At 45.5% G+C, this 72089-nt stretch overlaps 1 protein-coding gene across 6 annotated transcripts; it reads left to right on the plus strand.

Moving 5' to 3' along the window:
- The first annotated feature begins 47477 nt into the window (after nucleotides 1-47477).
- On the plus strand, nucleotides 47478-55606 carry LOC123111356 (uncharacterized). 6 transcript variants are annotated; one of them, XM_044532170.1, is made up of 12 exons: nucleotides 47478-48176; nucleotides 48299-48375; nucleotides 48465-48621; nucleotides 48930-49024; nucleotides 52101-52153; nucleotides 52219-52334; nucleotides 52965-53512; nucleotides 53609-53740; nucleotides 53826-53900; nucleotides 54308-54332; nucleotides 54441-54501; nucleotides 55279-55606. In XM_044532170.1, exons 7-12 carry the CDS (start codon nucleotides 53210-53212, stop codon nucleotides 55307-55309), a joined length of 627 nt encoding a protein of 208 aa, XP_044388105.1. In that variant the 5' UTR covers nucleotides 47478-48176; nucleotides 48299-48375; nucleotides 48465-48621; nucleotides 48930-49024; nucleotides 52101-52153; nucleotides 52219-52334; nucleotides 52965-53209; the 3' UTR covers nucleotides 55310-55606. The 6 variants fall into 6 exon arrangements, with proteins under 6 accessions (XP_044388105.1, XP_044388071.1, XP_044388090.1 ...); XM_044532136.1 differs by lacking the exon at nucleotides 54308-54332 and having other exon boundaries at nucleotides 47480-48176; nucleotides 48465-48506; nucleotides 48571-48621; XM_044532155.1 differs by lacking the exon at nucleotides 54308-54332 and having other exon boundaries at nucleotides 47480-48176; nucleotides 48930-49376; nucleotides 52270-52334.
- Nucleotides 55607-72089: the final 16483 nt, after the last annotated feature.

The raw sequence follows: 72089 nt of genomic DNA on the forward strand, positions 1-72089 counted from the left end.
GCAACCGGATTGCCAGGGTTGGTGTGACCAGTACCGGTGATAATAACATCATCATCGCCACCTTTTGACGGGCTTGGCGGATTAGCAATATCCCTGGATGGGCTCGGTGGATCAGCAGCTAGGCTTGGAGGATTAGCATGCATGCTTGATGGATCAACATGAGAAGTAGCCGGGTCAGCTTCCGGCAGATCAGCTTCAGTGTTTTGACCTTGTGGGGCAGAATCATCCATGACAATATCAGTGTCTCTACCAGTGCCTTTTGGGGTCCTCTCCGGTTCAACTTCATCAGTGGGGGTACTGGTTTTGGCTTTCTTCCTCAGTCAGGCTTTGGCACTACAATATCAAACAAAGGTTAGTATGGTAAACCGACACACAAAGGAAAAAGCTGAAGGGTAGTATACTTACCCAGGGACGGTTTTGAGGGGAGGCATTTGGGTGGTTGATGAGCCGCCAGATGAAGAATTGGAAGTCACCTGATAATTCGAATCAGACGGATTAAGTGTGTACGGAAGCAACCCGCCAAGGGATAAGGTTTATTAAAAGAGCAAGAGACCTCTGGATGATGTTTCCGATTTGGAGTGTCTGGTAAACCGGAGGAAGTGACTTGCTGGCCACTGTGTCGGGTTGTGCGACGGCCCTCAGGTTGCAGTGTCTTCAAAGAAAATTGTGGATCCAAATGGGCAAGAGGGTGAAAATATTTTACTTTCCGAACTGCACGGCGAAGTTTTTGAACCGACACATGGTCTGAATTGGAGGAAAGGGAGATTTCCTCTACATGGTCAGCACGACTGGCTTCTGTATCATCCTGGTAATAGTCATTGTTAATAAGGTGTACGAAAAATGAGCCAAGGGAGTCAAGTTCTACCTCTTGTTCCGATTCATCGACATCTTCGGGCGGATCAGAGGACTCGGCGGTTTTCTTCTTGGCTGGCTTCTTTGTGACTTTGCTTTTAGCACGAGGAGCCCTCGTCGGTTTGTCTTGAGCTTTCCTCTTCCAGAAAGGATCCTTGCCTGTAAAATTAAAAACAAAGGCTATCAGTAACATGTTAAAGCGAAGACGGATTAAAAAGGAGAAGGATAAAAATTCTTACCGCTGGCGGTTTGTTGGAGGCATAAAAAGGATGCAGTCCAGTTTTGCTACATTCAGCGATCGGTTCATCCAGCATCTTCTTGACAGATTCAGTGACTTCATCATCAGTCATTTCTATTTCATGATACCGTTGAGGGTCCTTGATGTTCCCGGTATACTCATGCATCAAACTGGTGCGGCGGCTTAATGGTAGGATACGCCATGAAACCCAGCAGCGGACAAGGTCAATGTCGGTTAAACTATTTGCTAGGAAGGCTCGGAGCTTAACAAGTTGAGGTGCATAAGTTTGTCGTTCTTTAGCAGTGAGCCGTTGAGGCAGTGGATGGCCATTACTGAGCCGGTGAGCACGGTAACCCGGCAGAGGGTTTTCATCAGTAGGGGTGGTATTTTGACAATAGAACCATGTTTGATTCTAGTCTTTAGGATGGCTGTGATGTTTGGCATGAGCAAAATCGACTTCTTTCCTCTTCTGAATCGATACACCACCAAGTTCAGTATTGGGGCCGTCAGAGAATTCAGTTCGGCGGTTTAAGTGGAAGAAATCCCGGAAGAGCTCAACAGTTGGTTCTTCTTGAAGGTAAACTTCACAGAACACTTGGAAATTGCATATGTTGTACACAGAGTTTGGTCCAATGTCTTGAGGATGGAGTTGGAATCTAGCAAGTACATCTCAGAAAAACTTTGATCCGGGAGGACTAAACCCCCGGTCTAGATGCTGCATGAACACAATCACTTTTCCGTCTTGAGGTTCAGGAGGGCATTCAGGGCCTGGGACTCGCCAATGAAGGACACTTTTTCTTGGCCAAAGCGCCAGTTAGAACATATCCATTGAGTTGCATTTCTGTGATCCGGGAAGGAACCCAGTTGCAAGCGGCGAATTGCTTGGTCATTTTGGAAGAAAAACTGTAAAAGAAGTGTGAAGGTCGGTTTACGATTCAAGGTTGATATGCACTAACCGGTGTTGAACCAGGGAATTTAATCAGGGCATATATGTAAGTTAAACCGGATATTGCTGCTCAAGTCAAGATGGCGGTTTAAGTGAGGGCTAATGGTATTTGGCGAATTATCAACTACTAAAGATTAAACCGCCTTTAACGGAAGAATCAGATCTGAAATCTACTAAGTGTTGCAGAAACAAGTATCACAAGATGGTGATATAATTTTGGATCTATCGTGGTTCAGTAAAGAAAATTTTCTGAGCCCTACAATGGCGTCAAGCGGAACAGAGAAGGTCCATATGGGATTTATCCAGGAACAAGAAGATGTTGTAGTACGGCAGATTAAAACTACGGATCCAGCCGCAAAAGGAAACTATCAGGCCTAGCTAGATTCAGTAAGATGCTAAAGGAAAAGCAGATAAGTGCTGATGAACACTGACGAACACTGAAGAAACTTTGAAACCCTAATGCAGATTTAATAAGTGAAGGAAGGGAATATTTACCAGGGCCACGCAGTGGCGGAGGAGTGTCGCAGATCTCTGGTATAAATAGGTTGATGCAGCGGCCTAGTCGGTGCAGGGTGAAGGGTCGACGGCGGCGGCGAGGCTTGAGTTCTTCGGGGTTGCGAGGAGGAAGACGATGCGAAGAGGCAAGGGGAAAAATGGAAGGACCCCCGGTCTTATTTATAAAGGGAAGGGGATAAGCGGCAGGCGTGAGAATCGAGCGGCCTGAAGCGGCAAAAGGGGGCGCAGCTGTCACCTCGATCTTCGGGAATTAATTAAATGAAGGGAATCTTTATTATCTTTTTATACAAGAGATGACATCATGACGATTCACTACAGCGTTCAGAAGATGACGTCATGGCGGTTTTCCAAAGTTTGCAGGGAGAAGACAACATGGCGGTTTACGAGAAACATAAGAAGATGTTCACGGAATTTTTCTAAGTATTGAAGATTGACATGAACAGGTTCAAATCAATCTGGGGCCTAATGTTGAGGATATAACTACTGAGTGTAAACCTCCCAGGAGGGGCCGGTTCATGCTCAACTATACTGAAGCCCATGAAGACAAAGAAGATGGCGCTTTACTGATAAAGCTTAGAGGCCCAGAGCCCAAAGGCGGATTAGGGCCCATAATGGTAAACCGTCATAGTTGTATAACTTGTATTGTAAGTTAGGGAAAGGGAGAGACCGAGCCAGACACTTGTATGAGCCAGCCTCGGGACTCTGTAAACCGGCCGGGTGTCAACCTATGTCTATAAAGGGACGACCCGACGGTGGTTCAGGGACAAGAAACAACAACTTGAGACTCTGGCATAGCGTATTTGCTCCCTGGTCATCGAAACCCAATCAATTCCATCACAACTAGACGTAGGCTTTTACATTCATCGTAAGGGGACGAACTAGTATAAAACTCTCGTGTCCCTTGTCCGGTTTAACCCCTTCAAGATAATCTCGTTGCGATGGCTCCACGACTAAGTCCTTCCGTTAGGACATCTGACATGATATTTCCAGGACACCACCAGTTTCAAGAAAAAGGGTAAAGGGAAGAAGGGGAACTTCAAGTAGAACGGCAAGCAAGTTGATGCTCAAGTGAAGAAGCACAAGTCTGGACCTAAGCCGGAAACTGAGTGCTTCTACTGCAAAGGGACTGGTCACTAGAAGCGGAACTGCCCCAAGTATTTGGCGGATAAGAAGGATGGCAAGGTGAACAAAGGTATATGTGATATACATGTTATTGATGTGTACCTTACTAATGCTCGCAGTAGTGCCTGGGCATTTGATACTGGTTCTGTTGCTAATATATGCAACTCAAAATAGGGACTATAGATTAACCGAAGATTGGCTAAGGACGAGGTGACGATGTGCGTGGGAAATGGTTCCAAAGTCGATGTGATCACCGTCGGCACACTACCTCTACATCTACCTTCGGGATTAGTTTTAGACCTGAATAATTGTTATTTGGTGCCAGCGTTAAGCATGAACATTATATTTGGATCTTGTTTGATGCGAGATGGTTATTCATTTAAATCCGAGAATAATGGTTGTTCTATTTATATGAATAATATATTTTATGGTCATGCACCCTTGAAGAGTGGTCTATTTTTGTTGAATCTCGATAGTAGTGACACACATATTCATAATATTGAAGCCAAAAGATGCAGAGTTGACAATGATAGTGCAACTTATTTGTGGCACTGCCGTTTGGGTCATATTGGTGTAAAGCGCATGAAGAAACTCCATTCTGATGGACTTTTGGAATCACTTGATTATGAATCACTTGGTACTTGCAAACCATGCCTCATGGGCAAGATGACTAAAACTCCATTCTCCGGAACAATGGAGCGAGCAACAGATTTGTTGGAAATCATACATACTGATGTATGTGGTCCAATGAATATTGAGGCTCGCGGTGGGTATCGTTATTTTCTCACCTTCACAGATGATTTGAGCAGATATGGGTATTTCTACTTAATGAAACATAAGTCTGAAACATTTGAAAAGTTCAAAGAATTTCAGAGTGAAGTGGAAAATCATCGTAACAAGAAAATAAAGTTTCTACAATCTGATCGTGGAGGAGAATATTTGAGTTACGAGTTTGGTCTTCATTTGAAACATGCGGAATAGTTTCGCAACTCACGCCACCCGGAACACCACAACGTAATGGTGTGTCTGAACTTCGTAACCGAATTTTATTAGATATGGTGCGATCTATGATGTTTTCTTACCGATTTACCGCTATCATTTTGGGGTTATGCATTAGAGACAGCTGCATTCAGATTAAATAGGGCACCATTTAAATCCGTTGAGACGACACCGTATGAACTATGGTTTGGCAGGAAACCTAAGCCGTTGTTACTTAAAGTTTGGGATTGCGATGTTTATGTGAAAAAGTTTCAACCTAATAAACTCAAACCCAAATCGGAAAAATGCTTCTTCATAGGATACCCAAAAGAAACTGTTGGGTACACCTTCTATCACAGATCTAAAAAAGCAATATTTTTGAATGGTCCTTTCTAGAGAAGGAGTTTCTCTCGAAAGAAGTGAGTGGGAGGAAAGTAGAACTTGATGAGGTAATTGTACCTGCTCCCAAATTGGAAAGTAGTTCATCATAGAAATCAGTTCCAGTGATTCCTACACCAATTAGTGAGGATCTAATGATGATGATCATGAAACTTCAGATCAAGTTACTACCAAACCTCGTAGGTCAACCAGAGCACGTTCCGCGCTAGAGTGGTATAGTAATATTGTTCTAGAAGTCATGTTACTAGACCATGACGAACCTACGAACTATGAGGAAGTGATGATGAGCCTAGATTCCGCACAATGGTTTAAAGCCATGAAATCTGAGATAGGATCCATGTATGAAAACAAAGTATGGACTTTGGTCGAATTTCCCGATGATTGGCAAGCCATTGAGAATAAATGGATCTTCAAGAGGAAGACAGACGCTGATGGTAGTGTTACTATCTACAAAGCTTGACTTGTTGCGAAAGGTTTTTGACAAGTTCAAGGTGTTGACTATGATGAGATTTTCTCATTCGTAGCGATGCTTAAGTCTGTCCGAATCATGTTAGCAATTGCCGCATTTTATGAAATCTGGCAAATGGATAACAAAACTGCATTTCTTAGTGCATTTATTAAAGAAGAGTTGTATATGATGCAACCAGAAGGTTTTGTCAATCCTAAAGGTGCTAACAAAATGTGCAAGCTCTAGCGATCCATCTATGGACTGGTGCAAGCATCTCGGAGTTGGAATATATGCTTTGATGAGTTGATCAAAGCATATAGTTTTATACAGACTTGAGGCGAAGCCTGTATTTACAAGAAAGTGAGTGGGGTCACTACAACCTTTCTAATAAGTATATGTAAATGACATATTGTTGATCGAAAATGATGTAGAATTTTTTGGAAAGCATAAAGGAGTGTTTGAAAGGAGTTTTTCAAAGAAAGACCTCGGTGAAGCTGCTTACATATTGAGCATCAAGATCTATAGAGATAGATCAAGACACTTGATAAGTTTTTTCAATGAGTACATTCCTTGACAAAATTTTGAAGTAGTTCAAAATGGAACAGTCAAAGAACGAGTTCCTTCCTGTGTTGCAAGGTGTGAAGTTGAGTAAGAACAAAGCCCGACCACGGTAGAAGATAGAGAGAGAATGAAAGTCATTCCCTATGCCTCAGCCATAGGTTCTATAAAGTATGCCATACTATGTACCAGACCTATTGTATACCCTGCCCTGGATTTGGCAAGGGAGTACAATAGTGATCTAGGAGTAGATCACTGGACATTGGTCAGAATTATCCTTAGAGGCCTAAGGAAATATTTCTCGGTTATATCGCAAAGAGTTACGTCGATGCAAGCTTTGACACCGATCGGGATGACTTTGAGTCTCGATCTGGGTACATATTGAAAGTGGGAGCATTTAGCTAGTGTAGCTCTGTGCAGAGCATTGAAGACATAGAAATTTGCAAAATACATATGGATCTGAATGTCGCAGACCCATTGACTAAATCTCTCTCACGAGCAAAACATGATCACACCTTAGTACTCTTTGGGTGTTAATCACATAGGCGATGTGAACTAGATTATTGACTCTAGTAAACCCTTTGGGTATTGGTCACATGGTGATGTGAACTATAGAGTGTTAATCACATGGTGATGTGAACTATTTGTGTTATATCACATGGCGATGTGAACTAGATTATTGACTCTAGTGCAAGTGGGAGACTGAAGGAAATATACCCTAGAGGCAATAATAAAGTTATTATTTATATTTCCTTATATCATGATAAATGTTTATTATTCATGCTAGAATTGTATTAACCGGAAACTTAGTACATGTGTGAATACATAGACAAACAGAGTGTCACTAGTATGCCTCTACTTGACTAGCTTGTAAATCAAAGATGGTTAAGTTTCCTAGCCATGGACATGAGTTGTCATTTGATGAACGAGATCACATCATTAGAGAATGATGTGATTGACTTGACCCATTTCGTTAGCTTAGCACTTGATCGTTTAGTATGTTGCTATTGCTTTCTTCATGACTTATACATGTTCCTATGACTATGAGATTATGCAACTCCCGAATACCGGAGGAACACTTTGTGTGCTACCAAACGTCACAACGTAACTGGGTGATTATAAAGGTGCGCTACAGGTGTCTCCGATGGTGTTTGTTGAGTTGGCATAGATCGAGATTAGGATTTGTCACTCCGATTTTTGGAGAGGTATCTCTGGGCCCTCTTGGTAATGCACATCACTATAAGCCTTGCAAGCAATGTGACTAATGAGTTAGTTACGGGATGATGCATTACAGAACAAGTAAAGAGACTTGCCGGTAACGAGATTGAACTAGGTATTGAGATACCGACAATCGAATCTCGGGCAAGTAACATACCGATGACAAAAGGAACAGTGTATGTTGTTATGTGGTTTGACTGATAAAGATCTTCGTTGAATATGTGGGAGCCAATATGAGCATCCAGGTTCCGCTATTGGTTATTAACCAGAGACGTGTCTCGGTCATGTCTACATAGTTCTCGAACCCATAGGGTCCGCACGCTTAACGTTCGGTGACGACCAGTATTATGAGTTTTTGTGTTTTGATGTACCGAAGGTAGTTTGGAGTCCCGGATATGATCACGGACTTGATGAGGAGTCTCGAAATGGTCGAGACATAAAGATCGATATATTGGATGACTATGTTTGGACATCGGAATGGTTCCGGGTGAGTTCGGGCATATACCGGAGTATCGGGAGGTTACCGAAACCCTCCGGGAAGTATATGGGCCTTATTGGGCCTTGGTGGGAGAGAGGAGAGGGAAGCCTAGGAGGGGGCACGCCCCCCAAGCCCAATACAAATTGTGAGGGGGGCCGCCCCCCTTCCTTCCCCCCTCTCCCCCTTCCTTCCTCTCCTAATCCAACTAGGGAAAGGGGGAAATCCTATTCCCGGTGGGAGTAGGATTCCCTTGGGGTGCACCATAGGAGGGTCGGACCTCCCCTCCTCCACTCCTTTATATACGGAGGAAGGGGGCACCCCATAGACAGACAATTTGATCATTGATCTCTTAGCCATGTGCGGTGCCCTGTCGGTGTCAAAACGGCGGATCTCGGGTAGGGGGCCCCGAACTGTGCGTCCAAGGCTAATGGTAACAGGAGGCGGGGGACACAATGTTTACTGAGGTTCGGGCCTTCTCTATGGAGGTAACACCCTACTTCCTGCTTGATTGATCTTGATGATTTGAGTATTACAAGAGTTGATCTACCACGAAATCATAGAGGCTAAACCTAGAAGCTAGCCTATGATTATGATTGTTGTTGTCCTACGGACTAAACCCTCCAGTTTATATAGACACCGGAGGAGGCTAGTGTTACACAGAGTCAGTTACAAGGAAGGAAATCTACATATCCGAATTGCCAAGCTTGCCTTCCACGCGAAGGAGAGTCCCGTACGGACACGGGACAAAGTCTTCAATCTTGTATCTTCATAGTCCAACATTCCGGCGTAAGCATATAGTCCAGCTGTTCGAGGACCCCCTAATCCAGGACTACATCCGTAGCCCCTGAACCAACCTTCAATGACGATGAGTCCAGCACGCTGATTGTCTTCGACATTGCAAGGCGGGTTCCTTCTCCGAATACTCCAAAATAGATCTTGAACACAAGAATCATGTCCGTCTCTACAAAACAAGTTCCACGTACCACCATAGAGAGTACAACATTCCACGAGTCTAATCTGCTGACAACTTTTACCCAGCGCGACATCACGCCGCGGCCTAGTCATTATTCGAACCATTTTCCCAACCTGCTAGTGCACATATTGCGAGGTGGTTTTATTGGCACATCTTGTCGAAGCAGAGATCGTGTCCCCTTATCATGGGATTCTCATCAATACGGGTGTGGGTAACCCAAATGCGCCATCAACACGGCGCTTGGGGAATAAGCGAGTTTCCAGGGAAAGTGGGGAGGCGCATGATCTGCTGCCTTTATAAGGAGACAAGGACTCCCCTTTTTCACCCACGCCTTCTCCTTCCTCTGTTCATCCATTCTCTCTCGCTTGAGCTCCAACGCCCAAGCTTTCACCTCTTCCGCAAAGCCATTCTGAACATGTCCGGAGCGGGAGGCAAGTGGATGGCCTCCTCCGTCACGGAGGAGGACATCACGAAGCTCCAGGAGGTCGGATACCTGTCCGCAAACATCGCGCATCGGCTTCCGGCCGAAGGGAAGATCATCCCTATCCTGAAACCCCAGGAAAGGGTAGTATTCCTCCCTCACTTCTTCCATGGACTGGGATTCCCCCTCCACCCATTCGTCTGCGGACTTATGTTTTACTACGGGCTGGACTTCCATGATCTGGCCCCCAACTTTATCCTCAACATGTCGGCGTTCATCGTCGTGTGCGAGGCCTTCCTCCGCATTATGCTCCACTTCGGCCTATGGCTTAAGACCTTCAACGTGAAGCCAAAGGTGGTGGGCGGCCAACAAGCAGAGTGCCGGGGCGCCATGGTGGGCAAGATGCCCAATGTCACCTGGCCCGAGGGCTCATTTGTGCAGACTGTGAAGGGGTGGCAATCGGGTGGTTCTACATCACCAAGCCGTGCAACACCAATTGGGCGGCGACCCCCGAATTTCGATCCGGCGTCCCCATGCGGCTCACTTCCTGGAAAGAGAAGGGCTTAGCCCGAGGCTCAGCGGTGGAGCTGACTGGACTTCAGACTTGCGTCCTGAATATGATAAGCAAGAAAATCAAGCTTGCCAACGTATTTCAGGTTATGCTCCTCCGCCGGATCCTTCCGTGCCAGAGACGGGTTTGCAATCTGTGGGAGTTCGACCCGGCCGAACACCAGACGCTGCGAGAGCTCTTTGACCTGACGCATGAAGACGTCTGGAAGGTGATGTTCAAGGCCACCGAGGTACCACCGCCCATAACCGAAGATCGCGGACTCAGCGCAAAGCGCCCAGCCAATTCGGTAAGTTTTTATATTTTGCAAGATGTGCCTTTTACCAACACATTCGCGGGAGGAGTCTAAGCCTCCATGACGATTTAATAGGACTGGATAGCGATAGTGGAGAGGATTGACTGTCCGGCTCCGCTACCTGAAGATCCGGAATCGTCTCTTCTAACAAAGATGCTATATCCAGCGCCTTACGAGATGCCGGAGAAGAAGGCCAAGAAGAAGACCGCGGGGACCAAAGTAGGTCTCCGCCGCAAGGTTACGTCGGACGTGACGTCTGACAACGTCGAGACGCCCTCCTCCTCTAAAGACGAGGAGGAGGAAGAGGAAATCCCTCCCCCCCACCGGGGGGAGGAAGAATAGGAAGGCCGACCCGCAAGGGGAGGCCGAGGTGTCCAAGAGGGGGAAAACCCTCCTCCCGGACCATTCCACCACCGCCACCTACAGCGGTGAGGAGTGGGAGCCCAGGGACAAGCCCCTGGCTAAATCGTAAGTATCCGGACACAATAGCATTTCTGGTATGTTTATTTTACTGCTTCTTACCATGCCAGACGTGTACTTGCAGCTCGGGGAAATCCGGCATCGATGTATCCTCTTCGGAGGGGTCTCTAGGCCCGTCGGTAATGAATAGCGATTCACTCTCGACAGCCTCCTCCCCCAGGCCCGTGGACGACATCGAGGTGTTGTCTCAAAAGATACTTGGCCAAGGGGAGACAGCTCCGGAGACGCCCCCAGGCGAAATCCTAGTTGCCGGGCACATGGGGGGGAAGACCCCCATGGACTCCGATAACGGGGGCCGCAGCCAGTTTGGCCCACATCTGAATACGACTCTAGAACCCTAGGTGGTTCCGAACTCGGGCAGGCAGCCTCTCACTAAGGAGAGCAAGCCGCCTGTACCGATGACCTCTGCCCATCCAGAGGCACCAGACAACTTGCTGGAAGCGCTTCACAATGCTTCCATTGATGAAGAACACCGTACCATTATGGGTACGGTGATCGCGAAGGTCCGGTTCGCTAAAAGCGGATTGATGAAGCCTGCGCCAGCCTCCTAACAGGCTTTGAGGTAAGTAATAAAATTGTGAGAGAATATCATGATATAGACCGTAGCCCCTGATGCTATGTTTGGTGTTCGGAAAGAAAAAGCCGAGCAGAGGATCAAATAATGTTTCACAGAAGTCTAACAGAAGATGTCTATGTGAATGAGAAGGCGTCGCTGCTAGTCACTGCCGCTCGTACTGCGGAGGTCTCCGGACTGAAGCGGGACCCGGAGCGGACCGAGGGAGAGCTCGGCCTTGTGAAGAGGTAGCTCGAGGAAAATCAAGGTACATAATACCCCGTCTATATAGTTATAAAGGATAAATGGTTTCTGATGAGAGAGGCGTCATTTATTTTCATAGGGGCCACGACCGAAGTGGCGACCCTTAAGAAGGTGCTAGCCTAGGCTGAAGACAAAGCGGCCAAGGAACGCACCGAGCACGAGAAGCAGGTGGCCCGGGTCAACAAGGTCCAGCAAGAGCTCCAGGATTTCGTTCCAAAATACGAGTCCTTGGAGCGTGACTCTAAGACCCAAGAGTCCGAGCTTGCGAAGGCCCTCCAGAGCGTGAAAGACACCAAGGCCGAAGCCCAGAAGGCCCTCCAGGAGATCCAAGCGGCCAAGAATATTGCGGCGGGTAAGGCATTCATTATGCAAAGCAAGCATGTGAGGGAGACATTCCTTTTACTTACCTGAATTTGGAGTTCTCCAGGAGCATTTGCGGATCTGCCGCGTAGCATATCTAACACCATAGAGTTCTACCGGACTGAAGAAGGGAGCTCGATGGAGAAGTTGTTCTGGTTTCAATATATTGGGACAGAACATCTGATGCCCTTGAGCGACCAGCTGAAGCAACTAGTTGAACTGCACAAGGCAGCCGAACTGGCCATGAAGGGCCTCATAGTCCGGCTATGGCCTGCCGAGCCTATGCCCAGCAGCTACTTCAGCCTCATGAAGCGGCTTGTGAATGCCTGCCCACGGCTCGAAGTCATAAAGCGGTCAGTTTGTATTGAAGGTGCGCGCATGGCCTTCGCCCGTGCAAAAGTGCACTGGGCGAAGATGGATGCCAAAAAGCTGATGACCGAGGGGCCACCAAAGGGCAAGGAGCACCGCCGACCCCAAAAATATTATGATAGTGTCCTGAAGGGCTCCCGCCTTGTGGCGGAGCAATGTACCAAGGACGTAATCTTTGAGTGAATGTACTCATTTTATCTGTAATATGGAACAAGTTTATTTGTGCAATATAATGCTCGTTGATTTAAAATTTTACCTACTATGCGGCCGTTTACAAAATCTGAGAGTTGGCAAGTCGTCGACTTCTGCCCCCCATGTAACTAGCATAGGGGTGTTTGGGATAAATATAAACACTCTTTATCCAAGTTTTTGGTCCTTTAAGGAGGTGTTTAGCACAGTGAACAAGGCAATCGGACTTATAAAACTTTATCACCCTCACTTAGCCATAGGAGTTCTATAATTTTAAATTTTGGCATAGCCCTTGGTATTCTGAAGGCCGAACTTGGGGCGCTATACATGCCTCAATCGGACAAAGACCGATTCCTCGCATGAAGCAGATAAAATCTTAGGGATTTGTAACCTCTCGAACAGCGACCAGCTCTCGCCGCATCATGAAAGTCAGTTTCGGCTTTCTCTACTGAGGTGCTCGTCCGGAAGAACCGGGACACAATCGCAGTAGTTCTCCCTGTGCCGCCTTAGCCGATAGAGCGGAACGTAAGGTAGAAAAACACGGGAGCCAGGCAAACCCAACTATTGACCCAAGACATGATTCAGAGCTGATGCATATAATGCTATAAGTTCGGGGTGCCGCACTGTCGAAAGTGTTCGGACTTTCTTGTCGTGTTATGGGGTACACTAAAGCCCCTGGCGAACTGACCGTACCAGAATGTACAGGTGCGATAAATAAACAGTCAGGGAAAAAAGAAATAAAGTAATAAGTTGACGCTGCAAGTTATTTTCCACTGTTATTTGAATGATACGTCAAAGCGTATGTATACAAGTAGTGCGATAAGCAAAATAGGACTATTTGACATGTCCTAACCAAGAGCGAGCTGCGTGTGGGTATGTAAAACAGGTATAGCGATTGTTATCAGAGACCACCTGGGGATTCCCTTGTACGTCAAAGCTCCTTGCCTCCTTGGTGTTTCCGTCCCGTGATGAGTCCGATAATCAGGTTATCAGAAAAGCCTCCAGAAGATAGGGACCTGAAAGAAAGAAAAGGGGTGAAGGTATACGGATCCTGGGGCGGTTGAGCCGCATTGTGGACCGCGTTCTAGCTGTGCCTCCATCTGTGCCCATGGTATTTTAAGTGCGTAATGATATACGCGCGTCACGAATTTCACTGCTTGACTAGGACTAGGACGGAGGCCAAATTTCTAGGCAGATGTGGACGGCCCGGATGATCCTGTTGCAGAGTACTTCAGACTCGCTTGATGGTGTCCGGGGGCTTTATTGCTGAATTGGAGGTCTGCCTAAGGAGGCTGGTCTGTACTTCTGCTATGAGGGTCGCAGTGTGCTCCTCCGTACGAAGGGAGCGCTTTGTGTTTCCATTGACTATTATAACCCTGCGAGGTCCGGGCATCTTGAGATTGAGGTAGGCATAGTGCGGCACCCCATTGAATCTAGCAAATGCCATTCGTCCGAGCAGTGCATGATAGCCACTTCGGAAGGGGACGCTATCGAAGATTAACTCCTCGCTTGGGAAGTTGTCCGGAGATCCGAAGACTACTTCCAGTGTGATTGAGCCTGTGCAATAGGCCTCTACACCTGGTATGACACCTTTAAAGGTGGTTTTGGTGGGTTTGATCCTTGAGGGATCGATACCCATTTTGCGCACTGTATCCTGATAGAGCAGGTTCAGGCTGCTGCCACCGTCCATGAGGACTCGTGTGAGGTGGAATCCGTCAATGATAGGGTCAAGGACCAGCGCGGCTGATCCTCCATGACGGATATTGGTCGGATGGTCCCTGCGATTGAAGGTGATCGGACAGGAACACCATGGGTTGAACTTTGGGGCGACTGGCTCCATCGCGTAGACGTCCCTTAGTGCACGCTTCTGCTCCTGCTTGGGAATGTGGGTGACGTATATCATATTCATTGTTTTTACTTGGGGAGGAAATTTCTTCTGTCCTCCTGTGTTCGGTGCCCGGGGTTCCTCATCGTCATCACTATGCGGCACCTTTTCCTTGTTTTCGGCGTTCAACTTGCCTACCTATTTAAATACCCAACATTCTCTGTTGGTGTGGTTGGCTAGTTTATCGGGGGTGCCATGGATTTGACATGAGCGATCGAGTATGCGGTCCAAACTGGACGGGCCCGGATTGTTTCTTTTGAATGGCTCCTTCCATTGACCGGACTTGGAGCCACTGAATCCGGCATTGATGGTCGTGTCTTCGGTGTTATCGCCATTATTACGACGCTTATGTCTGTTGTGCCGGGGCTTGCCGTTGCTATCTCTGGCGCCTGAAGTGCCAGGATTTCCTGATGTGCTGTTACTACGAGCCAACGAGCTGTCCTCGCCCGCACAAAAGCGGGTCATGAGTGTCGTAAGGGCTGCCATGGACTTCAGTTTCTCTTGGCTGAGGTGTCGGGCAAGCCACTCGTCGTGGATGTTATGCTTAAAGGTTGCTAGGGCTTCGGCATCCGGACAGTCGATGATTTGATTCTTTTTAGTTAAGAACCGAGTCCAGAATTTCCTGGCTGACTCTCCGGGCTGTTGGGCTATGTGACTTAAGTCATCAGCGTCCGGTGGTCGCACGTAGGTGCCCTGAAAGTTGTCAAGGAATGCGTCTTCCAGGTTCTCCCAACTGCCAATGGAGTTTGCCAGCATGCTATTCAGCCAATGCCGAGCTGGTCCCTTGAGTTTCAGTGGGAGGTACTTGATGGCGTGTACATCATCGCCGCGGGCCATGTGAATGTGGAGAAGGAAATCTTCGATCCATACCGCAGGGTCTGTTGTCCCATCATATGGTTCTATGTTTATGGGTTTAAACCCTTCTGGGAATTCATGTTCCATTACTTCGTCAATGAAGCATAGGGGGTGTGCGGCGCCTCTGTGTCGGGCTACGTCGCGACGCAGTTCAGATGAATCTGGTCTGATGTATTCGGCACGAATGGATTTGTATTTGGTATATCGGGCGTGGCGGTCATCGTCACGTGTTGGGGCGCACCCCCACGATCCGTAGATCGATCTTGACTGTCCTACTTTGTTTTGCAATTCGTCTCACAGGTCATGCGTCTAGCCCCGGGCCTTGATGTTTTCAGTTGTTCGGCGACATGGTGCGGGCTGGTGTTTGGGATGATACGCCACTTTGACTCTGCCACGGGGTGGTTGGTCAGCCGCGTCATGTGATGGTCGTATAGGCTCTAGGGCCTCATCCTCGAATTGAGGTAACAACCTGCGCCTCGGGTAACTTTGGGTTGGGCGCTCGAGTCCATATTCTTCGGCTGCCAGGACTTCTGTCCATCTGTTAGTGAGCAGATCTTGGTCAGCTTGAAGCTACTGCTTTTTTTTCTTCAGGCTCTTTGCAGTGGCTATAAGCCAGCTCTTGAAGCGCTCCTGCTCGATGGGATCCTCAGGCACGATAAATTCTTCATCGCCGAGGCTCACCTCGTCTTCAGAGAGGGGCATGTAATTGTCATCCTCCGAGTCTCCATCCATTGCTTGTTCATCAGGGCTAGCTTGCCCATCCTCCCGTCCGGCCTGCTCTAGGCTTGGCTGGTCGGGATTGTTTTCGTCTTCGACATCATCCGGAGTGCTATTGTCTCTTGTGCCGGTATTGCTATTTTGCTATGGCGGGATTTAGAGCAGCGCCACTGATGTCGGTGCTTTGGTTGCTTCTCAAGAGGATCACCCTCCCTTGCACCCTTTTGAGCCTCACCATTGTTTTCTTTGGGTGTGTCCACCATATATATATATCATATGATGAGGTGGCAGTCCAGCGCCCTGTGGGTGGTGGTTCCTGTTCTTCTCCGGCATCCTTGTCCATACTGTCGATGTCTTCGAAGTCGAAATAAAGCATGTCTGTTAAGTCATAGATAGTGGCTATTAAGTGGGTGGTGCGTGGGCAACGAATTCCTTCATCGTCCGCTTCCCAATCAAGCCGGACATAGTTCGTCCAAGAGTCTCTCGTCAGAGAGAGAGATTTTAACAAGTTTAGTACATCGCCCAAGGGCGAGTGCTGAAAGATATCCGCGGAGCTAAACTCCATGATCGGTGCCCCAGTTAGATTCGGTGGGCATGGATGCACGCGGTTCGGAGCCTATGGCCGGAGACGAGTTCGAGGGTCCGATGACACAGACCTCCTTGGAAGTGAGATCGGTGTCCGGCTCTATCAGCATTGACTGTGCAGCCTCCATGGCAGGGTCCATCCACCCGTCCTCGGATGGCACGATCTGCTCCGGATTTAAAGCCGGGGCAGCTGCAGGTGTGATCTCCTGACCACTGTGCAATGGCAGATCTAAGTCATGCTCATCGCGGCTGTAGGGCGCACCTGTCATGGGCTCGAATCCGTCGAAGATCAAGTCTCCGCGGATGTCAGCAGTGTAGTTCAGGCTTCCAAACCTGACCTGATGGCCAGGGGCATAGCTATCGATCTGCTCCAGATGGCCAAGCGAGTTGGCCCGCAGTGCGAAGCCGCCGAATACGAAGATCTATTCGGGGAGGAAAACCTCACCCTGGATCGCATCGTTGTAGGTGATTGAAGGAGCCATCAAGCCTTATGGTGATGACACAGTGGAATTGTCAATGAAAGCACCAATGTTGGTGTCAAAATCGGCAGATCTCGGGTAGGGGGTCCTGAACTGTGCGTCTAAGGCTAATGGTAACAGGAGGCGGGGGACACAATGTTTACCCAGGTTCGGGCCCTCTCTATGGAGGTAATACCCTACTTCCTGCTTGATTGATCTTGATGATATGAGTATTACAAGAGTTGATCTACCACGAGATCCTAGAGGCTAACCCTAGAAGCTAGCCTATGATTATGATTGTTATTGTCCTACGGACTAAACCCTCCGGTTTATATAGACATCGGAGGGGGCTAGGGTTACACAGAGTCGGTTACAAGGAAGGGAATCTACATATCGGAATTGCGAGGCTTGCCTTCCACGCAAAGGAGAGTCCCACCCGGACACGGGACGAAGTCTTCAATCTTGTATCTTCATAGTCCAACATTCCGGCATAAGCATATAGTCCGGCTTTCGGAGGACCCCTTAATCCAGGACTCCCTCATGGACTTTACCGAGGATGAGAATGGATCAATTATTAAATCTTGGATGGAAATTTCTTTTACCTATTTTGCTGGGCAATCTCTTATTAACAACCTCTTCTCAACTTGTTTCACTATAAATAAGATAATACATTAATAGTAAGAATATTTTCAACATAAAAGCTCTCTCAAACAAGAGAAAGAAACATATCTTTTCATAGATATTTGGAATGAATATGTTCCCTATGGTAACTGGGTTCATGAGTTATGGTCAACAAACAACACGTGCTACAAGGTACATAGGTCAAAGTTTCATAACTACCTTATCCCACACAAATCGTTTACCTATAACGATTCACTACCCTTATGAAAAATTAATTACACCAGAGCGTTTCTAGAGGGAATCCTGGATTAGGGGGTCCTCGGACAGCCGCACTATATGCTTATGCCGGTCTGTTGGACTATGAAGATACAAGGTTGAAGACTTCGTCCCGTGTCCGGGTGGGACTCTCCTTTGCATGGAAGGCAAGCTTGGCAATTCGGATATGTAGATTCCCTTCTCTGTAACCGACTCTGTGTAACCCTAACCCCCTCTGGTGTCTATATAAACCGGAGGGTTTAGCCTGTAGGACAGCAACAACCATAATCATAGAATAGCTTCTAGGGTTAGCCTCTACGATCTCATGGTAGATCAACTCTTGTAATACTCATATCATCAAGATCAATCAAGCAGGAAGTAGGGTATTACCTCCATAGAGAGGGACCGAACCTGGGTAAACATTGTGTCCCCCGCCTCCTGTTACCATTAACCTTAGATGCATAGTTCGGGACCCCCTACCCGAGATCCGCCGGTTTTTGACACAGACATTGGTGCTTTCATTGAGAGTTCCACTGTGTCGTCACCATAAGGCTTGATGGCTTCTTAAATCATCTACAACGATGCGATCCAGGGTGAGGTATTTCTCCCCGAACAGATCTTCATATTCGGCGGCTTCGCACTGCGGGCCAACTCACTTGGCCATCTAGAGCAGATCGATAGCTACACCCCTTCCCATTAGGTCAGGTTTGGAAGCCTGAACTACACTACCGACATCTTTGGAGACTTGATCTTTGACGGATTCAAGCCCATGACAGGTGCGCCCTACAGCCGCGATGAGATCTGCCATTGGACGGCGGTCAGGAGATCACATCTGCAGCTGCCTCGGCTTTAAATCGGGAGCAGATGATGCCATACAAGGACAGGTGGATGGACCCTGCCACAGAGGCCGCACACTCAGCGGTGATAGAGCCGGACACCAACCTCACTTCCAAGAAGGTCTGTGTCATCGGACCCTCGGACTCGTCTCCGGCCATAGGCTCCGAACCGCGTGCATCCATGCCCATCGAATCTAACTGGGCACCGATCATGGAGTTTAGGTCCGCGGATATCTTTTAGCACTCGCCCTTGGGCGATGTGCTAAACTCGTCAAAATCTCTCTCTCTCTGTCGGGAGATTCTTGGCCGAATTATATCCGGCTTGAGTGGGAAGCAGACGACGAAGGAATTCGTTGCCCACCCAGCACCCACTTAATAGCCACTGTCGATGACTTAACCAATATGCTAGATTTCGACTCCGAAGACATCGACGGTATGGACGACGATGCCGGAGAAGAATAGGAACCACCACCCACAGGGCGCTGGCATGCCACCTCATCATATGATACATATATGGTGGACACACCCAAAGAAGACAATGGCGAGGGTCAAAAGGGTGAAATCGAGGGGTGATCCTCTTGAGAAGCAACCAAATCGCCGACGTCAGTGACGCCGCTCTAAATCCCGCCATAGAAAAAACATCGATACCGGCACAAGAGACAATAGCACTCCGGATGATGCCGAAGACAAAAACAACCCCGACCAGCCAAGCCTCGAGCATGCCGGACGGGAGGACGGGCAAGCTAGCTCTGATGAACAGGCAATGGATGGATACTCGGAGGATGACAATTACATGCCCCTCTCCGAAGACGAGGTGAGCATCGGAGACAAAGAATTTATCGTGCCTGAGGACCCCGTCGAGCAGGAGCGCTTTAAGCGACGGCTTATAGCCACTGCAAAGAGCCTGAAGAAAAAACAGCAGCTGCTTCAAGCTGATCAAGATCTGCTCACTAACAGATGGACTAAAGTCTTGGCGGCCGAGGAATACGGACTCGAGTGCCCACCCAAAAGATACCCGAGGCGCAGGTTGTTACCTCAAGTCGAGGATGATGCACTAGAGCCTATACGGCCAACATAGGATGCGGCTGACCAACCACCCCATGGCTGAGACAGATCAGCGTACCAGCCCGAACACCAGCCCGCACCACGTGCCGAACAACTAAAAACACGAAGGCCCGGGAGGTCCTCGGACAGCCGGACTATATGCTTACGCCGGACTATATGCTTATGCCAGTGCTGAGGGAGTCCTGGATTAGGGGGTCCTCGGACAACTGGACTATATGCTTACGCCGGACTGTTGGACTATGAAGATACAAGATTGAAGACTTTGTCCTGTGTCCAGATGGGACTCTCCTTTGCGTGGAAGGCAAGCTTGGCAATTCAGATATGTAGATTCCGTTCTTTGTAACCGACTCTGTGTAACCCTAGCCTCCTCCGATGTCTATATAAACCATAGGGTTTAGTCCATAGGACAACAACAATCATAATCATAGGCTAGCTTCTAGGGTTAGCCTCTAGGATCTCGTGGTAGATCAACTCTTGTAATACTCATATCATCAAGATCAATCAAGCAGGAAGTAGGGTATTACCTCCATGGAGAGGGCCCGAACCTGGGTAAACATTGTGTCCCCCACATCTTGTTACCATTAGCCTTAGACGCACAGTTCGGGACCCCCTACACGAGATCCACCGGTTTTGACACCGACATTGGTGCTTTCATTGAGAGTTCCACTCTGTGGTTGAATAAAGGTTTGATGGCTCGTATTGTTATCAAGGACAACATCACCTCTGGAGGTGCCCTGGCTTTAGGCCAAACCCTCCAACTGGGTGGCTTCGTCATGACCGCCCGTTCGGCCACCACGCCGACGATGACTTCTCGGGTCATCAAAAATAGCCTCCACGTCAGCCCGGAATACGCCGAGCGGATTGATCCAATGGAACTTTCGTCCTTGAACGAACTCTTGGATTGTATCGCCGCCTTGGGAGTCGCTATGGACTATGATCAGATTGGGCTTAAACCCGATCAAAGGGAGATTAACTCCCCGCCGGTCACCCATGAAATAGCGGTGGTGGAGGAGCAATGCAGCGATTCTTCCTCTATTCCGAGGGCGAACTATGTCCGGATTCCCGAGCTCTCTAAGCCGGATACCTGCTCGCGGGAGGACATGACCCAAACTCCGAACTTAGAATCGGACAGCGGGCCAGAAAAATTGGGCAACATCTCGGAACCCGAACTGCCAAGTTCGGAAGTTCCTTTGCTCCTGGGTCTCAGATCGAGTCAGGGTTCAGACTTAAACCCACCCACCCACCTGATACAAGCGATCTCTCCCACATTAGTCAACAATCCCAAGAGACAGTACATCACTTTTGGGCCAGATTCCTCCTTGTAATGAGCAAGGTCAAGGATTGTCACGAGGAAGACGCAATCTCATTCTTTTCCAAAAATTGCACGGACAAGGGAATCCTCAACGCCATAAGTCGCCGTGACATATCACACTTTGCTGACTTGGCGTCCATAGTACAAAAGTACTGTGCGATGGAAAGCGCCTGGAAAACCCATGCAAAATTCTGGGACCCTCCGACACTCACTAAACCCCTCGTCCAAACTAAAAGGGTGCACTCTCGCAAGTCACCCGGTCCAGTTACAAAGAAACCAAAGCCCACTACATGGCGTGGAACCGTGTTGGAGGGATGGCTCAATGGGCCATGAAAAATTCACACCACACCGGATACCATACCAACACACAGCCTTAGAGCATGTTGGATAGTTCGGTAGGTGGCCAAGAGCGACGAGGACCTCCTCATTAAAAACGCCGCAGAACATCATCCTGCAGAAAACAACAATACAGTGTTGACAGTCTTCGAGACTTTCCCCTCGAATAACAGGCGCGAGAGAGCACTCCGCGACCTCGCCGAAATCTGCCACGTCACAACAACAAATCCCTGGAACGACACGGCTATAACCTTTAATGCCAGTGACGAACCTCAATTCCGAACAGTCCGAGCACCATCCGCTTTGGTCCTTAGTCCAATTGTGGATGGCTTTCGGCTTACTAAAGTGCTCATGGATGGCGACAACGGATTAAACCTCATTTACGAGGAAACTCAACAAAATGGAAATAGATAAAAGCCGCATTGAGCAAAGCAGCACTACTTTCCGAGGGATTATACCTAGTTGGGAGGTACGATGTGCAGGAAAAATCACCCTTGATGTGGTATTCGGCATGCCAGAAAATTACAGGTCCGAAGAGATAACATTCCAAGTGGCCCCGTTCAATAGTGGATACCACACCCTTTTAGGGCGGGATGCATTCGCGAGCTTCCAAGCTATACCCCATATGGGTACATGAAGCTCAAGATGCCCGGGCCCAATGGAATCATCACTCTAGCCAGTCATCCGGACATAGCACTCCATGCCGAAAATAAAACCGCCGCCCTGGCCCTTGAGTCACTATCCGAAGCCCTCGCGGCCGAAGAACTAACTGCATTACGCTCCACAGTGGATAGGGACGACGTGATACTCGACAAGCGATCCAAATACACCTCTTTCAAGCCAGCGGACGAAACCATCAAATTCCAAGTCCACCCAACGGAATCTACAAAAACAGCAACCATTGGGGCACAACTGGACCCCACAATCGACGTCGCACTGCGGGTGTTCTTACGCGAGAACTGGGAAATCTTTGCGTGACACCCTTCATATATGCCAGGGATCCCACGCTGGCTGGCCGAGCATAGCCTCAACATACTGAAGGGATACAAGCTAGTCAAGCAGACACTACGATGCTTCTCAGAGCCTAAATGGCAAGCTATGGGAGAGGAGCTAGCGAAACTACTTGGAGCCAGATTCATCAGAGAAATAAAACACCCGGACTGGCTAGCAAACCTGGTGATGGTACCAAAGAAGGATAAATCCTGGCGCCTATGTGTCGATTTTAAAGACCTCAATAAGGCTTGCCCCAAGGATCCCTTCCCCCTCCCCCGCATCAATCAAATCATCAACTCTACCACAGAACACAACTCATTGTGCTTCCTTGACGCATACTACGGATACCATCAAATCAAGATGGCGGAGTCCAATCAAGCCACAACGGCATTCATCACCCCATACACCCCTTCCTATTTCAACACCATGCCTTTCGGGCTCAAAAACGCCAGTGCAACCTACCAACGCATGATTCAGACATGCGTGGAAAAACAAATCGGCAAGATAGTTGAGGCATATGTGGACGATGTGGCCATCAAGACCAGCCACGTCGAATTTCTAATAGAAGACTTGAGGCTCACGTTGGACAACCTCCGAACATATGACATCAAGCTCAATCCGGAAAAATGTGTTTTCGGCGTTCCTGCCGGAAAGCTCCTGGGCTTCATCGTTTCCAAGAGAGGAATTGATGCAAACCCGGCTAAAATCCGAGCTTTGTCATAGTTGGCTACCCCAATAGACCTCAAGCAAATCTAGAAATTAACCGAATGCGTGGCTGCCTTAAGCCGCTTTATCTCCCGATTGGGAGAAAAGGCACTACCTCTTTATTGCCTTCTTCAACGCACCAAACACTTCGACTGGATGGATGCGGCCATGGCCGGACAGGAAGAAATAAAGGCCCTCTTGGCCAGCAACCCAATCCTGGCTGCACCGAACATTGGCGAACCCATGCTGTTATATATAGCAGCAACACACCAAGTTGTAAGCGCAGTGCTCGTCGTCGAATGAGAGGAGGACGAACATAAGTTCCCACTTCAAAAGCCGGTATACTACGTATCCACCATCCTCACACCATGCAAGTCACGGTACCCACATTATCAAAAGATAGCATATGCGGTCTTCATGGCATCCCGGAAATTATGACACTACTTTCAAGAGTGTTCAATCACGGTGGCCTCCGAAATACCACTCAACGATATAATAAATAACCGCGATGCCATGGGCCGGATTGCTAAGTGGGCCATCGAGCTCCTCCCGTTCGACATTATATATAAACCACGGCGAGCCATTAAATCGCAAGTACTAGCTGACTTCATTGCCGAATGGATAGAAGCCGAACTCCCTAAAGAGTACGGCGCGTACTCCAATTGGATCATGCACTTTGACGGCTCTAAGATGCTGGCTGGTCTGGGAGCGGGCGTGGTCCTAACATCCCCCACCGGAGATATAGTCCAATATGTACTCCAAATACTATACACAGACTCCAAAAATGCAGCCGAATACGAGGCTCTGTTGCACGGTCTTCGGATGGCAGTCTCCACGGGGACACGAACCTCGCAATATCTCAAATAAACGGAGACTTCGATGCCAAGGACCCAAAAATGGCGGCTTATCGTAATGCCGTCCTCAAAATGTCAGCTCGGTTCGAGGGGCTTGAATTTCATCATGTGGTCCGAGAAAACAATCAAGCGGCGGATATCCTTGCCCGCATCGGTGCTAAGCGCGACCCTGTCCCACCTAATATCTTCTTGGAAAGGCTGTTCAAGCCATCCGTGGTGTGGCAAGGGGAGACCGGCAATACTAGTCCGGATCCGATCACAACCCCAGAGCCCGAACACTCTGACATAATTGGAGGCTCCGCCACCGAAATAACAGCTTCGGCCCACGTAATCATGGTTGTCATCGCTCCCTGGACCTAACCTTTCTTAGCCTACCTAAATAGGCAAAAACTCCCCGAAGACCAAAATGAGGCACGTTGCATTGTGCGGCGCTCTAAAGCCTACAAGGTCCACGAGGGAGAGCTTTATAAGAAAAGCGCTACCGGAGTACTCCAAAGATGTATCTCCGAGGAGGAAGGGCGGCAGCTCTTGGCCGAAATTCATGCTGGACTAGGCGGCCACCATGCTGCAGCTCAGGCCCTTGTAAGCAAGGCCTTCCGTACAGGTTTCTACTGGACGACAGCCCGAGCAGACGCACAGGACCTCGTCCAACATTGCATCGGTTGCCAGCTCTTTGCCAACCAAAGCCATATGCCACACACCGCTCTCCAAAAAATCCCCATAACTTGGCCCTTTGCGGTCTGGGGGCTCGATATGGTCGGACCCCTTAAAGGAGGAAGCCATAAGAAAAAATACCTATTGGTCATGGTGGATAAATTCACCAAATGGATAGAGGCCAAACTAGTTAAAATGGCTGAGTCCGAACCAGTGATAGACTTCATATCAGGGGTCGTGCACCATTACGGTGTCCCCCACAGCATCATCACCGATAATGGCTCTAACTTCACAGCCGATGAGGTGAAAACTTGGTGCGACAACATGGGCATTAAGCTCGATTACGCCTCCATCTATTACCCTCAAACAAATGGTCAAGTTGAATGAGCAAATGGTCTTATTATGAGCGACATCAAACCCAGACTAGTGTGATCCCTGAAGGAATCAGACACGCACTGGGTCGAGGAGCTTGACTCCGTACTATGAGGGCTGCGGACCATGCCAAATCACACTACCGGATACACACCATTCTTCATGGTGTACGGTGCAGAGGCGGTATTGCCCTGCGATATCATTCATGACTCACCTCGAGTGCGCATGTACAAAGAGAGAGAAGCCGAGATGGATCGGCAGGACATTTTAGATGCCCTGGAGGAGGATCGCAACGTCGCAAAAGCCCGTTCCGCATTCTATCAGCAACAGGCTCGCAGGTATCAAAGCAGAGAAGTACGGGCCAAAACTTATAACATTGGCGAACTCGTTCTACGCTTACCGGAGAAGAAAAAGGACAAGCTCAAGCCCAAGTGGGAGGGTCCATTCATCATTGATAAAGTTCTCACCGGACGAGCATACCGCATGCGTGATGCATCAGATAATCGACTCGAGCCGAACCCATGGAACGCGGCCAGACTCCGAAGATTCTACGCCTAGCGTCGAACTCAGTGTCCATCTCCTTCCCTCTGCCTTTTTTCAAGTTACATCCGCTCTCTTTCTTTTTTACGGCCCTAAAAGCTTTAAGTGTGACTCGACTACACACTCTTGATGCACTATGCATGCTCACTATACCTGGGGGCTTCTTATACAGAAGCTTAATATAATTACCTTTAGGGCATCATGCCCACTGTATATGTATCGATTTTCCATATGTACCTTTTCTTCACCATTATATGCATCGTTATGACTTAAGTTTTGGCCAAGCTGGGTTGCCTGGCTCCTGTGTTTATGCCCTACGTTCCCGTTAGTTCGGCTAGGGCATAAGGGGAGCACCTCTGCGATTGTTACTGCCGGGTATGCCGGACGTGTACCTTAGAGTGGGTGAAGCCGAAAGCTAGCGTTCTTAAGGGAATATTCGGTTGGTGAACTAAAGATGTTTCTTACAAATTACAATACAAACCCCCAGATGTTTCATATACCGCGTCTCTGTTCGCAGTTTGGACATGCACATTAATGCATGCGTACCCAGGGAAAGGAACCCTTAACGGATCTATTCTCCCTGGAAGATGTTTCTTACTACCCATGTAATATAACATAGCTAGTTGGGTACTTGTCTGTTCAAGCACTTATGACCCCTACGCCTAGTTTCCACGCGTACCCCGGTTTACATAACTGCATTGGTATTCAGAAACACTTGGGACTGTCGGGTCCGGAGGCTGAAGTGAAAAGGTCCACCATGACAAATGATTTACAATCCGGCTAGGGACAAAATATGTCAATTGAAGTACACAGTCACTTAGACCCACATACTTCTTCTTCTATACCATCCAACAGGCTGTCTAGCCTACAATCCTGTTGGGAATACTTTGCGGCTAATCCTACCTGGTCATACACCAGACTAAGGGGAATCTCTTTCCCATCTGACCCTACAGGTCCGACCAGGGCCATGTGATTCGGATCGAGCTTGGTGTACCGTGTTTTCACCATGGCCCAAGCTTCCCTCGCACCTTGTCGACAAGCAGATATCTTCCATAAATGGAAGCGCCGCCCCGCTCCCTTGAGCAGCTCTACAAGCTCCCCCATGATTCCTGGTAGGGAGGCGGATGGCCACAAGGCCTTGGCAATACCCTGCATCACCTGCGAAACTTGTTCGTGCAGTTGTGAAAGCTCTTGCAGCAGATCGCCTGCGGATCCAGGCATCCCCTCTTCCGGACGACCTGTTAGTATACCTACAGACATAACTCTGTTAGCCTGTTTCTTCGCCGAACTATATAAAGGTTCGTTCGAGCACATACTAAAAATGCCGCGTTGAAGCCTCTTGTTCTCCTTCACGGAGTCCGCAAGCTAGTCCTGAACATCTTTCAATTCCATGCCCAGCCGGGTATTAGCATCCTAGATATCATTTTTCTCTCTCCTGACCCGTGTAAGTACACGCTCGCCAGCTTCTAGTTGTCGTTGAGCTTGTTGTTCATCCTCTTGTAGGATCTCCAGATTCACTCCGGGATTGCCTGCGGAATCTATTATTAGATCTGCAAACATGCCGAACACCAAATGGTGCACGTAATTACGTTCTTTTTCGATCGATAAAAATGTTACCAGATGAGGCCTTCTTGGACTCCTCCATTTCGGCAGTTGCAGCCCTTAGCTGGGCTTTACACTCTTCCAGCTCTTGAGATAAATGTGTATTCTTCTCTGTAAGAACCTATTTAATAAAATGATCCTTAAATCAGTTGTGCCAACTGTTTCAAGTCTCAAGGGCTACTGATATACATAATTATCAGATTTTGCTTACCCGTATATCTTTTAAATACTGGTTTGTGGCTCTAGCAAGCCCATCTTGTGCAGCTCGGATGTACGCGTCTCCTGAGTTGAAGGCATTGAACGCCTCTTCGGAGAAGTTAGGGTCGCGGAGTGCGTGAAGGAAATTTGCCCTAGAGCCAATAATAAAGTTATTATTTATTTCCTTATTTCATGATAAATGTTTATTATTCATGCTAGAATTGTATTAACCGGAAGCATAATACATGTGTGAATACATAGACAAACATAGTGTCATAGTATGCCTCTACTTAACTAGCTCGTTAATCAAAGATGGTTAAGTTTCCTAACCATAGACATGAGTTGTCATTTGATTAAAATGATCACATCATTAGGAGAATGATGTGATTGACTTGACCCATTCCGTTAGCTTAGCACTTGATCGTTTAGTATGTTGCTATTGCTTCTTCATGACTTATACATGTTCCTATAACTATGAGATTATGCAACTCCCGTTTGCTGGAGGAACACTTTGTGTGCTACCAAACGTTGCAACATAACTCGGTGATTATAAAGGTGCTCTACAGGTGTCTCCGAAGGTACTTGTTGGGTTGGCGTATTTCGAGATTCGGATTTGTCACTCCGATTGTCGGAGAGGTATCTCTGGGCCCACTCGGTAATGCACATCACTATAAGCCTTGCAAGCATTGTAATTAATGAGTTAGTTGCAGGATGATGTATTATGGAATGAGTAAAGAGACTTGCCGGTAACGAGATTGAACTAGGTATTGAGATACTGACGATCAAATCTCGGGCAAGTAACATATCGATGACAAAGGGAACAACGTATGTTGTTATGCAGTTTGACTGATAAAGATCTTCGTAGAATATGTGGGAGCCAATATGAGCATTCAGGTTCCATTATTGGTTATTGACCGGAGACGTGTCTCGGTCATGTCTACATAGTTCTCGAACCCGTAGGGTCCGCACGCTTAAAGTTCGGTAATGGTTATATTATGAGTTTATGTGGTTTGATGTACCGAAGGTAGTTCAGAGTCCCGGATGAGATCAGGAACATGACGAGGAGTCTCGAAATGGTTGAGACGTAAAGATTGATATATTGGACGACTATATTCGGACTTTGGAAAGGTTCCTAGTGATTCGGGTATTTTTCGGAGTACCAGAGAGTTACGGGAATTCGCCGGGGACTATATGGGCCTTATTGGGCCATACGGGAATAGAGGAGAGAGGCCAAAAGGAAGGAGGCGCGCGTCCCCCCTCTAGTCCGAATTGGACAAGGGGTGCAGCCCCCTTTTCCTTCTCCATCTCCCCCTCTTTCCTTCTCTCCTACTCCGGAGAGGAAAGGGGAATCCTACTAGGACTTGGGAGTCCTAGTAGAACGCCCCACACTTGGTGCGACCCCTCTAGGGCCGGCCTCTTCCTCCCTCCTTTATATACGGGGGCAGGGGGGCACCTCTAGACACAACAATTGATCCCTTGGATCTCTTAGCCATGTGCGGTGCCCCCCTCCACCATAATCCACCTTGATAGTATCGTAGCGGTGCTTAGGTGAAGCCCTGCGTCGGTAGAACATCATCATCGTCACCACGCCATCGTGCTGACGGAACTCTCCCTCAAAGCTCGGCTGGATCGGAGTTCGAGGGACGTCATCGAGTTGAACGTGTGCAAAACTCAGAGGTGCCGTGCATTCGGTACTTGATCGGTCGGATCATGAAGATGTACGACTACATCAACCGCATTGTGCTAACGCTTCCGCTTTCGGTCTACGAGGGTACGTGAACACACTCTCCTCTCTTGTTGCTATGCATCACCATGATCCTGCGTGTGCATAGGAAAGTTTTAAAATTACTATGTTCCCCAACAGTGGTATTAGAGCCAGGTTTATGCGTAGATGTTATATCCACGAGTAGAGCACAAGTGAGCTTTGGGCGATACAAGTCATACTGCTTACCAGCATGTCACACTTTGGTTCAGCGGTATTGTTGGATGAAGCGGCCCGGACCGACATTACGCGTACGCTTACGCGAGACTGGTTCTACCGATGTGCTTTGCACACAGGTGGCTGGTGCGTGTCAGTTTCTCCAACTTTAGTTGAACCAAGTGTGGCTACGCCCAGTCCTTGAGAAGGTTAAAACTACACTAACTTGACAAACTATCACTGTGGTTTTGATGCGTAGGTAAGAACGGTTCTTGCTCAGCCCGTAGCAGCCACATAAAACTTGCAACAACAAAGTAGAGGGCGTCTAACTTGTTTTTGCAGGGCATGTTGTGATGTGATATGGTCAAGGCAGGATGCTATATTTTATTGTATGAGATGATCATGTTTTGTAACCGAGTCATCGGCAACTGGCAGGAGCCATATGGTTGTCGCTTTATTGTATGCAATGCAATTGCGCTGTAATTGCTTTACTTTATCACTAAGCGGTAGCGATAGTCGTAGAAGCAATAGTTGGAGAGACGACAACGATGCTACGATGGAGATCAAGGTGTCGCGCCGGTGACGATGGTGATCATGACGGTGCTTTGGAGATGGAGATCACAAGCACAAGATGATGATGGGCATATCATATAACTTATATTGATTGCATGTGATGTTTATCTTTTATGTATCTTATGTTGCTTTGATTGACGGTAGCATTATAAGATGATCTCTCACTAAGTTTCAAGATAACTCCCCGTCGATGCTCCATTCCCCAATGTAAGAGATGTTCTTGAGGAGTTTATTGTTGAGCATAGGCAGTTGGGGTTGCGGGACATTCAGCATTGTCTATTCGGAGAGGCTTATGTTCGACTCACGAGGGTTAGAGACAGGGATAAGTTGGTGCTAGATAGTCCGCATGAATTTGGTGGTGTGTTCATTACTTTTGTGAAGCATGATGAGGGCGGAAATCACAGGAGGGTTCATGTCAATAGAACTGTTTGGTTGCTTCTGGCGGGAGTTCCTTTTGATTTTCGTAACACTGAAGATTTGACATGTGTTGTCAGTAAGTTTGTCCGTATGATCTCCTGGGACAAGGAAGATGATCACATGAGGCGTATTGTAGTCAAGGCAAGAGTTATGAATCTAGATATCATTCCCCAAAGTATGAGATGGTGTGAAGAGGATGAGTTTGAGGAAGATGGCTGGTCTTCCTCCATTGAAATTCTGGTAAGTGAGCTTCTTGGTGGAGACCCAGCAGATGAGGATCCTTTTCCTCCTGCAAATGTGGACCCACACCCTTTGCCTGAAAATGCTGAGCCTGGTGATGGTTTTCATGATGATGCTGTCAACAACAATCCTATGGATGTTCAGATTGCAGAGAATTGGGATAACTGGGAAGTGAATCAGCAAAATAACCAGAATGCAGAACTTGAGGACCTCCTGGATGCTGTGCAGCAGGAAGAAATGGCCTAGAAGATGGGGAAGAACTGCTTCCAGCACCTAGCAATAGTAGTTTATCTTCAGACATGTCATTCTCTGAAGGAGATAACACAAATATGCTTTTGCCTCCTGTTGCAGTGGAGGTTTTCATTCCTAGGGCTGCAGTGCCAGCTTTTTTACCTCCTCCTGCCATTGTGATTGCCAATGGCCTGCAGAACATCATCCAGGCCTATCAGTCAGATGATGAGGAGCCTCCTTTGTTGCATGAGCAGAACCAGGATGCTACAATGGTTGATGTAGACCTGCATGATCAAATTGTTGCAGACCAACGGCAACATGTTGCACCCACTATTCATGGGGCAGATGTCAATGCTGATGATTCTGCAGCTCAAGATGTGGCTCCTCTTCCACTTGTATTGCAAGAAGCTACATTGGAGTCTGTTTTGGTCTCTGCTTTACCTTTGGATGCTATGGCAACTGCTGAGTAAATTCAATCCTCCCTTGCTGGTGGATCTTCCAGTGAAGTCTTGGCTTGCAGTTCTGATCATATAAATACTTCTAGAGGAAGCTTACAACCAGTTGAGAACTTGGAGGATCTTCAATCATGGCTCCAAGGTAATTGGGTTAACCAAATAAATGAACATTTTAGCATGGCACCTTCTCTACTTGGTTTGAAATGCGTTCAGATGGCTGCAGCTGCTAACAATGATCATACTGTTTCTGAAGAAGACATGCTGCTGTGAAAACATCACTTTCAAGAGCAACCTTTGGAAAACAAGAGCTCTTTCTCTACCAACATTCTTTTAAGTTGGTTTAATTTTATTGTCCACCTTCTTCTGTCTCCTGATAAGTTTGCCTGGACTGTCAATATGTTAAAATCTGGAATGTGGGAACTTTTCACTGCTGTGGAGAATATGGATCAAGCCATTCTATTTCACATACCTGATAAGTGTCCTACCTCACATGCACCTATTTGTCAGGCCATGGAGGAAGATTGTGCTAAGGACAAGGGCAAAGAAAATATTGGAGTGGCTGCCAATATGCAGGATTTAGAGTCCCAGGCCCTACTACAGCCTTTTGGCCAAGATAACTTGAGGAAGAGAAGAAGTGGAAAAACTCCACTAGTTGAAACAGAGGTAAGGAGAAGTGATAGAATTAAGAAGGACAATGCTTGTTACAAGAGAAACTCCTGCTCTAATAATAACTGTCTACCTTGCAATGCTGTCCCTCCCATCATACAAAAATCAGTTGTTAAAAATCTCACTGCCTCTTTATGTAAGGTTGTTGAGAGGGAGCTGGAGGACAAGCTGGCTAAGAAGCCCAAGAGAAGGCAAGAGGATGTTTTGGACAAGGTGCCCTTGGCCAAAGGAGAAGGACATACCTCCAACTCTTCATGATGTTAGAGGCCCTTAGTTGGAGTAATGTGTTGAGGGGTTGGTGTGTGGTACCTCCCCTTCTATTTTGGAAATATTTATGAATGGTGCAAGACTAGACTACTAGAACTTTATGAAACTTGTGTGTCTGGTGGTGTACTCTCTTAATAGTACTTATGTGATATATGGTTGGATGCTCTGCTGGTCATGTGATGTGCTGTGGATCAGGGCCTTGTGCCATCTTCTTTTATATTTGGTTGATCAAGTGCTGGTGCTTGATCTCTGGTACAAAACCAACATGTGTTTCAATGAATAACACAAATAGAAACTGGAATATTATCAATTGGAACATTAGAGGAATGAATTCTGAGGACAAATGGTTGGCTTTAAGGCAGAAAATTGATGAGAGTGACTGCAATATTTTGTGTCTTCAAGAAACCAAGAGAGAGACTTTTGACACAGCTTACATTAAAAACTTCTGCCCTAACAGAATTAATAAATTTGCTTTCCTCCCCTCTGTTGGAGCTTCTGGGGGGCTTCTTGTGGCTTGGAATGGTTCTCAGTTTTTTGGAGAAGTTATTGCACAAAACAGGTTCTCACTTTCAGTACAGTTTACCAGTCTGCTCTCTAATCAGTCTTGGATTCTTCCAAATATTTATGGGCCATGTGATCCACAAGACAAAATTGAGTTTATTAACTGGTTTTTGAATATTCACATGCCTGATGATGTTGACTAGATTCTAATGGGAGATTTCAACATTATGAGGGCACCATCAGATAGAAACAGACCTGGTGGAGATGTTAATGATATGCTTATGTTTAATGAGGCAATTAGTAATCAAGGTTTAGTTGAGTTGCCTTTGCATGGTAGAAAGTTCAGCTGGAGTAACATGCAACATGACCCTCTATTGGTAAAGCTTGATTGGTTTTTCACTTCTACTTCATGGATGACATCTTTTCCAAACGCCATTGTGCTCCCTCTTGCAAAGCCTATATCAGATCATCTGCCCTGTGTTATAAAAGTTGGTACTTCTATCCCAAAAGCAAGAGTGTTCAGATTTGAAAATTATTGGCTCCAACATTCTGATTTTAAGCAGGTAGTTGCTGCTTCTTGGAATATCCCTGTGGGAAATCTTGATGCTGTCAAAACTTTGAATGCTAAGTTTAAAAACTTAAGAAGAGCTTTGAAGTTGTGGGCTAAATCCTTATCATGTCTTAAAACTCAAATTGCAAAGCTAAATGAGCTCATCTTTCTGTGGGATTTCTTTGAGGAATTTAGAAAGTAGGACATTCATAAATGGAATTGCAGGGCTATTCTTAAAGAACATCTGCTTATTTTGTTGAGAAATCAAAAGATTTATTGGAAGCAAAGGGGGAAAATCAAGGGGGTGAAGTTTGGAGATGAAAACTAATTTTTTTTCACACTAAGCTTCAATCAATTACAGGCATAACCATATTGCTGTTCTTCAAAATGAAGACCAAGTTGAGATATCTGATCATGCTGGGAAAGCTGCAATTCTCTTGGAAACTTATAAGAAAAGAATGGGCACATCTCAAAAAACTTCTATGCACTTTGATTTGGTTTCCTTGTTTGGACAAAGACAAGATTCAGAAATGTTTGATAACCTTGAATTACCTTTCACTAAAGAAGAAATTGATGTTGTGGTCAAAGATCTCTCAACAGACAAGTCACCAGGCCCTGATGGTTTTAACAATGAATTTCTCTAATCTTGCTGGGACATTATTAAGGAAGATGTGCTCAAATTCATATATGATTTTCATGCAGGGCAAATTTCACTTGAGAGCTTAAATACCTCATACATAACTCTCATTCCCAAAGGGAGTACTCCCTTGATAGCAAATGATTATAGGCCAATCTCATTACTGAACTGTTGTCTGAAGCTTGTCACCAAGCTGTTGGCAAACAGGTTACAGAAGGTGATTCTCAAGTTGGTTCACATCAATCAATATGGTTTTCTTAAAGAAAGATCCATACATGATTGTTTGGGCTGGGCATATGAATATCTGCACAAATGTCATAAGTCTAAGGAAGAAATCATTGTACTTAAATTGGACTTTGAAAAGGCTTTTGACACCATTGAACACCAGACAATGTTGGATATTTTAAAGGCCGAAGGTTTTGGGGATAGATGGATTACATGGATCAAAATGCTGTTCACCTCTGCTTCATCTGCTATCTTGCTCAATGGTGTTCCTGGCAAGAAGTTTTATTGCCTTAGAGGTGTCAGGCAGGGGGACCCTCTGTCCCCTCTTCTTTTTGTGCTTGCTGTAGACCTACTTCAGTCAGTCCTAAACAAGGCCATGCACCTGGGTTTGCTAACCTCCCCCTTGCAAGTGGAGTCATGTCCTGATTTTCCAATTGTCCAGTATGCTGATGACACCCTAGTTCTCCTACAAGCAGATGCCAAGCAACTACATTGTCTCAAAGCCCTTCTCAATACTTTTGCAGATGCCACTGGCCTTAAAGTGAACTATAATAAATCAAGTATGATTCCAATAAATGTGCCAAAAGAGAAGGTGGAGATTTTGATAAATACTTTTCACTGCAAAAAGGAATCTTTCCCAATTCAATATTTGGGAGAACCTTTAGGTCTTCATAAGCCTACTGTTGAGCAATGCTTCCCTCTTGTCATAAGACTGCAGAAGAAGCTTGTGGGTTTGTCTTCCTTCATGGCAATGGCTGGGAGACTGTTGCTGGTGAAATCTGTCCTAAATTCTTTGTTGATCTATCTCATGGGATGCCTTTATGTGCCTGTCACTATTAAAACTCAAGCCATCAAGTATTTGATACATTGCCATTGGAGAGGCCCTGACCTGAAGGATCATAGGCCTGCCATGGTGGCATGGAGCACTGTTTGTAGACCAACAAATCAGGGTGGTTTGGGGTGATGGATATCTTTGTTCAGAATAAAGCCCTGCTAATTAAGAACCTGCACAAGTTCTATAACAAACACAATATTCCTTGGGTCAACTTGATTTGGGAATCATATTACAACAATGATTCACTGCCTGGTAGTAGCTGGATTGGATCCTTTTGGTAGAAGGCAAACCTTAAGCTTATTGACAACTATAAGTCCTTGGCCAGATGCAACATAGGTGATGACAAAAGTGCATTATTTTGGACTGATCTTTGGCACTCAACTTGTTTGCAAGACATGTTCCCTCACTTATTTTCTTTTGTGAAGAACAAGGCTGCTACTGTCCACACCATTATCCAAACTGATTACTTGGAGGATCTATTTCATTTACCTCTGACTGTGCAAGCTTTCCAGGAATTTGAAGCTATGGAAGACATTTGCATTGCTTTAAGGGCCTTTGACACACTAGATTGCACTGACACCTAGAGTTACATTTGGGGAAATGACCAATTTTCAGTTGCTAAGGTATATTAATTTCCGATGGGAGTTAAAATTGTGCCATAACAATACAACTGGATCTGGAACAGCTCCTGTCAGCCAAAACACAAGGTGTTTTTTTTGGAGACTACTTCATGACAGGCTCAATACTAGGAATCTTCTGAGAAGGAAAACATTTCATCTGGACAACTATAAATGTGCTGTCAACAATTGCCCATAGGAGGAAACTCTCCAGCATCTTTTCTGGACCTGTCCTTTTGCAGCTCAGTGTTGGGACCTGATATGCCCTTCAAGATAGGCAAATGTTTCAGTACTAGAAGCTTTTCTTGATCTCAAGCAGAAACTTCATGTGCCATTTTTCATGGAAATAATCATCCTTGCTTCCTGGGCTATCTGGATCTCAAGGAACAACTTGATCTTCCAAGAAATTCATCCTAGCATTCAGAGATGGAAAGCTATCTTCTTGGAGGAGCTAAACCTACTCAGATTTAGAATTAAGAAGAGCTATGCTGGAGCCTGTTGTTCTTGGCTTGATAATCTTGTGTTGTAATCATAGTAGCTAGTTCTTCCCTTGTTTTTCTTTTCTTTTTGTTCTTTTGTCTTATCTCAAGCCTTATTTATAGTGGGACATTTTGTTTTTGTCCCTTATTATAACTTAAAAATTGCAGGGGGTTTTGCCCTACTGTGTACAGTCAAAAAAAATTCAAGATAAAAGTGTTCTCCCTGAGTATGCACCGTTGCCAAAGTTCATCGTGCCCAGACACCACGTGATGATCGGGTGTGATAGGCTCTACGTCCATCTACAACGGGTGCAAGCCAGTTTTACACACGCAGAATACTCAGGTTAAACTTGACGAGCCTAGCATATGCAGATATGGCCTTGGAACACTGAGACCGAAAGGTCGAGCGTGAATCATATAGTAGATATGATCAGCATAGTGATGTTAACCATTGAAAACTACTCCATCTCACATGATGATCGGACATGGTTTAGTTGATTTGGATCACGTGATCACTTAGATGATTAGAGGGATGTCTATCTAAGTGGGAGTTCTTAAGTAATATGATTAATTGAACTTTAATTTATCATGAACTTAGTCCTGATAGTATTTTGCAAATTATGTTGTAGATCAATAGCTCGCGTTGTTGCTTCCCTATGTTTTATATGTGTTCCTAGAGAAAACTAAGTTGAAAGATGTTAGTAGCAATGGTGCGAACTTGGTCTGTGATCTGAGGATTAACCTCATTGCTGCACAGAAGAATTATGTCCTTGATGCACTAGGTGACAGACCTATTGCAGGAGCAGATGCAGACGTTATGAACGTTTGGCTAGCTCAATGTGATGACTACTTGATAGTTTAGTGCATCATGCTTAACGGCTTAGAATCAGGACTTCAAAGACGTTTTGAACGTCATGGACCATATGAGATGTTCGAGGAGTTGAAGTTAATATTTCAAGCAAATACCCAAGTTGAGAGATATGAAGTCTCCAACAAGTTCTATAGCTAAAAGATGGAGGAGAATTGCTCAACTAGTGAGCATGTGCTCAGATTGTCTGGGTACTACAATCGCTTGAATCAAGTGGGAGTTAATCTTCCAGATAAGATAGTGATTGACAGAGTTCTCTAGTCACCATCACCAAGTTACTGGAACTTCGTGATGAACTATAGTATGCAAGGGATGACGAAACGATTCTCGAGCTCTTCGTGATGTTGAAATCGACGAAGGTAGAAATTAAGAAAGAGCATCAAGTGTTGATGATTGACAAGACCACTAGTTTCAAGAAAAGGGCAAAGGGAAAGAAAGGGAAACTTCAAGTAGAATGGAAAGCAAGTTGTCATTCCCGTAAAGAAGCCCAAAGATGGACCAAAGCCTGAAACCGAGTGCTTCTACTGCAAAGGAAATGGTCACTAGAAGCGGAAATACCCTGAATATTTGGTGGATAAGTAGGATGGCAAAGTGAACAAGGGTATATTTGATATACAGGTTATTGATGTGTACCTTACTAGTGTTTATAGTAGCCCCTGGGTATTTGATACTTGTTCAGTTGCTAAAAATTAGTAACTCGAAACAGGAGTTACAGAATAAATAGAGACTAGTTGAGGGTGAAGTGACGATGTGTGTTGGAAGTGGTTCCAAGATTGATATGATCATCATCGCACACTCCCTATACTTTCGGGATTCGTGTTAACATGAATAAATGTTACTTGGCATTTGCATTGAGCATGAATATGATTTGATCATGTTTATTGCAATACGGTTATTCATTTAAAATCAGAGAATAATTGTTGTTTTGTTTACATGAATAAAACCTTCGATGGTCATACACCCAATGAAAATAGTTTGTTGGATCTCGATCGCAGTGATACACATATTCATAATATTGATGCCAAAAGATGCAAAGGTGATAATGATACTGCAACTTATTTGTGGCACTACCGTTTGGATCATATCGGTGTAAAGCGCATGAAGAAACTCCATAAAGATGGACTTTTGGAATCACTTGGTTATGAATCATTTGATGCTTGCAACCGTGCCTTTTGGGAAAGATGACTAAAACTCCGTTCTTCGGAACAATGGAACGAGCTACTGACTTGTTGGAAATAATACATACCGATGTATGCGGTCCAATGAGTGTTGATGCTCATGGCGGGTATCGTTATTTTCTGACCTTCATAGATGATTTGAGCAGATATGAGTATATCTACTTGATGAAACACACGTCTGAAATATTTGAAAAGTTCAAAGAATTTCAGAGTGAAGTGGAAAATCATCGTAACAAGAAAATAAAGTTTCTGCGATCTGATCACGGAGACGAATATTTGAGTTATGAGTTTGGTCTTCAATTAAAACAATGTGGAATAGTTTCACAAACTCATGCCACCTAGAACACCACATCGTAATGGTGTGTCCGAACATCATAACCACACTTTATTAGATATGGTGCGATCTATGATGTCTTTTACCGATTTACCATTATCATTTTGGGATTATGCATTAGAGACAGCTGCATTCACTTTAAATAGGGCACCATCAAAATCCGTTGAGACGACGCCTTATGAACTGTGGTTTGGCAAGAAACCAAAGTTCTCGTTTTTTAAAGTTTGGGGCTGCGATGCTTATGTGAAAAACTTTCAACCTGATAAGCTCGAACCCAAATCGGAGAAGTGCGTCTTCATAGAATACCCAAAGGATACTGTTGGGTACACTTTCTATCACAGATCCAAAGGCAAGATATTCGTTGCTAAGATGGATCCTTTCTAGAGAAGGAGTTTCTCTCAAAAGAAGTGAGTGGGAGGAAAGTAGAGCTTGATAAGGTAATTGTACCTTCTCCCGAATTGGAAAGTAGTTCATCACAGAAATTAGTTCTAGTGATTCCTACACCAATTAGTGAGGAAGCTAATGATGATGATCATGAAACTTCAAATCAAGTTACTACAGAACCTCGTAGGTCTTCCAGAGTACGGTCCGCACCAGAGTGGTACGGTAATCCTGTTCTAGAAGTCATGTTACTAGACCATGATAAACCTACAAACTATGAGGAAGCGATGATGAGCCCAGATTCCGCAAAATGACTGGAGGCCATGAAATCTGAGATATGATCTATGTATGAGAACAAAGTGTGGACTTTGGTGGACTTGCCCGATGATCGGCAAGCCATAGAAAATAAATGGATCTTCAAGAGGAAGACGAACATTGATAGTAGTGTTACTATCTACAAAGCTCGACTTATCGAAAAAGGTTTTTGACAAGTTCAAGGTGTTGACTACAATGAGATTTTCTCAACTGCAGCGATGCTTAAGTCTGTCCGAATCATGTTAGCAATTGCCACATTTTATGAAATCTGGCAAATGGATGTCAAAACTGCATTCCTTAATGATTTTCTTAAAGAAGAGTTGTATATGATTCAACTAGAAGGTTTTGTCAATCGTAATAGTGCTAACAAAATGTGCAAGCTCCAGCGATCCATCTATGGACTGGTGCAAGCATCTCGGAGTTGGAATATACGCTTTGATAAGTTGATCAAAGCATATAGTTTTATACAGACTTGCAGTGAAGCCTGTATTTACAATAAAGTGAGTGGGAGCACTACAACCTTTCTGATAAGTATGTGAGTGACATATTGTTGATCAGAAATGATGTAGAATTTTTCTGGAAATCATAAAGAAGTGTTTGAAAGGAGTTCTTTAAAAGAAAGACCTCAGTAAAGCTACTTACATATTGAGCATCAAGATTTATTGAGATAGATCAAGACGCTTGATAAGATTTTCAATGAGTACATACCTTAACAAGATTTTGAAGTAGTTCAAAATGGAACAGTCAAAGAAAGAGTTCTTGCCTGTGTTGCAAAGGTGTGAAATTGAGTAAGACTCAAATCCCGACCATGACAGAAAATAGAAAGAGAATGAAAGTCATTCCCTATGCCTCAGTCATAGGTTTTTATAAAAGTATGCCATGCTATGGACCAGACCTATTGTATACTCTGCCCTGGTTTGGAAAGGGAGTACAATAGTGATCTAGGAGTAGATCACTGGACATTGGTCAAAATTATCCTTAGTGGAATAAGGATATGTTTCTCGATTAAGGAGGCGACAAGAGGTTCGTCGTAAAGGGTTACGTCAATGCAAGATTTGACACTGATCCAGATGACTCTAAGTCTCAATCTGGATACATATTAAAAGTTGGAGCGATACGTCTCCAACGTATCTATAATTTATGAAGTATTCATGCTATTATATTATCCATCTATAATGTTTTGTATGCATTTATATGTCATTTCATATGATTTTTGGGACTAACCTATTAACCTAGAGCCTAGTGCCAGTTTCTGTTTTCTCCTTGTTTTTGTGTTTTACAGAAAAGGGATACCAAACGGAGTCCAATTGATGTGCCAATTTTTGATGATTTTTTAAGGACCAAAAGAAGACCACGGAGCATCAGAGTTTGGCCAGAAGAGTCCCGGGCTGCCCACGAGAGTGGGGGGCGTGCCCCCCCTATCTTGTGGACAGCCCGGAGACCCCCCTGAGGTGAAACCAATGCCAAAAATTCCTATAAATACAGAAACCTTCAGGAAATAACCTAAATCAGAAGTTCCGTCGCCGCAAGCCTCTGTAGCCACGAGAAATCAATCTAGGCCCTCTCCGGCATCCTGCCTGAGGGGGCCATCATCACCGGAGGCCATGGAGGAGGATCTCGGAGGGGCCATCATCACCATGAAGGCCAAGGACCAGAGGGGGAAAGCCATGGAGGAGGAAGCACAAGGGGGAGAACCTCTCCGCCTCTCTCTTGGTGGCACCGGAGTGCCATCGGGAGGGGAATCATCGCCGCGGTGATCGTCTTCATCAACATCACCATCATCATCACCATCCTCATCTCTTTTACGTGGTCCACTCTCCCGCACCCCACTGTAATACCTACTTGAACATGGTGCTTTATGCCACATATTATGATCCAATGATGTGTTGCCATCCTATGATGTTTTGAGTAGATATCTTTTGTCTTTGGGTTGATTGATGATCTAGATTGGTATGAGTTGTATGTTTTACTTTGATGCTATCCTGTGGTGCCCTCCGTGTCGTGCAAGCGTGAGGTATTCCCGCTGTAGGGTGTTGCAATACATTCATGATTCGCTTATAGTGGGTTGGTGAGTGACTGAAATACAAACCCGAGTAAGAGGGATTGTTGCGTATGGGAATAAAGAGGACTTGATGCTTTAATGCTATGGTTGGGTTTTACCTTAACGATCTTTAGTAGTTGCGGACACTTGCTAGAGTTCCAATCATAAGTGCATATGATCCAAGTAGAGAAAGTATGTTAGCTTATGCCTCTCCCTCACATGAAACTGCAATAGTGATCACCGGTCTTGTTAACAATTGCCTAGGACAATTCCGCACACCGATCCACCATTATTCCACACTCGCTATTTATAATATTTTGTATTATATTCTAATTTTATGATAATAGCACCTAATTTTATGTTTTAGCTCTCCAATATCATACAAAGGTATCCTCTGCATACCCACAACATAGTTTTATTTCTTGTTTCTAGTTGGAAGCAAACCTTTAGTGCACGTAGAGTCATATCAGTGGCAGATAGGTCTTGAGACAATATTGATCTTACCTTTAGCTCCTTGTGGGTTTGACACTCCATACTTATCACTTCCACCTTTGGGAAATGCTACGATGATTCCTTGCACTTGGGGATTATCAAGCTCTTTTCTCACGCCGTTGCCGGGGAGCAATAGCGTGGGGTTGATATTCTCGTGTGTGCTTATTTGCTTTCTTCACTAAGTAGATTTTGTTTTTTCCTTTTTGTTTCTGTTTATTTGTGGGTGAAACATACAAAAAAAATTTAAAGAATGAAAATACCAAAAAATATTTACTGGCCTCTCATGCCTAAAAAAGTTTTTCAAAAAGAGAAGTGATTGGAAAGTTATGCATTGAAGAAGTGAGGGTCGACCTTGAGCACTTGTGTTCATGCTCACGGAAACAATGTAGAATTTTTCATGGAAGTTTCTCTGTAAATAATTATCCCCTTGTTTATAACCATTGTATTATAAAAATAATGTGCCAAGCTTTGGTTTTAGTATGATAAGATTGCTTGCTTACTATGTGCAGAAAAAAACAAAAACTTTGGCTGTAGTGCATGAATTTAAATTTTTTACTAGAAAGTCAAATGGGTCAGAAACTTTTCTCACATTACTTGTCTACAAATTGTTCAAATTTTCAATTTTATTGCATAATTTTTTGAGTTACAGAAGTTTACTAAACTTCCAGATTACTACAGACTGTCCTATTCTTAACAGATTCTGTTTTTCGTGTGTTGTTTTCTTATTTTGATGCATCTATGGCTAGTATGTAAGGGTATGAACCATAGAGAAGTTGGAATATAGTAGGTTTAATACCAATATAAACAAAGAATGAGTTAATTACAGTACCTTAAAGTTGTAGTTTGCTTTATTACACTAACGGATCTCACAAGTTTTTGTTTAAGTTTTTGTGAATGACGTGTTTGAAGAACGAGGAGTTACCGATGTGAGAAGAATAAAGAGAGACAAGAGTTCAATCTTGGGGATGACCAAGGCACCACAAGTGAATATTTCAAAGGATACTCAAGCATCTAAGCTTGGGGATGCCCCGGTTGGCATCCCATCTTTCTTCTTCAACAAATATCGGTATACCTCAGTTTTTGTTTTGTTCACATGATTTGTGTCCTTTGTGTTTTTATTTTTCTTTAAGAATCATGCTAGTATGAGATAGCTCTTCATTTATTTATATAATAATTCATGTGCTTCACTTATATCTTTTAAGTATGATCTTATATAATTGCTCTTTGTGCTTCACTTAAATCATTTGAGTATGGTTGTATAGAATGCTTCGTGCGCTTCACTTGTATATTTTGAGCTTGGATATTGGCTAGTCTATATTAATTGTAGAATGTTCCAGGAACTTCACTTAGTATGAATAATACTATAATTTAACGTGGATTTGGAAGAGTGTCAACTTTAGGAATTAGTGATCCCACTATCTTGGAGGGTGTTGAATCTTCGTACGATATTTATGAAAGTGGATTTGGAAGAGTGTCAACTTTAGTTAGTATTCCACTATTTCGGAAGAGGTTCCAATTGAGTATGAGAACAAAGTTTTTATCCATGATACTACTGAAAACTATTATGAGGGACAAATATATGCTTGTAGGAGTTGCCACAATATCAAGTTTCCTCTCTATGTGCTTGAAGTTTTAAAGTTAAACTTGTTTTGCCTTCCTATGCTAGTTGATTCTTGTTCCTATAAATTGTGTGCTCAAAAAATTCCTAGGCATAGGAAGTGGGATAGATTTAAATGTTCTAGTCATATTCTTCATGACGCTCTTTTATGTTTCAACTCTTATCTTTTATATGAGCATCATTGAAATCATCTTGCCTAGCTAAAAGACATAAAGAAAAGAGCTTGTTGGGAGACAACCCAATATTTACCCTTAATGTTTTTGTGTGCCTACATGATTAAGCTACTGTAGTAATCATGTTTTATAGCTTTTGTTTCAATAAAGTGCCAAGTAAGACCTTTGGGAAGACTTGGGTTAGAGTTAATGTCATCTTGCTGTAAAAAACAGAAACTTTGCGCTCATGAAATTAGCTGTCATTTTTTACAAAAGAGTGCTTTTGAGTTGATTCTTTTTTGAATAAGATTAATAGAGAAATTAATCACGTCCACCAATTTATTTCATATTTTTTGGAGTAGCAGAAGTATGGTTAATGTTCAGATCATTACAAACTGTTCTGTTTCTGACAGATTCTTTTTTCATTGCATAGTTTGCTTGTTTTCTAGTTTCTATGGCTTATATTTCTCAATATAAATTGTAGAAATGATATGGTACAGTAGGCATTAGGTGAAAACAATTATGAACCTTGTCTTTTTACAGTACCAAAGTGAATGGTTTACTCTTTATCATACTAACCTATCTCACGAAGTTCCATTAAGTTTTGTGTGGTTGAAGTTTTCAAGTTTTGGGTGAGATATCGATAGGAGGAGAATAAGGAGTGGGAAGACCCTAAGCTTGGGGATGCCCAAGGCACCCCAAGGTAATATTCAAGGAAGACTCAAGCGCCTAAGCTTGGGGATGCCCCGGAAGGCATCCCCTCTTTCGTCTTCAAAACTATCGGTATACCTTACTTGGAGCTATATTTTTATTCGTCACATAATATGTGTTTTGCTTGGAGTGTATTTTCAACTTTACTTGTTGTTTGAATAAAATCATTGGATATGAAATATTGAATAAAAAAGGAACCGTCCCATGGCTAGTTAATTATTTGACTACTCAGTGTCCTTCACTCATATCTTTTGGAGTAGTTTGTCCTTTACTCATGTGCTTCATGTATATCCTATGAGTAATTGGGGGAATGAATTGAATGTCATAAATCTGAATTTGTATATGTTTCATATGCTTATAACATGGATAGTAATGACTTCACATATAAAGAGTATGAGGCATAAAAGTTGTTGAGAGTTGGCAAACATAGTTTTGGTCATCGTTGCAATTAATAGGAAGTAATAAGGAAAGAGAGGTTCACATACAAATATATTATCTTGGACATCTTTTATGATTGAGAGAACTCATTAAGTATGACATGCTAAAAGAGTTGACATTGTACAAGGAAGAAAACATAATGGTTTATGTTTTGTCACAACTCAGTTAAAGTATATTATCATTGACCTTCCAAATATGTTGAGCTTGCCTTTCCCCCTCATGCTAGCCAAATTCCTTGCACCAAGTAGAGATACTACTTGTGCTTCCAATTATCCTTCAACCCAGTTTTGCCATGAGAGTCCACCATACCTACCCATGGATTGAGTAAGATCCTTCAAGTAAGTTGTCATGGTGCACGCAATAAAAATTGCTATCTAAATATGTATGACTTATTAGTGTAGACAAAATAAGCTTTGCACGATCTTGTTGTGGAAGCAATAAAAGCGATGGACTGCATAATAAAGGTCCACATACAAGGGGCAATATAAAGTGACATTCTTTTGCATTAAGATTTTATGCATCCAACCCTAAATGCACATGACAACCTCTGCTTCCCTCTGCGAAGGGCCTATCTTTTACTTTATGTTTTTACTTTATGGTTGAGTCAAGGTGATCCTCACCTTTCCCTTTTTCATTTTATCCTTTCGCAAGCTCCTCTTGCTTGAAAGATCATGATATATATATCCAATTGGATGTAAGTTAGCATGGGCTATTATTGTTGACATCACCTAAAGGTGAATACGTTGGGAGGCAACACAATAAGCCCCTATCTTTCTCAGTGTCCGGCTGAAACTCCATAACCACAAGTATTGCGTGAGTGTTAGCAATTGTAGAAGACTATATGATAGTTGAGTATGTGGACTTGCTGAAAAGCTCTATTCTTGACTCTTTCTGATGTTATGATACATTGCAATTGCTTCAATGACCGAGATTATAGTTTGTTAGTTCTCAATGAAGTTTCTGAACCAAACTTGACATTGTGAATAGATTGTTACTTGATAATGAAAAGTTTTATGAGATAAGCTACTATTATGACACTTATTGATGCTAGAAAAGGTGATTGAAATTATCATTGATCAAACTTGTGCACCTGCTAGAATTCACACTTCATAAATTATTTCTTTTATCATTTACCTACTCGAGGACGAGCAGGAATTAAGCTTGGGGATGCTAATATGTCTCCAATGTATCTATAATTTATGAAGTATTCATGCTATTATATTATCCATCTATGATGTTTTATATGCATTTATATGTCATTTTATATGATTTTTGGGACTAACCTATTAACCTAGAGCCCAGTGCCAGTTTTTGTTTTCTCCTTGTTTTTGTGTTTTACAGAAAAGTGATACCAAACGGAGTCCAATCGACGTGCCAATTTTTGAGGATTTTTTATGGACCAAAAGAAGACCACGGAGCATCGGAGTTGGGCCAGAAGAGTCCCGGGCTGCCCACGAGAGTGGGGGGCGCGCCCACCCCCCTAGGGGTGCCCCCCTATCTTGTGGACAGCCCGGAGACCCCCCTGACGTGAAACCAACGCCAAAAATTCCTATAAATACAGAAACCTTCGGGAAATAACCTAGATCGGAAGTTCCGTCGCCGCAAGCCTCTATAGCCACGAGAAATCAATCTAGGCCCTCTCCGGCATCCTGCCCGAGGGGGCCATCATCACCGGAGGCCATGGAGGAGGATCTCGGAGGGGCCATCATTGCCATGAAGGCCAAGGACCAGAGGGGGAAAGCCATGGAGGAGGAAGCACAAGGGGGAGAACCTCTCCGCCTCTCTCTTGGTGGCACCGGAGTGCCATCGGGAGGGGAATCATCGCCGCGGTGATCGTCTTCATCAACATCACCATCATCATCACCATCCTCATCTCTTTTACGCGGTCCACTCTCCCGCACCCCGCTGTAATCCCTACTTGAACATGGTGCTTTATGCCACATATTATGATCCAATGATGCGTTGCCATCCTATGATGTTTTGAGTAGATATCTTTTGTCTTTGGGTTGATTGATGATCTAGATTGGTATGAGTTGTATGTTTTACTTTGATGCTGTCCTATGGTGCCCTCCGTGTCGCGCAAGTGTGAGGGATTCTCGATGTAGGGTGTTGCAATACGTTCATGATTCGCTTATAGTGGGTTGGTGAGTGACTGAAACACAAACCCGAGTAAGAGGGATTGTTGCGTATGGGAATAAAGAGGACTTGATGCTTTAATGCTATGGTTGGGTTTTACCTTAATGATCTTTAGTAGTTGCAGACGCTTGCTAGAGTTCCAATCATAAGTGCATATGATCCAAGTAGAGAAAGTATGTTAGCTTATGCCTCTCCCTCACATGAAACTGCAATAGTGACCACCGGTCTGGTTAACAATTGCCTAGGACAATTCCGCACACCGATCCACCATTATTTCACACTTGCTATTTATAATATTTAGTATTATATTCTAACTTTATGATAACAGCACCTACTTTTATGTTTTAGCTCTCCGATATCATACAAAGTTATTCTCTGCATACCCACAACATAGTTTTATTTCTTGTTTCTAATTGGAAGCAAACGTTCGGTGCACATAGAGTCGTATCAGTGGCAGATAGGGCTTGAGAGAATATTGATCTTACCTTTAGCTCCTTGTGGGTTCGACACTCCATACTTATCACTTCCACCTTTGGGAATTGCTACGATGATTCCCTTCACTTGGGGATTATCAGGGAGCAATTAGCTAGAGTACCTCCGTACAGAGCATTGTAGACATAGAATATTTTTGCAAAATACATACGGCTCTGAATGTGACAGACCCGTTGACTAAACTTCTCTCATGAGCAAAACATGATCACACCTTAGTACTCTTTGGGTGTTAATCACATAGCGATGTGAACTAAATTATTGACTGTAATAAACCCTTTCGGTGTTGGTCACATGACGATGTGAACTATGGGTGTTAATCATATACAAATATGAATATTGGTGTTACACATGGCGATATGAACTAGATTATTGACTCTAGTGCAAGTGAGAGACTGAAGGAAATATGCCCTAGAGGTAATAATAAAGTTATTATTTGTTTCCTTATTTCATGATAAATTTAAAACAAAAAAGAGGCTAGCCAACTCCCCTCCAGAACGCTCCCCCGATTGCAGCTTCGTCGGCCGTCGGATCTGCCCATCTGACGCGTTTGAGCCGTTGGATCTTCATCGTGTGCTTATTGGCTTGGTTCGTCGTCCCCCCATGTAAGAAGTTTTGGTCAATCTGCTCCGCGCGTTCCGCGTCCAATCCTACCCTCGCCTCGTCCCACTCCCACTCCCATTCTAGCCGCCAAACAAACCCTAGCCCCCTTGCCTAATGCCCCTCGATCCCCACAGCCGCTGCACGGCCCCGCTCCTCCTTCCCTCCCGCCACAGCCTCTCCTTGCTCGTAGCCACCTCCTTCCCACCTCCGCCCGAGCTCCGCCTTCCTAACCCGCCTCCTCCTCCTTGCCATCGGCGGAAGCGCTGAGCATAGGGGCAGCGGCTGGGCGCGATGAGCTTACCTCCAGCGGCGCTAGGAACCTGCACACAAAGGGCGACCCCATGGATCCATCCCTGCAGGAGAGAGATGATGGAGGGAGGATTGAAGGACAGGGGGAGGTAGGCGTGCTGGGGCGGGGTGGTCTAGCCTGCGATCCTCGCCCGCCTCCTCCTCCTTGCCATCGGCGGAAGCGCTGAGCATAGGGGCAGCGGCTGGACGCGATGAGCTTGCCTCCAGCGGCGCTAGGAACCTGCACGCAAAGGGCGACCTCATGGATCCGTCCCTGCAGGAGAGAGAAGATGGAGGGAGGATTGAAGGATAGGGGGAGGTAGGCGTGCTGGGGCGGGGTGGTCTCGCCTGCGATGACAGGGCTGACCGGCCGGAGTTGGATCGAGATCCCGTCTGGCACGGCTCGGCTCCAACTCCCTCTTCCAGCTCTCCGCTCCCCGACACTCAAATCTGGTAAATCTCCTCTTAGTTCATTGCGCTCTTGGACGATTACCCGATTAGTTATCAATACTAATCCTGATGCTACCTTGGAACTGTATGGTTGGCTGATTTATCTTGTTTGACCCCTGTTCCAGGCTCTTCTACCCATATCCATAGCTATGGAAAGAAAGCTTGTAGTGGAGTGGCTTCCTTTGTATGATCTTGGAAGATGGTCTGTATTGTTGACTATGGACTTCAGACCGTTTCTATTTTCCTCCGTGAACCTACCACTGACGTTTTGGAGGTGCTTGCTTTGTGTAGATGACCTCTGAAGCCCATTAGAAAGCATGGCAACGGCTAAAGGTTAGCGCATTTCGAGAAGCCAACAGGTCGCCACCTACTTCCTTAGGCTGACAATCACCTGCAGGATAAAGTGCGATGTTTTGCCCGAGGGGTTGGAGCAGGACCGCATGATGAGGTGAGAACAAGGGTCATTTCAGATTCACCTGAACCATCCAAAGTATTTGTTAATAAATTTCTTCAAATGAGCAGTCCATCCTATTAATTACAATCCTTTTAGTTCATGTGAGTAGTAGCTGACTTAGTTGTTTATGTGCTTATGAACAGATGAGTATACTTTTATTTTGCTTGGCAGGGGCAAGATCTTGCTATTAATCAACTTTCTAGAATATTTTTTCTTGATATGAATTATGAAATTTGCTTTGTTAACATCTTCACATATTGTCACCTAAAAGGTGTAGGCTGAGATGATCATTTTATTTGCAGACAAGATCAAGGACTGGGCCAACGCGGTCGTCACGCATGAACTAGTGTAGCCCATTGGCACTGGTAAAGTAGTATCGGCGGCTCAGGGACATGAAGTAAGTTCCTCCGTTTAGGTGTATTGGTGTTTCTGAACTAGCAGGCACAATTCATCTCGTGACCGCTGGCCGTTGTCTTCTCGTCTCCTAAAATTTGTGACCAAGCGATTATACCTGAAACTGAAGCTTGGTCTTTCTCAAGATTTACCATGGTGTAATTTTATGCTATAGTCAAGCCTTGGATATAAAATAAACATGTTATGAAGATGATATATCAGTTTTAGAAATACATATTGAAGGACTATAGCAGCGTTTCTTTTTACTGAATTTCGTTTTGTTGTTTTTTCATCTATATCGCTCATTTTGTTGACATGATTATTCAAATATGCCTAATGTTTCTTTGTTTTTTCAAGTATGGAGTGGTAGACGTCAGGAGACGTGGGGACCGGATTATCCTGGTCAAGCTGGTAGCTGAGGACTTGGTTCTCAATGTTATCAGCAAATATGCCCCGCAAGTAGGCCACAATGAGAACACCAAGAGGGAGTTCTGGGAAGGCTTGGAAGACATGGTTAGGAGTGTACCGATTGGTGAGAAGCTCTTCATAGGAGGAGACCTCAATGGCCACGTGGGTACATCTAACACAGGTTTTGAAGGGGCGCATGGGGGCTTTGGCTATGGCATCAGGAATCAAGAAAGAGAAGATGTCTTAAGCTTTGCTCTAGCCTACAACATGATTGTAGCTAACACCCTCTTTAGAAAGAGAGAATCACATCTGGTGACTTTTAGTAGTGGCCAACACTCTAGCCAGATTGATTTCATCCTCTCGAGAAGAGAAGATAGGCGTGCGTGCCTAGACTGTAAGGTGATACCTGGGGAGAGTGTTGTACCCCAGCATAAGCTGGTGGTTGCTGACTTCCGCTTTCGGATTCGTGTCCAGCAGGATAAGCGTGCCAAGGTCGCTAGAACGAAGTGGTGGAAGCTCAAGGGGGAGGTAGCTCAGGTGTTCAAGGAGAGGGTATTTAAGGAGGGCCCTTGGGAGGAAGGAGGGGATGCGGACAATGTGTGGATGAAGATGGCGACTTGCATTCGTAAGGTGGCATCGGAGGAGTTTGGAGTGTCCAGGGGAAGGAGAAGCGAAGATAAGGATACCTGGTGGTGGAATGATGATGTCCAGAAGGCGCTTAAAGAGAAGAAAGATTGCTTCAGACGCCTATACCTGGATAGGAGTGCAGACAACATAGAGAAGTACAAGATGGCGAAGAAGGCCGCAAAGCGAGCTGTTGGTGAAGCAAGGGGTTGGGCATATGAGGACCTCTACCAACGGTTAGGCACGAAGGAAGGTGAAAGGGACATCTATAAGATGGCTAAGATCCGGGAGAGGAAGACGAGGGATATTGGCCAAGTCAAATGCATCAAGGACGGAGCAGGCCAACTCTTGGTGAAGGACGAAGAGATTAAGCATAGATGGCGGGAGTACTTCGACAAGCTATTCAATGGGGAGAATGAGAGTTCTACCATTGAACTGAATGACTCCTTTGATGAGACCAGCATGCGTTTTGTGCGGCGCATCCAGGAGTCTGAGGTGAAGGAGGCTTTAAAAAGGATGAAAGGAGGCAAGGCGATGGGCCCTGATTGTATCCCCATTGAGGTGTGGAAAGGTCTCGGGGACATAGCGATAGTATGGCTAACCAAACTTTTCAACCTCATTTTTCGGGCAAACAAAATGCCAGAAGAATGGAGACGGAGTATATTAGTACCAATCTTCAAGAACAAGGGGGATGTTCAGAGTTGTACTAATTACCGTGGAATTAAGCTGATGAGCCATACAATGAAGCTATGGGAGAGAGTCATTGAGCACCGCTTAAGAAGAATGACAAGCGTGACCAAAAATCAGTTTGGTTTCATGCCTGGGAGGTCGACCATGGAAGCCATTTTCTTGGTACACAACTTATGGAGAGATATAGGGAGCATAAGAAGGACTTGCATATGGTGTTCATTGACTTGGAGAAGGCCTATGATAAGATACCGCGGAATGTCATGTGGTGGGCCTTGGAGAAACACAAAGTCCCAGCAAAGTACATTACCCTCATCAAGGACATGTACAATAATGTTGTGACAAGTGTTCGAATAAGTGATGTCGACACCGATGACTTCCCGATTAAGATAGGACTGCATCAGGGGTCAGCTTTGAGCCCTTATCTTTTTGCATTGGTGATGGATGAGGTCACAAGGGGTATACAAGGAGATATCCCATGGTGTATGCTCTTTGCGGATGATGTGGTGCTAGTTGATGATAGTCGGACGGGGCTAAATAGGAAGTTAGAGTTATGGAGACAAACCTTGGAATTGAAAGGGTTTAGGCTTAGTAGAACTAAAACCGAGTACATGATGTGCGGTTTCAGTACTACTAGCTGTGAGGAGGAGGAGGTTAGCCTTGATGGCCAGGTGGTACCTCGGAAGGACACCTTTCGGTATTTGGGGTCAATGTTGCAGGAGGATGGGGGTATTGATGAAGATGTGAACCATCGAATCAAAGCCGGATGGATGAAGTGGCGCCAAGCTTCTGGCATTCTCTGTGACAAGAGAGTGCCACAAAAGCTAAAAGGCAAGTTCTATAGGACGGCGGTTCGACCCGCAACGTTGTATGGCGCGGAGTGTTGGCCGACTAAAAGGCGACATGTTCAACAGTTAGGTGTGGCGGAGATGCGTATGTTGAGATGGATGTGTGGCCACACGAGGAAGGATCGAGTCCGGAATGATGATATACGAGATAGAGTTGGGGTAGCACCAATTGAGGAGAAGCTTGTCCAACATCGTTTGAGATGGTTTGGGCATATTCAGCGCAGGCCTCTAGAAGCTCCAGTGCATAGCGGACGGCTAAAGCGTGCGGAGAATGTCAAGAGAGGGCGGGGTCGACCGATTTTGACATGGGAGAAGTCCGTTAAGAGAGACCTGAAGGATTGGAGTATCGACAAAGAGCTACCTATGGACAGGGGTGCGTGGAAGCTTGCTATCCATGTGCCAGAGCCATGAGTTGGTTGCGAGATCTTATGGGTTTCACCTCTAGCCTACCCCAACTTGTTTGGGACTAAAGGCTTTGTTGTTGTTGTTTTTGTTGTTTCTTTGTTTTTTCAGGTTTCTCAAAACTAACAAATGCTGCTCTATGATAAATTAGGAGGCTGAAGATGGTAGCTTATTGAACTCTCATTTTGGAAAAAATCTAGAGATGTGTAGTGCTGATAAAGAAATGCAGGTATGTATGAGTCTGATGTTTGCATCTTGTGATGCTCACATGCTCGTGCAGATGCAATCTGGATTTGCCGCCACCGCCTCGAGTCGCTTCCGCCTGTAAATCCAGTCGCCACCATGGTAATTTCTTTTCAGTCCCAACTCTCGTCTTGTCCCCCGCATTTGCTTGCTACGAGTTATTTCTGTGTGTGTGCTTGTTGGCTTAGTGACGTGTGTGTTCAGGCATGCGTTGTCTTTGCCTGCCAGGGTGTTGGCTCTGCTACTTGGCCGGTTACAGCGAGTAGGAAGCTGATAGGATGGTATTTCTCCTTCGTCAGCCAAGGAGTTCACACATCTCTCGGTTCTCTAGGCATGTCACCATGGACAAGCAGAGTGGGAGGACACTCTTCTACTGGTTCTTGGAGGCTCAGGCACAACGTCTCCTTCTCTAGCTCAATTGGGATTTCTTACTTACCTCATTCTCTTGTTTTTCATTTTTTTACTTAGTCACTTATTTCTGGAAAGATTTTGTAGCTATTATCTTGAGCTGCTTGTAGTTCAATAATGTTTCGGTTGCTACTTGGGGTGCATACCTGAGAATACACATTGTTTTTCAGTTCAATGCACAATAGATAACTTTTGGTTGTCGCCATTAGGACACAAAAGTACTAGATTTTGAAGTTTTTAATAGCTCAAATATGCCAACTGCAGAGCAACAAGGCAGTTACAATGGTTCCATGTCCTAATTAGTTCTTTTATTTCGTTTTGCAGGCGTATTATGTTGGAGGTTGTTTCTTATTTTTACTATAGATCAAGTTTCTTTGTTTCCTTTCTAGCTACCTCTGCTGCATTTTTTTATATATCCTATATGCTTTAAATATCCTATATGCTATCATGATCCTTGCTTCAGTCATCATGTTGATTTTCCAAATTTGGTCTGGTTTTTTTTGGCCCTTGTGCGCTTTGATCGATGTGCTCTGGCTTTGTGACTCTGATGATGCACATGCAATGGCGGCATGGGTGGAACGAGAGGAAGGATGGGAATCAGCTACTTGCATTCACACGGAGGAGGCAACGTCGACTCGATGGCACATCAGAGGAGGTTGGGCTCGTTGTGGATCTTCTTGAGGCAGCAGGACGTCGGCAAGAGCATCGCTGCTGGCAACGGCTCGAGTGACCTCTTGAGGATCTTCTCCATGAGCATCTGGGACGACACCAACTCCAACATCATGTTCTCAGCGCCCGATAGCAAGAAGGCCGAGGTGCTCAGTGACAGTGATGTCAGTATGGTCACCAGCTTCAGCAACATCGACTCCCAGGTAGGACAAACTTCACATATATACACTTCACATCCATCCGGACTCTCCCACCTGCCAATTGTTTAATGCTACACTTCTACTAACACCTTGGTCCAGATTCAGTTAGCCCTCTCGAGCTGGACATGCCCAGCATGGACGACTACCTGCAGCTGCAGCAGGACTCCGCCGACTACAGAGTCCATGCCAAGCGTGGCTGCACCACTGACCCGCAGAGCATCGCTTGGGAGGGTTAGTTAGTTTGCTGCAACATTTTTGGTATTCGTCTTGGTGTTGGATGTTTATACTGAACATTTTTCTTCCTTATGTTGTTTAGGAAAGAAGAACAAGGATCAATAAGAGGCTAAGGAGGCTACAAAGACCTCATTCCCTACATGGACAAGGTCACAAGGTAACTAAATCAGCTGAATTGATGCACACTGTCAATTATGTTACGACACAGAGATGAAATTTTCACCAGGAATTACAGAAAATTGTACTCGCTAAAGTACTAAATCTGATGACTACATGCTGCATATTTAGCGATAAAACTGAATACTAAAGTACTAAATTTGGTGTTCCTAACCCGAGTTGGAAGTGTTGCCCACGAAAATTGGTAGTTGTCAATAACCCAGACCTTAGTTACTTCAGATTTCAGAATTGCAAAAGTGGCAACTAAAAAAAAACTTAAATGTTGGCTATACTTTCTGTCGTTATCATGATGGTGCAATACTTTGTAGTAGATTCTCTTCGAATCTTTCTCTAACAAGGTTATGGTAGTAATTTGTACAAAAGTTGCTATGATTTTTTGATTCTCAGTTTATTCTACCATGGATTCCCTCTGGTATGTGCATGTTTCACGACTGAATATACATGTGGAAGAAACTTGAGAGCCAATATTAGTGCTAAAGGATTACTCTGATTGCCGATCTATGCTGTCGCGGCAACACAGGCCAATACACATTCAGGAAATATGCGACCAACTTCCCCAAGATCCCGCATCGTCTACTCAGGTTAATTCTCGGTCTACAACCTCCAAAACCTGCAGTTCTATTTTTAAAAATGCTTAAGCACCCATTGCTCTAAGCGTCCGCCTGTCGCTTCGCTTATGCTTCATGCTTTCCTGAACATTGATTTCTATCAAACTTGTTTTTTAAGTTTTCATGCTGATTACTGATTGTGGGAGCTGAATTGTGCTCCGGTGGAAGTGTTAGAGTGTATCATTTTTGTAAGCATAATCTATATCTATTCCTATTGGGAACATACCCATGTAAGTATTTGTAAGAATCCTGTAGGAGCATGCTACTAGGACTTATGTAGATTGCTATTCTAGACATTGGCATGAGAATGGTCTGCATCCTATATATGGTCTTAGTGCGTCTAAAAAAGCACGTGTTAGATAACTATCAGCACAACGGTTTCTAACCAATAGAAAGTTACTCCCGTTGGTATATATGAGGGAATGTTTAACATTTTGTTAGAATAATGGTTTTATTAATTGGATCATTATCACTTTCATGGTGCGCCTACTTTCAGATATGTAAAATCCAGGACTCTATGTAATGTGCCTTCAATATCTATTTAACAGTTGAATAGCAACATCAAATCATTCCTCGAACTTATTATATCATGCTCTCTAACTTCTTGACATTTAATTTCAATTAAACAAATCTTGTTCATAGTGAAAAATATATTTTATAGAAAAATAGCCCTTTATTCTGTTTATTATCTCTAGCTACTTCTACTGTGGTCCTTGCTTAATACTGATGTTTGTCTTGTGATTGATTCAGGATATTCTGTGCCCCAAGCCCTACAGAATAATGCCCAGTCTAATTTCAACAGTGGGCACGACAACATCAAACTTCTCTCTTCAATATTGAAGAAGCGGCTTACTCGGATCAATGGGCATGCACTTAGAAAAATAGCTAAAGAGTACGTGATATTCCTAGAGTAAATAAAGGACATGGTGTGCTCATAAGTTAGACAGAAGCAAAATGTTATTTATTATGCTCCTGTTGTATCTTCGGACGTTTTCTTCCACCTACCAATACCCCAGTATTGAATATTTACTTTCCCATTGTCGTACATAAACTGATGTTAGTATTTGTGCATACTCTTTGTCTTAAGTGGGCTTTCTTTTAAAAAACATGCCTTTATATTACCCAAATAACATAACAGATTATGTAATCTAAGTATATATTTTAAGAGATAAGTCTTAGTTTTTCATATAGATGGGTTACAAATTGTATGGATTCAAATTGGACTCTGTCATTTGGTCGCAAAATGATCACAGTGATGTGTACGACCTCCTCCTAGATGTATTAATCTCAATCTCATGTTTGGTTTTCTTCCTTTTCTCTTCTAATGATGTAATTTCTTTTACTAAGATAACACCATGTTTGTTGTAATGCCTTATTTGATGTAAGATCCCTTTTCTACTTTGAATGAATTTACTTCATATATTAATTTAGTTCATCATTCAGAGATGGTGGAATATTTTTGTCCTTCACGGTTAAATGAGCATTGTGTAAAAGTATGTCTAAGTTCTCTTTCTTCAAGTGCTTCAAGTAAATGAAATTGTTTATTTCAAATTTAATACCTTTTAATAATAATCATAATGAGAGGGGTATGCTTCTCTCTCTAGGCAAATGTTACTTTAGACAACATGTACTAATAAATAAAAACTCTGGAAATGTATTTGAATCGCACAAAAATAGTTCGTAGTTCTTATTCATACTTCAAACACGTGAGGCTCTGCAAATTAAACCATGTTTTTTTAAGGCACATATGGATTTAGCAGACCACAACTAAACCGACTCTATATACATGGCCTGTCGGATTTAGAAGACCACAACTAAACCGACTCTATATACATCTCCTGTCCTTAGTAAAGGAAACTATTTTCATCGCGAACATGGCTTTAATTGATGGTTCTTGCAGCATGAAACTATTTTCATCGACAACATGTCTTCAGCAGGTCTCTGCGCCATTTGGCGCAACGGGTCAACTAGTGTTTATTATTCATGCTAGAATTGTATTAACCAGAAACATAATACATGTGTGAATACATAGACAAACATAGTGTCATAGTATGCTTCTACTTAACTAGCTCGTTAATCAAAAATGGTTAAGTTTCCTAACCATAGACATGAGTTGTCATTTGATTAACGGAATCACATCATTAGGAGAATGATGTGATTGACTTGACCCATTCCGTTAGCTTAGCACTTGATCGTTTAGTATGTTGCTATTGCTTTCTTCATGACTTATATATGTTCCTATAACTATGAGATTATGCAACTCCCATTTGCTGGAGGAACACTTTGTGTGCTACCAAATATCACAACGTAACTGGTGATTATAAAGGTGCTCTACAGGTGTCTCCGAAGTTACTTGTTGGGTTGGTGTATTTCGAGATTCGAATTTGTCAGTCCGATTGTCGGAGAGGTATCTCTGGGCCCACTCGGTAATGCACATCACTATAAGCCTTGCAAGCATTGTAACTAATGAGTTAGTTGCAGGATGATGTATTATGGAATGAGTAAAGAGACTTTTCGGTAACGAGATTGAACTAGGTATTGAGATACCGACGATCGAATCTCGGGCAAGTAACATACCAATGACAAAGGGAAGAACATATGTTGTTATGCGGTTTGACCGATAAAGATCTTCATAGAATATGTGGGAGCCAATATGTGCATCTAGGTTCCGCTATTGGTTATTGACTAGAGACGTGTCTCGGTCATGTCTACATAGTTCTCGAACCCGTAGGGTCCGCACCTTAAAGTTCGATAACGGTTATATTATGAGTTTATGTGTTTTGATGTACCGAAGGTAGTTCTAAGTCCCAGATGAGATCGGGGACATGACAAGGAGTCTCGAAATGGTCGAGACATAATGATCGATATATTGGACGACTATATTCGGACTTCGGAAAGGTTCCGAGTGATTCGGGTATTTTTTGGAGTACCAGAGAGTTACGAGAATTCGCCGGGGAGTATATGGGCCTTATTGGGCCATACGGGAATAGAGGAGAGAGGACAAAAGGAAGGAGGCGCGCGTCCCCACTCTGGTCCGAAGACAAGGGGTGCAGCCCCCTTTTCCTTCTCCATCTCCCCCTCTTTCCTTCTCTCCTACTCTAGAAAGGAAAGGGGAATCCTACTAAGACTTGGGAGTCCTAGTAGGACTCCCCACACTTGGCGCGCCCCCTCTAGGGCCGGCCTCTCCCTCCCTCCTTTATATATGGGGCCAGGGGGCACCTCTAAACACAACAATTGATCTCTTGGATCTCTTAGCCGTGTGCGGTGCCCCCCTCCACCATAATCCACCTCGATAATATCATAGCGGTGCTTAGGCGAAGCCCTGCGTCGGTAGAACATCATCATTGTCACCATGCCATCGTGCTGACGGAACTCTCCCTCAAAGCTCGGCTGGATCGGAGTTCGAGGGACTTCATCGAGTTGAATGTGTGCAGAACTCGGAGGTGCTGTGCGTTCGGTACTTGATCGGTCGGATCGTGAGGACGTACGACTACATCAACCGTGTTGTGCTAACGCTTCTGCTTTCGGTCTACGAGGGTACGTGGACACACTCTCCTCTCTCGTTGCTATGCATCACCATGATCCTGCTTGTGTGTAGGAAATCTTTGAAATTACTACGTTCCCTAATAGTGCGGCCCGCCGCCGCCGATGATTCATAGCGCTCTCTACCTCGGAATTTGTAGCGGATATTCTATCCTCATACTTTGTAGGAGGATCGTCCAGTGTTGTCCCCACGTTAGCCTCCACCCTTGAGGCCGGTTCTGGAGTCCGGCTGGTAGAGGCGTGGCCGGCAGGATCTCTGGACACAGTCCGGCGAATACTCTTTCTGCCAGGGCACTGTGGACATTGTTATATTTTAAAGATGATAATCATGGGGCAGGTTTTAAATCATACCTCTTCGATGGCGTCTCGGTCCTGACAGCTTTCCTTATAAGCCTACCCGGCTTGGGTGCCCCTAGTTGGTGAGTCGCCGCGGGTTCTGCACGGCGCCCCGATGGCCTTCCCTATAAAGTGCAATACATGTGCAGTGGGTTAGGCGTAAAGAGGGGATCCTTTTCGGAAGTTAGGACTCCTGTTTTACTTACATATGATGCAGGGAGTAGGTCAGGATAGTCGGCAATGATGGCTACAAAGGCACCATCACAGCTTGCCTGGTAAAACATCCTGGAGACGAGCTCCACAAATATGTCCGGATCTTCTTCGCGTCCGGGGTCGAGGGCCCGGCCGGGGTCCTCTGGCTGTGGAGGCGGGCTGTGGACCTCCCTCACAGCTTTTCACAGTTCCTGTTATGGACTAGCAAGGTAAATATTTGCAATGAAAGACCGCGGGAATGAATAAAGTTGAGTAAAAGATAGCAACTCACCCAGCTAGGGGGGTTGTACATGGAAAATCCATCCCGTGACTTAGTATGGATGAACTCCTCTTCTTCTCCTTTATACAAATCGGACAATGTTTTTGCTAGAGCGGTGGCGGAGTCCGGACCTTTCCGACCACAGCGGGTGGCATCGTCTTCTCCATTGGAGTGCCACATGGGATGCCCCCGATACTGGAGTGGCTGCACCCCCCCGCATTATGCATATTGACATAACCTCTATTATTGTCAATCCAGATTTGGCAAGCGTCTTTATCCTGCCCATCAGTTGGAGGACCTCTCTGCTATCTTCCTCCTTGGGGCTCCGGGGACGCCAGCTTCGGCGTTTCTTCAATGAGGCATTTGTGAACTCGGGAAGACCCATCTAGATAGGGTCAGGAAGGGAGATATCCTCTATGTAAAACCATTCGGAAGGCCAATCTTCGGATGACTTCTTCGGAGTGCCGGACAGGTATCCGGTTCCGGTGATGCGCCATATTTCTGCTCCTCCCACTTGCTATATTGATCCCTCCTGATTGCGAGGGACGATGCAGAATAACCTCTTCCATAGCTCGAAATGAGCTTCGCTGCCCAGAAATAGCTCACAAAGGGCGACATAACCTGCGATGTGCAGGATAGAGGCAGGGGTGAAGTTGTGCAGCTGGAGGCCATAGTACTCCAGGAGCCCGCGGAGGAACGGATGGATTGGAAATCCGATGCCCCTTAGCAAGTAAGGGACAAGGCACACTCACTCCCCCCGGATGGGTTGGGGAAACTCTCTGCTTGCTCCCCACCGTCATAAGTAGCTAATCCGGCTCGGACGGGGACAAGATATGCAGGTGGGAGAAACCCCTGGGTCTGCAACTCCACTAATTGACCGTGGGATACGGTGCACTTCTCCCAATCACCTCGCTTAGCGCTATGGGAGCGAGAGGAGGAGCTGCGGCGGCTGGCCATGATGGGATGGTTTTTTCGGGCGCGCTCTGATGAATCCTCGCTTGGGGAAGATGGTGTGATTTGGATCTGAGGATCCCCATCGCTTTAATAGACGATTTATTTACATGGTCAGGGTGGCAAGTGTAAAAATGCCCTGGCTTCTCGCATTCGCTCGACACGTGGAGACTGACATTATTGAGGTATAGAAGCCGATGAGTGCAACATTAAATGGGGAGCCGGACACTACTCATCACAACAGGTACTCTGGAGAATTCGGAGAAGGAACCCGCCTTGCAATGTCGGAGACAATCTGCGCGACGGACTCATCGTCATTGAAGCCTGGTTCAGGGGCTACTGAGGGAGTCCTGGATTAGGGGGTCCTCGGACAGCCGGACTCTATGCTTATGTCGGACAGTTGGACTATGAAGATACAAGATTGAAGACTTCGTCCCGTGTCTGGGTGGGACTCTCCTTTGCATGGAAGGCAAGCTTGGCAATTCAGGTATGTAGATTCCCTTCTCTGTAACTGACTCTGTGTAACCCTAGCCCCCTCCGATGTCTATATAAACCGGAGGGTTTAGTACGTAGGAAAACAACAATCATAATCATAGGTTAGCTTCTAGGGTTAGCCTATACGATCTCGTGGTAGATCAACTCTTGTAATACTCATATCATCAAGATCAATCAAGCAGGAAGTAGGGTATTACCTCCATAGAGAGGGCCCGAACCTGGGTAAACATTGTGTCCCCCACCTCCTGTTACCATTAGCTTAGACGCATAGTTCGAGACCCCCTACCCGAGATCCGCCGGTTTTGACACCGACTGAGGGAGTCCTGGATTAGGGGGTCCTCGGACAGCCGGACTATATGCTTATGCTGGACTGTTGGACTATGAAGATACAAGATTGAAGACTTCGTCCCATGTTCGGATGGGACTCTCCTTTGCGTGGAAGGCAAGCTTGGCGATTCGGATATGTAGATTTCCTTCTCTGTAACCGACTCTGTGTAACCCTAGCCCCCTCCGGTGTCTATATAAACTGGAGGGTTTAGTCCGTAGGACAAGAACAATCATAATCATAGGCTAGCTTCTAGGGTTTAGCCTCTTCGATCTCATGGTAGATCAACTCTTGTAATACTCATATCATCAAGATCAATCAAGCAGGAAGTAGGGTATTACCTCCATCGAGAGGGACCGAACCTGGGTAAACATTGTGTCCCCCGCCTTCTATTACCATTAGCCTTAGACGCACAGTTCGGGACCCACTTCCCGAGATCCGTCGGTTTTGACACCGACATTGGTGCTTTCATTGAGAGTTCCACTGTGGCATCACGGTAAGGACTGATGGCTCCTTCAATGATCTACAACGATGAGATCCAGGGCCAGGTTTTCCTCCCCGGACAGATCTTCGTATTCGGCGGCTTCGCACTGCAGGCCAACTCGCTTGGCCATCTGGAGTAGATCGATAGCTACGCCCCTGTCCATCAGGTCAGGTTTGGAAACCTGAATTATATGTCCGACGTCCGCGGAGACTTGATCTTCGATGGATCCGAGCCCATGACAGGCACACCCTACAGTCGCGATGAACATGACCTAGATCTGTCATCAGACGGTGATCAGGAGATCACACCTGCAGCTGCCCCGACTTTAAATCCGGAGCAGATCATGTTGGAAATATGCCCTAGAGGCAATAATAAAAGCATTATTATTATATTTCTTTGTTCATTATAATTGTCTTTATTCATGCTATAATTGTATTATCCGGAAATCGTAATACATGTGTGAATAACAGACCCCAACATGTCCCTAGTAAGCCTCTAGTTGACTAGCTCGTTGATCAATAGATAGTCATGGTTTCCTGGCTATGGACATTGGATGTCATTGATAACGGGATCACATCATTAGGATAATGATGTGATGGACAAGACCCAATCCTAAGCATAGCGTGATATCGTGTAGTTCGTTTGCTAGATCTTTTCTAATGTCAAGTATCTTTTCCTTTGACCATGAGATCGTGTAACTCCCGGATACCGTAGGAGTGCTTTGGGTGTATCAAACGTCACAACGTAACTGGGTGACTATAAAGGTGCATTACAGGTATCTCCGAAAGTGTCTGTTGGGTTGACACGGATCGAGACTGGGATTTGTCACTCCGTATGACGGAGAGATATCACTGGGCCCACTCGGTAATGCATCATCATAATGAGCTCAAAGTGACCAAGTGTCTGGTCACGGGATCATGCATTACGGTACGAGTAAAGTGACTTGCCGGTAACGAGATTGAACGAGGTATTGGGATACCGACGATCGGATCTCGGGCAAGTAACATATCGATTGACAAAGGGAATTGCATACGGGGTTGATTAAATCCTCGACATCGTGGTTCATCCGATGAGATCATCGTGGAGCATGTGGGAGCCAACATGGGTATCCAGATCCCGCTGTTGGTTATTGACCGGAGAGCGATCTCGGTCATGTCTACATGTCTCCCGAACCCGTAGGGTCTACACACTTAAGGTTCAGTGACGCTAGGGTTGTAGGGATATGTATATGCAGTAACCCGAATGTTGTTCGGAGTCCCGGATGAGATCCCGGACGTCACGAGGAGTTCCGGAATGGTCCGGAGGTAAAGATTTATATATGGGAAGTCCTGTTTCGGGCATCGGGACAAGTTTCGGGGTTATCGGTATTGTACCGGGACCACCGGAAGGGTCCCGGGGGTCCACCGGGTGGGTCCACCTGTCCCGGGGGGCCACATGGGCTGTAGGGGGTGCGCCTTGGCCTACATGGGCCAAGGGCACCAGCCCCACATAGGCCCATGCGCCTAGGGTTTGAGGGGGGAAGAGTCCTAGGAGGGGAAGGCACCTCCTAGGTGCCTTGGGGGGGAGGGAAACCCCCCTTGGCCGCCGCCCCCCTAGGAGATTGGATCTCCTAGGGCCGGCCACCCCCCTTGGCCCTCCTATATATAGTGGGGGAAAGGAGGGACTTCATACCTTGGCCTTTGGTTGCCTCCTTCTCCCTCTCCAACACCTCCTCCTCCTCCATAGTGCTTGGCGTAGCCCTGCCGGAGTACTGCAGCTCCATCAACACCACGCCGTCGTGCTGCTGCTGGTGCCATCTCCCTCAACCTCTCCTCCCCCCTTGCTGGATCAAGAAGGAGGAGACGTGGCTGTTCCGTACGTGTGTTGAACGCGGAGGTGCCGTCCGTTCGGTGCTAGGATCTCCGGTGATTTGGATCACGTCGTGTTCGACTACATCATCCCCGTTCTTTGAACGCTTCCGCTCGCGATCTACAAGGTATGTAGATGCATCTAATCACTCGTTGCTAGATGAACTCATAGATGGATCTTGGTGAAACCGTAGGAAAATTTTTGTTTTCTGCAACGTTCCCCAACAGTGGCATCATGAGCTAGGTCTATGCGTAGTTCTTCTTGCACGAGTAGAACACAATTTGTTGTGGGCGTAGATTTGTCAACTTTCTTGCCGCTACTAGTCTTATCTTGCTTCAGCGGTATTGTGGGATGAAGCGGCCTGGACCAACCTTACACGTACGCTTACGTGAGACCGGTTCCACCGACTAACATGCACTAGTTGCATAAGGTGGCTGGCGGGTGTCTGTCTCTCCTACTTTAGTTGAAGCGGATTCGATGAAAAGGGTCCTTATGAAGGGTAAATAGAAGTTGACAAATCACGTTGTGGCTTTCACGTAGGTAAGAAAACGTTCTTGCTAGAACCCTACTTCAGCCACGTAAAACTTGCAACAACAATTAGAGAACGTCTAACTTGTTTTTGCAGCAAGTGCTTTGTGATATGATATGGCCAAAGTTGTGATGAATGATGAATGATCTATATGTCATGTATGAGATGTTCATGCTATTGTAATAGGAATCACGACTTGCATGTCGATGAGTATGACAACCGGCAGGAGCCATAGGAGTTGTCTTTATTTTTTGTATGACCTGCGTGTCATTGAAGAACGCCATGTAAACTACTTTACTTTATTACTAAACGCGTTAGTCATAGAAGTAGAAGTAGTCGTTGGCGTGACAACTTCATGAAGACACGATGATGGAGATCATGATGATGGAGATCATGGTGTCATGCCGGTGACAAGATGATCATGGAGCCCCGAAGATGAAGATCAAAGGAGCTATATGATATTGGCCATATCATGTCACTACTTTATATAATTGCATGTGATGTTTATTATGTTTTATGCATCTTGTTTACTTAGGACGACGGTAGTAAATAAGATGATCCCTTACAACAATTTCAAGAAGTGTTCTCCCCTAACTGTGCACCGTTGCTAAAGTTCGTCGTTTCGAAGCACCACGTGATGATCGGGTGTGATAGATCCTTACGTTCACATACAACGGGTGTAAGACAGTTTTACACAGCGAAAACACTTAGGGTTAACTTGACGAGCCTAGCATGTACAGACATGGCCTCGGAACACGGAGACCGAAAGGTCGAACACGAGTCGTATGGAAGATACGATCAACATGAGAATGTTCACCGACGATGACTAGTCCGTCTCACGTGATGATCGGACACGGCCTAGTCGACTCGGATCGTGTAACACTTAGATGACCAAAGGGATGTCAAATCTGAGTGGGAGTTCATTATAATTTGATTAGATGAACTTAATTATCATGAACTTAGTCTAAATATTTTACAATATGTCTTGTAGATCAAATGGCCAACGTAGTCCTCAACTTCAACGCGTTCCTAGAGAAAACCAAGCTGAAAGACGATGGCAGCAACTATACGGACTGGGTCCGGAACCTAAGGATCATCCTCATAGCTGCCAAGAAAGATTATGTCCTACAAGCACCGCTGGGTGACGCACCTGTCCTCCCTGCAGAACAAGACGTTATGAACGCTTGGCAGGCACGTTCCGATGACTACTCCCTCGTTCAGTGCGGCATGCTTTACAGCTTAGAGCCGGGGCTCCAAAAGCGTTTTGAGAGACATGGAGCATATGAGATGTTCGAAGAGCTGAAAATGGTTTTCCAAGCTCATGCCCGGGTCGAGAGATATGAAGTCTCCGACAAATTCTTCAGCTGTAAGATGGAGGAAAATAGTTCTGTCAGTGAGCACATACTCACTATGTCTGGGTTACATAACCGCTTGACTCAGCTGGGAGTTAATCTCCCGGATGATGCGGTCATTGACAGAATCCTCCAGTCGCTTCCACCAAGCTACAAGAGCTTTGTGATGAACTTCAATATGCAGGGGATGGAAAAGACCATTCCTGAAGTATTTGCTATGCTGAAATCAGCAGAGGTAGAAGTCAAGAAGGAACATCAAGTGTTGATGGTCAATAAAACCACTAAGTTCAAGAAGGGCAAGGGTAAAAAGAACTTCAAGAAGGACGGCAAGGTAGTTGCCGCGCCCAGCAAGCAAGCTGCCGGGAAGAAGCCAAAGAATGGACCCAAGCCCGAGACTGAGTGCTTTTATTGCAAGGAAAGTGGTCACTGGAAGCGGAACTGCCCCAAATACTTAGCGGACAAGAAGGCCGGCAAAACCAAAGGTATATTTGATATACATGTAATTGATGTGTACCTTACCAGTAATCGTAGTGACTCCTGGGTATTTGATACCGGTGCCGTTGCTCATATTTGTAACACACAGCAGGAGCTGCGGAATAAACGGAGACTGGCGAAGGACGAGGTGACGATGCGCGTCGGGAATGGTTCCAAGGTCGATGTGATCGCCGTCGGCACGCTACCTCTACATTTACCTACGGGATTAGTTTTGAACCTCAATAATTGTTATTTTGTGCCAAGTTTGAGCATGAACATTGTATCAGGATCTCGTTTAATTCGAGATGGCTACTCATTTAAATCCGAGAATAATGGTTGTTCTATTTATATGAGAGATATGTTTTATGGTCATGCTCCGATGGTGAATGGTTTATTCTTTATGAATCTCGAGCGTAATGCTACACATATTCATAGTGTAAGTACCAAAAGATGTAAGATTGATAGTGATAGTCCCACATACTTGTGGCACTGCCGCCTTGGTCACATAGGTGTCAAACGCATGAAGAAGCTCCATGCTGATGGACTTTTAGAGTCTCTTGATTACGAATCATTTGACACGTGCGAACCATGCCTCATGGGTAAAATGACCAAGACTCCATTCTCAGGAACAATGGAGCGAGCAACCAACTTATTGGAAATCATACATACTGATGTGTGCGGTCCAATGAGTGTTGAGGCTCGCGGTGGCTATCGTTATGTTCTCACCCTCACTGATGACTTGAGTAGATATGGGTATGTCTACTTAATGAAACACAAGTCTGAGACCTTTGAAAAGTTCAAGGAATTTCAGAGTGAAGTTGAGAATCAACGTGACAGGAAAATCAAGTTTCTACGATCAGATCGTGGAGGAGAATACTTGAGTCACGAGTTTGGTACACACTTAAGAAAATGTGGAATAGTTTCACAACTCACGCCGCCTGGAACACCTCAGCGTAATGGTGTGTCCGAACGTCGTAATCGCACTCTATTAGATATGGTACGATCTATGATGTCTCTTGCCGATTTACCACTATCTTTTTGGGGCTATGCTTTAGAGACTGCCGCATTCACTTTAAATAGGGCACCGTCGAAATCCGTTGAGACGACACCGTATGAATTGTGGTTTGGGAAGAAACCTAAGCTGTCGTTTCTAAAAGTTTGGGGATGCGATGCTTATGTCAGGAAACTTCAACCTGAAAAGCTCGAACCCAAATCGGAAAAATGCGTCTTCATAGGATACCCTAAAGAAACTGTTGGGTATATCTTCTACCTCAGATCCGAAGGCAAGATCTTTGTTGCCAAGAATGGGTCCTTTCTGGAGAAAGAGTTTCTCTCGAAAGAAGTAAGTGGGAGGAAAGTAGAGCTTGATGAAGTATTACCTCCTGAACCGGAAAATGGCGCAACTCAAGAAAATGTTCCTGAGGTGCCTGCACCGGCTAGAGAGGAAGTTAATGATAATGATCAAGATACTTCTGATCAAGCTCCTACTGAAATTCGAAGGTCCACAAGGACACGTTCCACACCAGAGTGGTACGGCAACCCTGTCTTGGAAATCATGTTGTTAGACAACAGTGAACCTTCGAACTATGAAGAAGCGATGGCGGGCCCGGATTCCGACAAATGGCTAGAAGCCATGAAATCCGAGATAGGATCCATGTATGAAAACGAAGTATGGACTTTGACTGACTTGCCCGTAGAACGGCGAGCCATAGAAAATAAATGGATCTTTAAGAAGAAGACAGACGCGGATGGTAATGTGACCATCTATAAAGCTCGGCTTGTCGCTAAGGGTTATCGACAAGTTCAAGGGGTTGACTACGATGAGACTTTCTCACCGGTAGCGAAGCTGAAGTCCGTCCGAATCATGTTAGCAATTGCCGCATTTTATGATTATGAAATTTGGCAAATGGACGTCAAAACGGCATTCCTTAATGGTTTCCTTAAGGAAGAATTGTATATGATGCAGCCGGAAGGTTTTGTCGATCCTAAAAATGCTGACAAGGTGTGCAGGCTCCAACGCTCGATTTATGGGCTGGTGCAAGCATCTCGGAGTTGGAACATTCGTTTTGATGAGATGATCAAAGCGTTTGGGTTTACACAGACTTATGGAGAAGCCTGTGTTTACAAGAAAGTGAGTGGGAGCTCTATAGCATTTCTCATACTATATGTAGATGACATACTTTTGATGGGAAATGATATAGAACTTTTGGACAGCATTAAGGCCTACTTGAATAAGAGTTTTTCAATGAAGGACCTTGGAGAAGCTGCTTATATATTAGGCATCAAGATCTATAGGGATAGATCGAGACGCCTCATAGGTCTTTCACAAAGCACATATCTTGATAAGATTTTGAAGAAGTTCAAAATGGATCAGTCCAAGAAAGGGTTCTTGCCTGTTTTGCAAGGTGTGAAATTGAGCTCAGCTCAATGTCCGACCACGGCAGAAGATATAGAAGAGATGAGTGTCATCCCCTATGCCTCAGCCATAGGTTCTATTATGTATGCCATGCTGTGTACCAGACCTGATGTAAACCTTGCCGTAAGTTTGGTAGGAAGGTACCAAAGTAATCCCGGCAAGGAACACTGGACAGCGGTCAAGAATATCCTGAAGTACCTGAAAAGGACTAAGGAAATGTTTCTCGTTTATGGAGGTGACGAAGAGCTCGTCGTAAAGGGTTACGTCGACGCTAGCTTCGACACAGATCTGGATGACTCTAAGTCACAAACCGGATACGTGTATATTTTGAATGGTGGGGCAGTAAGCTGGTGCAGTTGCAAGCAGAGCGTCGTGGCGGGATCTACATGTGAAGCGGAGTACATGGCAGCCTCGGAGGCAGCACATGAAGCAATTTGGATGAAGGAGTTCATCACCGACCTAGGAGTCATACCCAATGCGTCGGGGCCGATCAAGCTCTTCTGTGACAACACTGGAGCTATTGCACTTGCCAAGGAGCCCAGGTTTCACAAGAAGACAAGGCACATCAAGCGTCGCTTCAACTCCATTCGTGAAAATGTTCAAGATGGAGACATAGAGATTTGTAAAGTACATACGGACCTGAATGTAGCGGATCCGTTGACTAAACCTCTCCCTAGAGCAAAACATGATCAACACCAGAATTCCATGGGTGTTCGATTCATCACAATGTAACTAGATTATTGACTCTAGTGCAAGTGGGAGACTGTTGGAAATATGCCCTAGAGGCAATAATAAAAGCATTATTATTATATTTCTTTGTTCATGATAATTGTCTTTATTCATGCTATAATTGTATTATCCGGAAATCGTAATACATGTGTGAATAACAGACACCAACATGTCCCTAGTAAGCCTCTAGTTGACTAGCTCGTTGATCAATAGATAGTCATGGTTTCCTGGCTATGGACATTGGATGTCATTGATAACGGGATCACATCATTAGGATAATGATGTGATGGACAAGACCCAATCCTAAGCATAGCGTGAGATCGTGTAGTTCGTTTGCTAGAGCTTTTCTAATGTCAAGTATCTTTTCCTTTGACCATGAGATCGTGTAACTCCCGGATACCGTAGGAGTGCTTTGGGTGTATCAAACGTCACAACGTAACTGGGTGACTATAAAGGTGCATTACAGGTATCTCCGAAAGTGTCTGTTGGGTTGACACGGATCGAGACTGGGATTTGTCACTCCGTATGACGGAGAGATATCACTGGGCCCACTCGGTAATGCATCATCATAATGAGCTCAAAGTGACCAAGTGTCTGGTCACGGGATCATGCATTACGGTACGAGTAAAGTGACTTGCCGGTAACGAGATTGAACGAGGTATTGGGATACCGACGATCGGATCTCGGGCAAGTAACATATCGATTGACAAAGGGAATTGCATACGGGGTTGATTAAATCCTCGACATCGTGGTTCATCCGATGAGATCATCGTGGAGCATGTGGGAGCCAACATGGGTATCCAGATCCCGCTGTTGGTTATTGACCGGAGAGCGATCTCGGTCATGTCTACATGTCTCCCGAACCCGTAGGGTCTACACACTTAAGGTTCAGTGACGCTAGGGTTGTAGGGATATGTATATGCAGTAACCCGAATGTTGTTCGGAGTCCCGGATGAGATCCCGGACGTCACGAGGAGTTCCGGAATGGTCCGGAGGTAAAGATTTATATATGGGAAGTCCTGTTTCGGGCATCGGGACAAGTTTCGGGGTTATCGGTATTGTACCGGGACCACCGGAAGGGTCCCGGGGGTCCACCGGGTGGGTCCACCTGTCCCGGGGGGCCACATGGGCTGTAGGGGGTGCGCCTTGGCCTACATGGGCCAAGGGCACCAGCCCCACATAGGCCCATGCGCCTAGGGTTTGAGGGGGGAAGAGTCCTAGGAGGGGAAGGCACCTCCTAGGTGCCTTGGGGGGGAGGGAAACCCCCCTTGGCCGCCGCCCCCCTAGGAGATTGGATCTCCTAGGGCCGGCCACCCCCCTTGGCCCTCCTATATATAGTGGGGGAAAGGAGGGACTTCATACCTTGGCCTTTGGTTGCCTCCTTCTCCCTCTCCAACACCTCCTCCTCCTCCATAGTGCTTGGCGTAGCCCTGCCGGAGTACTGCAGCTCCATCAACACCACGCCGTCGTGCTGCTGCTGGTGCCATCTCCCTCAACCTCTCCTCCCCCCCTTGCTGGATCAAGAAGGAGGAGACGTGGCTGTTCCGTACGTGTGTTGAACGCGGAGGTGCCGTCCGTTCGGTGCTAGGATCTCCGGTGATTTGGATCACGTCGTGTTCGACTACATCATCCCCGTTCTTTGAACGCTTCCGCTCGCGATCTACAAGGTATGTAGATGCATCTAATCACTCGTTGCTAGATGAACTCATAGATGGATCTTGGTGAAACCGTAGGAAATTTTTTGTTTTCTGCAACGTTCCCCAACAGATCATGCCAACCAAAGGCGGGTGGATGGACCCCGCCACGGAGGCCACGCACTCTGCGGCGATAGAGCCGAACACAGATTTCACTTCCAAGGAGGTCTATGTCATCGGACCCTCGGACTCGTCTCTGGCCATAGGCTCCGAACCACATGCACCCGTGCCCGTCGGATCTGACTGGGCACCGATCATGGAGTTTAGCTCCGCCGATATCTTTCAACGCTTGCCCTTGGGCGACATACTGATTTTGTTAAAATCTCTCTCCCTGTCGGGAAACTCTTGGTCGAACTATGTCCGGCTTGAGTGGGAAGTGGACGATGAAGGAATTTGTTACCCGCCCACCACCCACTTAATAGCCACTGTCGACGACTCAACCGACACGCTTGATTTCGATTCCGAAGACATCAATGGTATGGACGATGATGCCGGAGAAAAATGGGAACCACCGCCACCAGGGCGCTGGACGGCCACCTCATCATACGATATATATATGGTGGACACACCCAAAGAAAGCAATGGCGATGATACAATGGAGGATAATCCCCTTGAGAAGCAAACAAAGCGCCGGCATCAGTGGCACCGCTCTAAATCCTGCCATAGCAAAAGCAGTGATACCGGCGCAAGAAAGAACAATACCCCAGACGATGTTAAAGATAAAAACAACCCCGTAGGCCCAGCGATGGAGCACGATGAGCTAGGGGACGGCGAACACAGTCCGGGGCCGCTGTCTGATCAAAGCGATGCCGAAGACAAAACTTATAAACCTTTCTCCGAAGAGGAGAATAGTCCGGACGATGATGCACGCATCATCCCGGAAAAGCACTTGGAACAAGAGCACCTCCACAAAGGGCTTATTACTACTGCGAGGAGCCTGAAGAAGCAGAAGCAACGGCTTAAAGCCGCGCAGGATACGCTCAACCACAGATGGAAAAAAGTGCTTGACACGGATGAAATATACGGCAGTGATCGCCACACAAAGAGCTACCCAAAGCGCAAGATGCTGCCTGAATTCGACGACGAGGCTATAGAACCCATCCCGCCGAAAAACAATACGACCGATCTGCCGGACCGACCACCCCATGGCCGGGACAGAGCGGCTAACGACGCCGCACACAAATCAGCACAGGACCTACGTGAGCAGCTTGACAAAATAGCTGGTATGGCCAGGTCCATCTATAGATCTAGGAAATGCGTCCCTACGCAGGATCATGGCCTCCGAATCGACTATACTGATCAACTACCAGCTCAGAATCAAGACCAAACACTACAGCCGTCGGACCCACGCCACGACACATCCAAGTACAGGGGTGCCACACACCCCCTGTGCTTCACCGATGAGGTGTTAGATCATGAATTTCCAGAGGGATTTAAACTCGTAAACATCGAGGCATACGACAAAACGACAGACCTTGCAGTCTGGATTGAGGACTTTATTCTTCACATCCACATGGCTCGCGGAGATGATCTGCACGCCATCAAATACCTGCCCCTCAAGTTGAAGGGACCAGCTTGACACTGGTTGAAAAGCCTCCCTGAAAATTCAACTGGAAGTTGGGAGGAACTCGAGGATACTTTCAGGGCTAATTTTCAAGGGACATATGTCCGACCTCCGGATGCAGACGATTTGAGTCACATTATTCAACAACCCAGAGAGTCAGCCCGTAAACTGTGGAACAGATTCCTCACCAAGAAGAACCAAATCATTGACTGTCCGGATGCCGAAGCCTTAGCATCTTTCAAACACAGTGTCCGGGACGAATGGCTCGCCAGACACCTCGGCTAGGAAAAGCCGAGGACAATGGCAGCCCTAACAACTCTTATGACCCGCTTTCGCATGGGCGAGGACA

Source organism: Triticum aestivum, chromosome 1B (genome assembly GCF_018294505.1).
Source record: "Triticum aestivum cultivar Chinese Spring chromosome 1B, IWGSC CS RefSeq v2.1, whole genome shotgun sequence".
Lineage (NCBI taxonomy): Eukaryota > Viridiplantae > Streptophyta > Magnoliopsida > Poales > Poaceae > Triticum > Triticum aestivum.

Coding starts and splice junctions, on each gene's coding strand:
- LOC123111356 (XM_044532150.1), top strand. CDS start 53,210: ATGGGTGGAACGAGAGGAAGGATGGGAATCAGCTACTTGCATTCACAC. Junction 53,513..53,608: donor TCAGCAACATCGACTCCCAG/GTAGGACAAACT, acceptor ACCTTGGTCCAG/ATTCAGTTAGCCCTCTCGAG. Junction 54,502..55,278: donor ATCCCGCATCGTCTACTCAG/GTTAATTCTCGG, acceptor TGATTGATTCAG/GATATTCTGTGCCCCAAGCC.